General features: G+C 47.3%; 2 protein-coding genes across 3 annotated transcripts; both read left to right on the top strand.

The window, feature by feature from the left end:
- The first annotated feature begins 14,951 nt into the window (after positions 1 to 14,951).
- Positions 14,952 to 38,901, top strand: BCL6 (BCL6 transcription repressor). Of its 2 annotated transcripts, none has more exons than XM_058730816.1 (10): positions 14,952 to 15,070; positions 25,729 to 25,767; positions 26,613 to 26,784; positions 28,781 to 29,002; positions 30,918 to 31,889; positions 32,424 to 32,608; positions 34,038 to 34,205; positions 35,318 to 35,448; positions 35,566 to 35,703; positions 37,682 to 38,901. In XM_058730816.1, the coding sequence occupies exons 3-10, from the start codon at positions 26,624 to 26,626 to the stop codon at positions 37,823 to 37,825; spliced, it is 2,121 nt and encodes a 706-aa protein (XP_058586799.1). In that variant the 5' UTR covers positions 14,952 to 15,070; positions 25,729 to 25,767; positions 26,613 to 26,623; the 3' UTR covers positions 37,826 to 38,901. The 2 variants fall into 2 exon arrangements, with proteins under 2 accessions (XP_058586799.1, XP_058586798.1); XM_058730815.1 differs by lacking the exon at positions 14,952 to 15,070 and adding an exon at positions 21,367 to 24,570.
- A 19,607-nt stretch (positions 38,902 to 58,508) lies between these two features.
- On the top strand, positions 58,509 to 62,883 carry RTP2 (receptor transporter protein 2). Its single transcript, XM_058729089.1, has 2 exons — positions 58,509 to 58,690; positions 61,339 to 62,883. The coding sequence occupies exons 1-2, from the start codon at positions 58,524 to 58,526 to the stop codon at positions 61,853 to 61,855; spliced, it is 684 nt and encodes a 227-aa protein (XP_058585072.1). The 5' UTR covers positions 58,509 to 58,523; the 3' UTR covers positions 61,856 to 62,883.
- Positions 62,884 to 70,496: the final 7,613 nt, after the last annotated feature.

The following is a 70,496-nucleotide window of genomic DNA, read 5'->3' as shown; positions in this document are numbered from 1 at the left end:
GAGAGAAGGTCCTACATCGAATAAAGGAAGAGGCGAGCAAATCACTAACCGGGGTGTGGCCGATTACATGCAGCAGGTGAGACCCTAAGCTAAGGGAGGTGGCGCCATGAGCCGTCTATAGAGTGACCTAGATTTCTTAGCCTCAACCATTTTTATGTCAAATGTTGACAAAACAGTATATAAAACAACCAACCAACCTGAAGACCTGATCTCTCACCACCTCTCCTTCCACCAATAGCTTCACTTCATGAGGTCCCAGTTTTGCTATCAGTTGAGAAATGAGTTTGGACTGGACTAGTTCCAAGGATCATCCTGCCTTTACTATTTTTTTTTTTAAATTCTATTTTTTAATGCCTGGCTTGATGGGAAAACCAATCCTTTCTCCTAGCTTCGAATACTATGCCTATTTTGCTGAAGCCCAATTTATATCTCCAAACCAGACCTATCTTTTGGGTTCAGGTCTTGCAGAGTCAACTGTCTACTTTGACATCGGAGACATCTCAGACACATCGTGCGCAAAGCCAAGTTCTTGACTGCCGGCATCTGCCCCTCCTACAAACTTCTACTTTGAAGTGTTTCTCACTCAGTAAATGGAAACACATCTACCCAATTGCCCAAATCAGAAACTTGGGATTCATTCTTAATATCCTTCTCTCTTTCACCACCCACTCCTGATCAATCCAATCTTGCTTTCAATCTTGTCAATTCTACCATCAAAGTATGCCTCAAATCTTTGCACACCTCCCCACCTGCACTCCTAGCTCCCTTCTTCTCTCACCAGGACTCCTACCAGAGCCTCTTAAAGAATTTCCTCTTGCCCATTTCTAATTATCTTCCATGTGATAGCTGGGGTGCTTTTCTTCAAACAAAAATCAGATCATGTCATCACCCAGCCTAAAATATCCTAAATGACTTCTCAGCAAACTTAGAACAAACTCTAAATTCCTGTCCATAGGCTACAAAGGCCTCCATCGTCTGGCTCCTGATTCTCCCCCCAAATTCATCTACCACCAGTCTCTGCTTGTGCCATACCGACCTCTTTCAAGTCTCTGACCATGCCGTGGGTTTACAGGGTTGTCTGGCCTCTGGTCCCTCTGCCCCGCACACTTCACCCCTCACCCTTGGCCTGGCTAATCCATCCTCCATTTTCACATCTCAGCTTAAAGCTTACTTTCATGGAGGGGCCTGTATCCTAAGTAAATTACGTCCTTCCCCCATTTCACAGTACCTTACTTATTTTCTGCAGCTCCGTTAACATAATTTATAATAAATACTCCTCTGTGGATGTACTTGTGTAATGTTTGTGTCCTCAACTAAACAATGGGCTCCTCCAGGGACAAGTCTGTAATTGTTCTTTGTATATGCAAAGTCTAGCCCAGTGCTTAGCATATAGTAGGTGCTTAATAGATAATTTTTGTGGCTGCAAAGTAGTCAGACCTGAAGATATCAACATATGTGTATCCCATACTAAAAAAGTCTAACCCAGTGGGTGACAAAATAATGAAATACAGTCGACTGTGCCGTTTCTCCAAACTTTTTCGTTCCTGACCTCTAGAATCTTCCAGCACTCCTCCATTTTCTTACTGACACTTCCCAGTTTTCAGAGTTGAGAAGGGACGTATCTTGGTGTTATGTTCCCTCGCTCTGCTCCCCTTGGACACATTTAGCTTTGTGCAGGAATGTGGCTTCCACAGGTGTGGTTGGGTGAGAGGTGTTGGGAACAGGAGGGGTGGAGAGGGAAAAAAAAAAATAAAGGAACCATATGGGGGAGGTGGCTGCCCTTGCACAGCTTGGACATCGTCCCAGCTCACCCACGTCAGAGTTTTTTTTTACTGCCGTATACATCCAGTATTCTCTCCTTCCCACCTCTAGGAATCTAAAAATAAGTGAGCTGTTGATCAAGGGCTTGGTGATGGCAAACCTGGCAAGTATGGGCAGACAGGCTCCCAATTCTAGAAGTTTCCTCTTGCCACTACCGCCTGCTGTCCCTGGCCCCTGTTGAGACTGTTATGCACCCATCTACTAAGTTTGCTGGGTACTTTGTCCCATTTAGGTCCCTACTGTGATAGATTGCAGGAAGTAGGATACGGACTCTTGGGTTGTTTTTAATGTCAACAAAGCTCTGTTGCTTCATCCGCTGAATTATCGCTTTGTCCTGTTATTAAAAGTCTTCTCTCTAGCACCCGTACTCCTATTTTCTCTCTTCCTCCCTGTCGAGAAAAACTTGCCCTAAATCCCTTTTATATTTACCTCAATATTCATGGGGTCCACTCGGCTCTGGTTGCAGAGACAGAAAGGATAAATGCAGGAATTCTCTTAGGAGGACAGCACTGGCCCATGGCTTTTCCTGTCACTCAGGTCAGGCCTTTGGTAGAAAGTTATCCAACCTCATTTTAGTAACTCACCCAGCAACTCAGTTCCTGGAAAAATTTGTAGAAATCCACCTTGCTGATCCTAGAAAACAGCCCTGATAAATTTGGACTTTGTTTATACCATTTGCTAAGACTGAAGTTAATTCAAAACAAATGATTTTTTTTTTTTCCTTTTGGGTGCAGGGGAGGGCTAGGGAGGGGCTAAGGTAGAAAGAGGAGGAAGAAAGAGGAAGAAGGTACCAAAAAGGAGGATCTAACACTGGATTTCAGTTCCCACTACTGGGAAAAGGTTCATTTCCAATTCTGCATTTCAAGAACAAAAAGACTTTCTGATGATCTTTTTTATTCTCTTTGGATCAGTATGAATCCTTAGCAGTTAATTTATGTCTTCCTGTATTTAAAAGGTTAAAATATTTCAGGAAGTGAAATTAATATATTTAAGGATGGTTACAAAGTCAAGACAGGGCACTCTACATCACCGTTCCCCAGATACAACCTGAGTCACAGAATCTGTTAGGGAATAACCTGGAAACTTTCCTTAACTATGATAGTTCACTCATTAGTTTGTGTGTTCATTTGGCGTTCAACAACTACTTTGAACTGCATATTATAATACCCAAAGTGCTTTCTCTTGCACTGTCCTTGATTCTCCTGAGAACACTGAGAGGTAGTCTTTTAACAGAAATTACCATTTTAGAGAACAAGAAACTGAGACCCACAGAAGTTAGTCAGTTGTGGAACTTTAACTGGAACCCAGATCATCAGATTTCACATCAAAGTCTCTTTCAGTTCTACCTAACTTTAATTTCACCAACATTTCCTAAGTGAGCATTGTGTTGGGCACAAGTCTAAGAGGACAAAAATGAAGTACTCTTCTCCTTGAGAAACATCTAGCCTATGGAAGAAAGACAGAAATTGAGGCAGGGCTGTGGGGCGGAGGTAAGTGCATGGGTCCTCGGAGTCTGGTGTAGAAAACTGTTGTAGAGAGTCAAGACTGAAAAGAGCGGGAGGGCCTTGTTTCTCCGTTCTCACTGCCACCAAGTCTTAATATGCCTTCCCAAAGGGTGGCTTTTATTAATGTCAGAATTCATCTTTCTCCGTCTCATTTTCTTCTGAGCATTTTGCTGGCATTTTAGCGCCAGGGCCTCCAAAGAATGAGGGTGTTCTCGGCAACTTAATGTTTACACATTGAAAGTTGCCGGACTAAGTAATTGTTAAGATTTCGGAAATCTTGTCTGGTGGTATTGAGCACGCATCATTATCTCCAGTCCACCCTCTTGGCCGCAGAGAGGAAATGGTTATAACTGCTGGCAGATAAGCCCAACGCTAGGTAGGCTGGGCCTTGCTGACTACGGTACTATGGAAACTGGTCCGGATACAGGGCTGGCACCTGGAGATATCATCTGCCAGTTTATTACCCACAGTGCCCAGAGGGTTGAGGTGAACTTGGGCTTAGTTAAGTAGGCATCAAGCTCTATTAGGTGTGCAGTTCCTGCCAGGGATGGTCTTAGGTTCTGACATCCAGACTGCGGATGTTACTGGAGGCTGTGTGCTCTCGGAGAGCATGAGGCTGGGTGACCTGACCGTTCCCGGTAGAACCTGTCAGGTACAAGAAGGTACAAAACCCAGGTCCAGGCAAAGCCCCAGCCTGCAGACTGAGCTAGCCTGGTGATCGTGGCTGGGAAGAGAGCCGAGACTCGTGGGGATCTTCCTGCACTGGATGTTGAGTATTACTGGATGGTACCTCGAGACGGCTGGGTTATATCTTGTTCTAATTGAGACTGGATGAAAAATTCGGAGACCGAACCCGCCCAAGGAGGGTGCCAATGCCTCAGAGTGACGTCAGAGTGAGAGGTAGGACACAGCATCTGAGAAGAAGCCATGTAGTTTTGCTTGGCTCAGAATCAGGACATTCGGGGCCCAGTCCTGACTCAGGGACTCTCTTCTGCCTGACCTAAAGCTAGTTTTAGCACATTTCTGGGCCTTTGTTTCCTCAGCAGTTTGTGTGCTACCTGAGATCAGGGTCCCCTATTGTATTCATATTTGTTTCCCGTCATCTAGCATGATGGCATCTCTTTCATAAAAGACTTTCATTGAGCTGTGTGCTGTGTGAATGAGTGAATAGAGTGAGCTGAGTGTGAAGAATTACATTAGTGGTTTCAGGGAAGAGGGGCCTATCAGAACCATGGTCCTCACCCTGGCTGCCTAGATTCTGATGTCTACCCCCAGGCCATTTTTCAAAATCCAGTGGTTCAAATAATAGTATACTCCCCAAAGTTCCTAACAGCCTGTGATTCTCAGAAGAAAAAAAAAATTTTGAGGTTTATTTTTTTTTTCCTTAGCATTCACTAGCCAAACATGTTATAAGAAACAAAAAATTGGGGCGCCTGGGTGACTCAGTCAGTTAAGCGTCCGACTTCAGCTCAGGTCATGATCTCGTGGTCCGTGGGTTCGAGCCCCACCTCGGGCTCTGTGCTGACAGTTCAGAGCCTGGAGCCTGTTTCAGATTCTGTGTCTCCCTCTTTCTCTGACCCTCCCCTGTTCATGCTCTCTCTCTGTCTCAAAAATAAATAAATGTTAAAAAAAAACAAAAAAAAAAAACAAAAAATTAATGTCCTCTAGTTCCAGAAGAATCCCAAAGGCAGTCCATCTACCAGGAAAACTCCTGGGTGGCCTCACAGAGACAGCAAAGTAACAAGGAAACCCTTGACATTTGCAAATGCTATAAAACACCAACAAACAAGATAAGCACACTAAGACCAAGGGGGCAGAGGTAGATTAAAGATTTACAGATCTACCTAATTTGGGTCAATGTGCTCAGAAAGGGTGATGTTTTGTTATTGTGAAAACAAGTGTCTCCCAGAATGAAAAGTCTTCTCCAAGAGCGAGTGGGCCACTCTCACTTTTGCTAGAAGGTCCTAAAGATGAGGGCAGCATAAATTTTAGGCCAAACATTCAGAATTGTGAATTAGGGGACTGACTGCACTTAAAAGACTTCACCTAGGGCTTTTCAGTGTCTTCAGCTGTGCTTGTGAGACAGATATAGACAGATAGATAGATACATAGATAGATAAACAGATATCAAACTAATATATACACATTTATATAATTTGGAAGATAAAGAAAAAAATCAAGGGAGGAAAAAAGCATCTGTAATCCTATTACCCAAAGCAGCCAAAATGTTTTCTGTGTATTGTATACTCTTGTTTATATCTAGTCTATTTTTTATGAAGAGTATTTTTAAACATAGTTGTTAATCTACCATATATATATATAAAACTTCTTTTCACTTTACCTGTTACCATAGGTGTTTTTCAATTCTATTTTTTTTTAATTAGTCATATTATACTTGATCATTCTCCATCCAACACCTTTTCCCTCAACCCAGTGATGATGGAACCTCACTTTTTTTGTGTTAGATATAACACTTAGACACATATATTCATTCAAAGATTTTTTTGCCCTATATGTTTGAGTTTTTTCCCTGTACATTGTATGCACCTCAAAGATAGTTTCCTAGAAGTAGTGACTCAAAGGGCATGACTGTGTTTGTGATTCTTGAGCCATGTGACCAAATAGATCACTGAAAGAGTCATGCTAACCAAAATGTAGTATGACAGGATTCAATTATTTAAATGTCAGCCTCCATAGTGAACAGAAGGATTGGTTCAAAGATTTTACAAGCACTTGGCAGAGACATTGATAGATGTGGGAAAAGACAGAAAAAAGGAAGAGACACTGAAGATTCAAGTACAGCATGGGAACTAGACATCGTTGGTAACTGACAATTGTTTAGAAATTAATGAGGCCTTCCCGAATACACATCAAAGTAATAGCGGCTTTTGGTTTACCAAAGTGGATACTGCAGTAAAGTAAGTGATTCAGGGTGGCCTGGGTTGATGGGAAGCAACTTTACCGCTAATTTTGGGGGGTGGTCTTTGCAAACCATTTCCCTCTCTGGATCTTTCTCAACTGTAGAACTAATAGGTTGAAAGCTGAGGAGAGTTTAGATTATAGTGTCAAATCCAGACGATGAAGACAAATTCACAGAGTCATGGGGTCCGGTAAGCTATTTGTCTCTAAACACCTAGAGTTACAACTCTGATGAGACCCACGGTTCCATCAGAGTTGTACAATGAAATAGCAGACATTCTAGGAAGCTCTCGGGACTCCCCCAACCTCAATTATGAAGCCTCAAGACCTGTATGTCCCATATGGACTGATGGCAAAGATTTTTCTGGGCCTTGTCTCCACAGAGAATCTCCTCAGAGAAATGTTAAATCAGCAGCTTGATGAGGTGGCTTGAATCATCTACTGCTATAATGACATTTGGCCCTTTGGTGCCTCCTTAGTGTTCTCCTGACCATTCTCTATCTAAATGATGGCATATAGAAATTAGCTAAATTGCTTTCAATTTAGGAAACTAAAAGAATAAATGCAGGTTCTCTCATGTTCTGGACTCTATTTTGGGGCATTGTTGAGTGAAAGGCAGGATCTCTTCAGATTTCAAGAGAAGCCTGGGTCACCTTTTGGAGGATCTTAGTATGGGAAAATGAGATAGAGAGATGGTTTTATATATATATATATATATATATATATATATATATATATATATATATATAATTTGTGTTGTTTTTTTTTTAAATTTTTTTTTAACGTTTTTATTCATTTTTGAGACAGAGAGAGACAGAGCATGAATGGGGGAGGGTCAGAGAGAGGGAGACACAGAATCTGAAACAGGCTCCGGGCTCTGAGCTGTCAGCACAGGGGCCCGATGCAGGGCTCGAACTCACGGACCGCGAGATCGTGACCTGAGCCGAAGTCGGCGCTCAACCGACTGAGCCACCCAGGCGCCCCTAATTTGTGTTTTTTAACAGAAAAATTGAGAATATAATATGGAGAACAACCCTGTACCCAATTTCACCCATTATTAACATTTCATCTTAGTATGGTACACTTGTAACAATGGAGGAAACAATATTCACACAATATTATTAACTAACATCCATCACGTGCTCAGATTTGTTTAGATTTACCTTCTCTCTTTTTCTGTTCAATACTTGTTGACATGAAGTTATCGTGTCTCCTTAGGCTTCTCCTGGCTGTGGCAACTTGTCAGACTTTGTTTTTGATAACCTTGACGGTTTTGAGGAGTACTGGGCAAGCATTTTGTAGGATGCCCTTCTACTGGAATGTGTCTGATGTTTTCCTCGTAAATAAACTGGGAAATGGGAGCGAGACCACAGAGGTAAAGAACCATTTTCCCACCTTCTGTCAAAGGTTCATACAGTCAACATGGTTTATCATTGTTGATGCTGACCTTGATGTCCTGGCTGATGTAGTGTTCGTCTGGTCTCTCCATGTAAAATCACCTCCCCCACCCCCTTCCCATACCACATTCTTTGGAAGGAAGTCACTATGCCCAGCTTATACTTAAGGAGAAAGGAATTATATTCTCCCTCCTTGAGGATAGAGTATCTACATAAATTATTCGGAATTCTGCCAGGGAAACTGGGCTCTTCTCTTCCATTTATTAATTTTCCCCATATTTATTTATATCCGTGTGAACTTTGGGTACTTATTTTATACTTCGGGTTATAATCTAATATGACTCTACCTTGTTGCTCAAATTTTCCAGCTTTGGCCATTGGGAGCACTTTAGTAGCTCCAGTGGCTCTGAAATATCCCCCATCAATGTAGAGACTTTTTGTTTGTCTTGATTTCCCTCCTTCTCCTTCCCCTTCTTCTCCTTCTTTTAGCAAATCTTTATTTTATGGTACAATCTGAGCACTAGGTGTGATCATTGCTACTGTGGCATCATTGCTTCTAGGCCAAATATATTTAACACCTGATATTGTAAATACCAACATGCATGCAATCACGATGCAACTGCACTATCCTTAAGACAATTCTAGACTTAGTAACAACATGAAGTCACGGCACTGTGGGAGATTATGAGGCTCCTACCCTGCGTCCTGCAGTGAGACCTGCACGCAAAGCTTGTGCAGGACAGTCTTCTTTCCATCCTGTCAGTGTGCCCCTAAGACTGAACAGAACCTCCGTGGAGAGCACATCAAATGTCCAAATCTTCAGCGTTCTCTCAAAGTAAGGCCACAGCAAATGGCTCTTTTGCAGGGCTGCCCACCCTATATTCGCTTTCCATGATAAGCTATGGGAAAAACAACAACAACAACAGTGGATTTAGAACCAGGGCATCAAGGTTCAAGATCTGGCTCTGTCAGCCATTCAGTGTATGTGGAAAATGCCTTCTGTCGGGGCCTCAGTTTCCATTTATGTAACACCGGTAGCATTGGATTAATTTGTTGCTAAGGACCCTTTCAGTTCTAGCATATTGTAACCCAGTAGTTTGACATTGAGAGACTCTAATGGGCTCTATGTCTGCTCATCCATGGGCAATAATATTGCAGAAAGTCTAAGCCAAAGGAGAAATGGTGGTAATGGGGAGCTCACTGCTAATAAGTAGGAGCTGCTTTATCACTTCCTGAGGATGCTGAAGTCTGTTAAAGACCCTATTTCATCTAGACAATCAGGCCTGAGAAACTTTAGACCTTTCTTTTTAAAGAATGGAGATCAAAAAAGTATAGGAAATACTGAGTGAAAGTATGTCTTTCATTGCCTTTAAGTTTGTTCTGGAAGATCAAGGCTTTTTTTTTTTTTTTTTTTTTTTTTAAGGGCAAACTCCTCATCTGTTATTTCCTCTCACTTCAAATAATTACCTTTACGGCAGTGATAGCTGAGCTACCTCTAAGTTTCTTACCAGGAATCTCTCTCTAGGTTTTTTTTTTCCTTCCTTCTTGTGTGTGGTGTGTGTGTGTGTGTGTGTGTGTGTGTGTGTGAATGTTATGACATATTTTTCACATCCACATGGAGCCCAGTGGCTTAAAGACTGCCCAGTTTACAAGTGTCATCTCCTTCCTATCATTGACTGGGACAGTTTCCAAAAACAAACAGAAGGAAAAAAAAAAAAAAAAGAACTACAGTACTGAAAACACACTTGAGAATTGTCACAGCTGATTATGAATGCTGGAGATCAAAGGTACAAGGTCTCAGAACCTGTCTCCTCCAACTCAACTTTAAAAATCTTCAATTGGTTTTTGAACCCACTCAGCATAACCCCAGACTTTGGTCTACAATTGGTTAAAAATTGATAGAGGGGAGGATTCTAGGACTGCCTTCTTTACTTAGAAGTTTAAATTTTAACCCCTTCTCCCACGCCAGGTACACACATAGATATAACTCCTTTTCCGTTCCCCCATCTTAAAGTCATGTAAATATGTATCTGGATATAAAGGTATAGAATTTAGAAGAGATAGCTACCATGCAAATCACCCGGTTATTTCTTCACACGGTTGAGGAAACTGAGTCCTGACAAGTGGTTTTGCTCCAGGTTCTAGAACAGAGTTCCGGGCAGCACTGTAATTAGAAACCCAGGGTTTTTTGGCAACGAATCCAGGTTGTTGTTGTTTTTTTCTTCCTACCTCGCATCATGCCCCTGAGGAGGTAACGTGTTTTTGTGTGTGCGTCTGTATGTACATATGTTACACAGTCATGGACATGTAGAAAACATGCACCAAGCATCTGTAGTCTGACCTCAGGGAACAGTTTAATGACTCGAATTTCAGGCAGCTGAAAGGTTTCTGCGGGTGGAGGTTGAAATAAACAAGAAAAGCCACTGTGGAGATGTGAATGGAAAAGTACCGAAAGCACTCCCTCCCTCCGCACATTCTTCCGCTCTCCAGCTCTGCCTGCCATCAAGCCGGGCTTCAGATAGGCTTCTGGATAGCCAGGTGTACAGAGGGTGGTGTGGAGAAGAAGGAAAAAAAAAAAAAAATGCAGGCACAACACGCAAATCAAGTTTTTCCACTTCTGGCCTTAGGTAGTAAAGACAGCTCAGCCGCAGGCAGGGTGGGCCAGCTACCCAGAGTTTACAAACACTCAAGTGCTTTCCTCTCTTCATCCCTTCCTGGTCCAGCTGCTGCTTTCCTTCATGCTAAAGTTTCATAGGAAGTGAAAACCCTGCTATTCAAAACAGTGATCCAGTGCAATCCAATGCAATAAACAAATGATTAGGTGCCCCGCCCCCCCATCACTTCTCTATTTTAAGCTCCCGATATTTATTTCCATTTTAAATAAGTGAGAAAAGTGTGGAAAATCAGTGTTGTTGGGGGGGGGGGGGGGGGGGACTCTGAGCTAGGCTGAAAAGGTTTCTAAAGAAAAAAAAATCTCAGAATAAAACAGGCTGAAAGCAGGCAGCATATGGATCAAAATTAAACGTTGACAGTTCTTTTTCAGAAGGTAGTAGCTGGAAATCATCTTCTGGTTTGTTTTTTTTTAATGTCTCAAAACTTTCTGCTCAATTTCTCTAAAATATACCAAGAAAACTCCTTTCTTTCTCCAAGAATACACGGAGCTCGTTTACAATAGGTCTAAATGAAGAATTTGAAAGAAAAGGAATAGGTAAAATGTTATGCATCAGGTGGAGAGTATCTCCCACACCCACCAGAAGTCACCTAGAATAGCACAGCGCCAGAGACAAACGTAACCAAACCCAATGCCCATCAAAATGCAGTATCGTCAGGACTTGGATTTCGTTCTGAGAAACAATTTACAGATTATAAGGAGCCCAAAGCAGTCTTGCTTTCCTCGATTCTGCCAGAAAACAGGATACTCTCCTCCAAAGCCAGGTAGTCAGATCACCCTCATTCTCCTGAAATGATGCAGGACCCTCAAAGGAATACCCATTTTCAGTTTTGTCCTGGCGTCATGCATGCCTCTGGTGAGGGCCACCTCCCCTCTTCAAAGAGTGAAACCTGGGGGGAGGTGAGTGATTGATCTGCAACGTTCCCTCCAGTTCTAAAATCTCTAATTCTGAGATGTGAAACCTTAGAGACCTACCAAGGTGTCAGAAGTTCCTGACAGGTGAAATCAACTTCCTGTTTGGAGCCTCCTTAAAAAGAGGACAAGAAGGTGTTTATTCCAAGGATAGCTTTCTTTTCAGCTATGACTGAATTGTGGGGAACTGGATGCAAAATCTGTTCGTTAATTAAATGTAATATTAGGACCAGGCTATTTGATTTGTAACAAACCTTATATTTACGCAGCAGTTGTGTTTAGGAACCTATTACTATGCCCATCCCCTGGGCAAAGGGCCTGACCTGGTCTTCTGAGTATTAATAGCCAGGGACAATTAAATGATAAGACTGGCGGATACCTAGTCCCTCCAAGTCGACAGGAATCACTCATAAGACCCCAGACATGGAATCTCTCCTTAGAGCTTCTTAAGGATGATTTAAAAGAATTTGAATACATTCTTTCTTTAATCCTATATAACATAGCACTGCTGGAGTGAGGGAGCCCACACAGTGATGCCAACTGGCTACTGATGGGGAGAGATCAAGAATGCGGGAAAGAAGGACATTCTGGAAGAAATTCAACTGGTATAAAATCTGACAGTTACGCTCCCAGGAATTGAAAAGAGATTGAGGAGTGGGTGCACAATTTTCCTCATTGTTCACTCAGTAGAGAGAAAGGGATCTATCCGCACATAGTCTCTATCTTTAGAATATTTTCAATATTTTTTTTCTTTTAATGGTGTCCTTCCGATCAATTTCTTTCAGTGTAAACACTGATTTGGCAAAAAAACAAAGCCAAAAACAAACCAAAACAAACAAACAGAAAAACAAAACAGTCGTAGAAATGTGGGACTCTGGCACTTGGTCCCAGAAATAATGTGCTGAAAAGGTTCGAGGTCCCTTGTGGTGGGGTTAACTATCTATAAACCAGGCCTGGTAAGTTTTCCCTGTAAGGGCTCCCTGCAAAGAATTAAAAAGGGCTGAGGTACAAGAAGGGTGAATTCCTTCCCAGCCCCCATTTTGGCTGGTTCTATAGCCAGGGAGCAGATTTCCCTCTGCTCTGCAGCGCCCCCATGGGGCTAAGATTAGAGTGGCAAAGAGAACGCAGCAGGGACAAACGGTGTTTAAGGTTTGGGTTGGTCAGGGGCGCTGGCAGGGGACCAGTGACACAGGATGGCAACTTTGATTAGAAAAACCATGAAAAATCATACAAGTAATGTCCATCATAGGATCAGTAATAGGGCAGAGGCGTACATCTCACATTCCAAACCATACAGATACACCTGGGAAACCCTGAAACTCTTGCTGCTCATAAAGATAGAAAAAATATAACACATATAAATGCACAGAGAAAATCACTTCAGCAAAATCGGGGTATCATTTTGAATCCAGTGGAATTCATTTAAAACTCTGAAAAGGAAGGGGAAGGAGACAATGAAAAAGCAGATAGTCCGCCTTCTGGCAGAATGAATCTGCACTTGACAGTCTTTGGGGGTAAAATGTTCATTTCAACAACAGTGACAGGATTAGGCCTATGTATATTTTTCAAAAATCCTTTACAAGACAGGCTCTTCTGCAGAGGCTGCAGTAATCCATCTGTCAATAAGTATTAAAATATTCAGATTTCATAGAAACAGATACTTACATAGAAACAGATACCAACCCCTTTGGACCTCTCCTGGTTCTAAAATTCCCAACACAGCCTTTTAAAGGTGGTGGTGGGGCGGGGGTGCATTGACAACAGCATTTTCAGCAATAGATCTGAACTTCCCGTGGACTTTTCCTGGGAAAAGGAACCCAAATATCCCAGGAAACAGCCCGCAATCTTTCAGAGCTCTGCTCACTGCTCCATTATAAACTCAAATTTGAGGTTGGGAGAGGTAGATTATTTTGGGACATATCTTTTTTGGAAATTAACATGTGCAGAAATTTTGTGGAACCTTTAAGAACTCATCTGTAATTTAATGAGTCGCCTGAAGGACTCTACTAGCCAAGGCTCAGAACAGCCTGACCTTTGAAAGCTGCTTCTGGTCCAAACATTTTGGGTTAATTCTTGAGGAATCTGAAATATTATTTTCCCCTCACACCCTTCTTTTAAGAGAGAGACATAAAAGAAACAAGAGTCTCCCTCATTCGGGGATGAGTAGGAGGGGAAAAAACCCCAACCAACATTTAAATAGGGAAACTGGCAGTTCTGAATAAACAAACCAAGGCCCACAGTGAAATGATTCTGCACTGCATTTGCCTTTAAAAAGAAAGGAAAAAAGAAAGAAAGAAAGAAAGATTTCCCCCTTCTCCTCCTCCTCCCAACTAGGCTCGAAAGCTAAGACTGTGCTGCGTGCAGAGCGCTGTAGTTGTAGCACAGTCTGTTCTAAATACACGCAGTATCTGTGATACTGGCACCGCAGGCCTTTAGAATTCCCTCCGGCTGATCTCTTAAACACAGACAGAAGAGATTTTTTACAACGACCTTGAAACGAGCCCGGGCGGGGGGGGGGGGGGGGGGGGGTTGCGGGGGATCAAGACCTTAAGAAAAAGGAAAACACAAACCTGTATTTGGTTCACATAATTTTGTAGGACACATGCATACACATACCCAAATACACACACGTTCCTTTCAACAAGAAATTTCCTAACAGTCAACAATAACAGAAAGAGTAAACCCACCACTTGCTGTCCTGGAAAGAAACAAACCAAACCAAAACAAATCCTTTGAACATGTCCCTCAAGCGCTGGAGTGCCTCCTCTCAGTAAAAGTCCAAGGGAAAGAAGAAAATTGCAGCCTCCCCCCCGCCCCGCGCCCGCCCCCCAAAAAGTGGGGGTTGGGTTTGTTACATGCGATCAAAGATTTAAGCTGCTTTCAATAGTATCAATATTAAAATAACACATCTTCTTTAAAACGCATGAGAGATTAGATGGGGAAAAAAATCACACACACACACACACACACACACACACACACCAAAATCAAACCGATGCGGGATCCTACTATTTACGTAACACCACAAACTTGAAAAAGGCAAAAATCAGAAGCAAAAAAATCCGAAAATCGTCAAAATACAACAACCAAAAAATCCCAAGCCACCACATCAACAAGGAAACAAAACAAAACAAAACCAAAAAAATCCGACCCAAATAAAATAAAGCAAATGAACCCACCGAAAACTGCTTGGCAAATATTTTTCTCGTGGTGCCTAATATTCTAGCTGGAAAGAGCTGTGGTGTTTATTGTTTTTTTCTCTTACTCGCCTCTAAAGCTACTATACAGAACAGACTTTTTCCAACGGGTCGAACCTCTCGCTCCCTTTTGTGTATTTAGCTCGAGGAGCTGAGTTTAAGGGTAAGAGACGAGGAATTAGCCCCAGACCCCGGGAAAGCAAAGCGCACTCCCCCTCTTATGTCACCGAATAGCAAATTAGTTCTCAGAATTCCAGAGGCCGAGCTTTGCTACAGCGAAGACGCCGACGTCACAGAGGGGGCGCCCACGTGACGCTGGCGGAGCAGGCTGTACCAACGCGCAGGGTCCGGGGAGGGAGGGACGCCGTCTGGCCCCTCCAGCCTCCAACAGGAACCCCCAAATCTGAGACGTCCAGACGCTGAAGAATTCGAAATCTTCCTGGAACTGGAAAAATACTGTGGCTTTGAGGGCTTTCCATGGGCGAGGAGAGGCAAAAGTCCCGGAGAGCTGACACCGAGTCCTCCCCTGCCACGTAGCAGTGGTAAAGTCCGCAGCTCAAATTCCGAGAATTGAGCTCTGTTGATTCTTAGAACTGGGGTTCTTAGAAGTGGTGATGCAAGAAGTTTCTAGGAAAGGCCGGACACCAGGTGATTATTGCTGTTGCTGCTGCCGCTGCTGCTGCTGCCGCCGCCGCCGCTGGTGCCGCTGGTGCCGCTGCCGCCGCCGCTGCTCATGATCATTATTTTACCTTTTAATTCTTTTTTTTTCCGCTCTTGCCAAATGCTTTGGCTCCAAGTTTCCTATGTGTATCTATTGATATAAATGTATATATTTATTTATTCTAGCTGTCAGGTGTTAAAATAAATGCCGAAGATTAGTCCCACGTCTCTCCCACTCTAGGATATAGATTTTTATATATTTATTATTTTATTCTTGTTGTCTTTGAGTGAATCGGCCGGTTTGGGGAGGCTTTTGCCACCCTCCCTGGTGTTGTTTTGGTTTTGGAAAAGGAGGTGGAGGAGAGGAAGGAGGGGAATTAGGGGGCGGCCGGAGCCGAGAGGACGAGACAGTGTTTTGGGGGGGGTGCTCCGGGCAAGTCTGGGGGCTGTCTGGCCCCAGACGACGGAGAGGACGCGCGCTCGCGCTCTCGCTCTTTCTGCTGCTGCTTGCGTACGGCTTGTGATCTCGCTGGATTCGGGCGGCTGTGTTTTTTCCCTCTTCTCTAGCTTGCAAACTGCCTTCCTCGCTCCCTCGCTCCTGCCTCCCCTTCCCTCCCTCCCTCCTCCTCTCCCTCGCCTCTCCTTCCTTCTCCGCTCCCGTCCTTCTGGGTGACTCCGGGAGACGGGGAGGGAGGCTGCCCGCTCGCTCGCCCCGCTGGCTCCCTTCCATCGGCCTCGCTCCTCTAGATTCCCTGCCTCCGAGCCGAGATTTGGGAGGAAAAATGCAAGCGAACTCCTCGGGTTTTGTTTTTCTCTCCCCCCACCTCCCCATAAACCCAGTTGAAGTATCGTTTCTACTATTTCCTTTTAGAGCCGCGATCTTCCTAACGAGATCCGAGTGTTTTGGTGTCCCCTTACCCTGTGTTTTGGGGGAGGTTTAGCTTGCCTGGGGGCGGGGATGTTGAATACTTTGAAAATTATTCTTTCATGTTGCAGTCGAGGGAGTCAGGAACCCCGCTCACTCCCTCTCCCCATCCCGAGGAGAGCGGCTGGTGGCGGGACAGGGATTTGGGGGGTGGGTGGCAAAGGGGTGCGCGTTTGCACCTGCGGTGCCGTTTAGCGTGCGGCGACTGCGGGAACCTTCACCGGACGGCCCAGACGAGCGGGAAGGTGGCGGGATTTCTGGCGGTCGCGGTGTTTGTGTTTTGGGCGCTGCGTGACTCGGTGTTAGCTCCCAATGGCTGTTCCCCGCCTCTCCTAAATTTTGTCTTATTTTTTCCCATCGTGCGAGCTTTGTAAAAAGACAACTGCCAGCCGGAGAGTAGCCGACATCAGGCTTCAGATTCTCGAGGTCCTTGCACTGGGCGAGGGGAAAAACAAACAGCCCCAGCCCGCGTTCCTACGTGCAAGACCCGGGAGGAGAGAAGGGCACTCTGTGGCCCTGGGTGGGGGGCCTGGCGCGGGAGAAGGGGGCGCGGGCGCGAAAGGGAGATCTTTGTGAGTGATTTTGCAAAAACAGATTGCGAGGTTGGTTGGATTTGCAACCTGTGGCTCTCCTGGAGGGAGTAGGAATGGGGGAAGGCGGCGGCGGCGGCGGCCCGGGGCGGGAGCGGGTGGGGAGTTGGAGCCTCGGAAATCGGCTGGGCTCTTGGGCAGCGGGAGCTAGGGGCCACCCCGCTGCGGGATGTAGTGACCGTGGTCAGTGTCTTGAGAACTGTGGATTGCGTTGCCTTTATGATGCTGTGTTATTGGAACTCTGGCGAAAAATGGAACTAGTGTTACAATAATGAGTTTTAAAACTCTCCCATGGAAAACAAAAACACAACCCAATAGATTTTAAAAAGAAAGAAAGAAAGAAAGAAAGAAAGAAAGAAAGAAAGAAAGAAAGAAAGAAAAAGAGAAGAAAAGACCTTTCTATAGGGTGCCCTTTTTTGCAATGGTTAAGACTTGGTGGTGAGGGTCCAGACTGCTGAACAGGGAGAAAAACCCCAAACAGGATACCAAAAGTCCAGAGCTGTTACTGGGTCCCTGACAGATGATCACAGAAAGCTGGACATCCCCATCACCACCACCACCACCACCACCAGCTACAGGAAACTAATTTAATTTTTTAATGGATTTTTTTTTCCATTCAGGTTATAGTTTCCAGGAGGAAAATCTTGTCACTCTTTACTTTTTCTAAGTGTCAATACATGCATTTTTTTTTCTGTCAAAAAAAAAAAAAAAAAAAAGTGGGGCAGGACAGAGGGAACCAGGGAAAGGGCTGTTTAGAAATACAGTTTGTGGCTCTGAGCGATGCCACTGGCTTCCTCTACAGAGACTGTCAGTTTCCCTTTTTCTTTGCAAGGTGTGTGTGGTTTTAATAAATAACTTTAAAAAATAAGAGGGGGGTCGGCAAGATCTGTCAGGAGACAGGTATCTATTTTGCTCACTATTTACTACCAAGAGCCTTTGGCACTGGAACAGAACCTCGTAAATCTGCAGCCCAAGTTGAAGTTCATCTGGCCCTAGTCCACACGCTATTCCTGGAGGTAGCAAACATGAGCTCAAAGGAATGAGGTGAAATCACATTCTTGCTTTAAAATATATACCTTTTTTTTCTTTTTAAGGAGAAAGGATATTGTCTCAGAGGGGAGGAGGAAATGGAAAGAGTGTGCCAGAAGATGGGCATTCCCTTGCTACATGGCTGCAGTTGAGTCCTCAGGCTGAAATAGAAACCTGTAGATGGGAAATATTTCCCCCTCCCCCCACTTATAAATAGAAGTTTCCAATATCCTATTTGGAAGACTCTCCAATACTGCAGGCCCAAGCACTGGCTGGTTTTAAGGGTCTGTTGATAGTGACAATAAGGCCAGAAGCTGTTGGTAAACGGGGCAGCTTGAAGGAGAAGGAAGCCAGAAGAGGGAATTCTCCAATTGGCCTTTTCGTCTGTGCTGTTCTGAAGGGTTTTACCCCATGCTTTCTTGAAAAGACTCTCCAATTTATTCTGGGTTTGGTGGACAGGAATGGGACTCAAAACTCTTAAGCTGTCGTTTGCTGAGCCCTGAAGAGTTCCAGTTATTGGTTGAGTAAAAGGGTAGCCAGGACTAGATGTCAAAATCCTTCCTTCCCTCTCTCCCCTGCCCGGTAGCCACACTCACAACCCACTTTGTTGTGAAAAACTTAGAGATTTGGAGGTGGTGGTGCGGCAGCGCCACCCCTCGGTGGGTGAAACTCTATTTGCGAAAGTCAAATATTTGAAAAACATTGTGAAATGACCTTATGAGGATTTTTTTCTTTAGAAAAAGGAGATAAAACTACCTTTAAAAACAAAAAGGACTTTGTAGTAGATCTCTCAAATGGGGAGGAAAAGAGTTGCTTTCCAGCTAGGATAGTGTCATAACAGGCAAAGAAGTTCCGAGTGTGTGTGTGTGTGTGTGTGTGTGTGTGTGTGTGTACACGCGCGCCCGCGGAGGGTCGCCTAGTTGGCTTTTAGGTGAGTTCTCCAGACGGAGGTAGCCTCCTTCCCCCTTGGACTTGACTTCTCAGAGCACCTGAATTCTGTTGCCAGTCTGACACTGACAGAAGGAGGAATGTGTTGGTGTAAAAACAAACCAGTGATTGGAAGTCCTGCAGTTTTACTGGCGGTGATGGTGGTGGTGTATATGGGGGCTGGGCTGGGGACGCAGGTTTGTGGACGGCGTGGGGGCAATGGTAGGCCAGTCTAGCCGGGTTTGGAGCTCTCTGGGAGTTGAAATAGTGTGGCGCGTGCCGGTTTCCTGCACTGCGCAACAAGTGGGAATGCCGCCGCAGTGATCCGGCCGAGGGTGCCGTGTTGTGGTGAACCTGGCCCTTTTCTCTTCTTCCCACTCACTGGAAGCCAGGAATGGCTCTTCCCAGTCCTCCCAGCCTCCCAGCCTCCCAGCCTGTGACCAGCAGCCCCACCAAAAGACCATAATTCGGTGGGGTCTTTGGCCGAGAGCTGTAAGCCTGGGTGGAGCCCTGTCCTTGGCCTCCAGGGCCCCATTTCTCCGTGGGGATCAGGAGTTGATTCCCGGGTCGACCAGTATTTGGCAAGAAACTCTGCTAATACCTTCGAGTTCCACTCTGCTTTTTGAAGACAAGCGCTCCCTTTCCTCCCTTCTAATATATTCAGCCCTTCCGGCTGGAAAAAAATCACCGTATAATTTGTGAACGCAGTTCCAGATACCGTGTTGTGGCTGCTAGAGGAGTGCGCATCAGGAAGAACGGAATTACATCCAGTAAATTAAACGTTTTGCAGAGTTGCTTACAGAGGCAACCTCCTCCCCTAACAGATCATAAAAGAAAGAAAGGAAAGGAAAGAAAGAAAGAAAAAAAAGAAAAGAAAAGAAAAGCCGGGGACAGTCGGTTGTGGAAGGCTGCGGAGGCGCGGTAATTTTCGAACGTACTGAGTCTGCCACCTAGTGGTAGATCGTAGCCGAGTTCCCCGTCTGGGGCGGCGGGCAGCCCCTGTCACCTTCGGGTCTCCCAAGTATCCCCATCAGGTACTAGGACTGACAGAGGAGGAGACCATCCAGTGAGGATGACATCCGGCCTCCAAAGTTTTGGTAAGATGGATGGAGATTAGGAATCCTCCAGATGCTTGTCCTGTCCACGGTCCCCCAGCGAGGGGCATCAGCCTCCACTAAGAGAACCTTAAGATAACCCGTATTGAATACACTATCTCTCTGTCTCCGTGGCTTCTCCCTGGGTGAAGTGTGGGGGGTGGCGGGAAGCCTTGGGGACTCTAGGACATAAAGCTCTTGACAACTGAGGAAACAGGCCTCATGAGGGTGGTCTGTTACCGGTGAGTTAGTACCCTAACTGGGACAGATTTTTTACTTTCTGAATTCCAGGTCAGTGACTTAAATAAAGTCAAAGACGAGTTTATCTCTGCTCCTTTGGAGTACCTAAGAGAAAGCAGCAGCAGTGAGATCCATGGTTTTAATGTCTCAGGTCAGCGTAGCTGGAAACAGTTACCCCGGTGCCTTGGAGGAGTTTCAGAAAGTATGGCATAAGATTTTCAGTGACAGGTACGGACAGCCTAATGTACTGATGAGGGTGGCGGTCTCAGATCTTGAGGAGGGTGCTTGTGTTAGCGGGTGATTAGGTCCCAGTCCCTAGACTTGCAGAGATGTACCTCGCTTCGCCCCAGGCTCGCATTTGGATACTGAAATAACTGTCTTCCCCTTCCTTCCACGCTGCTTAGTGACTTGACCAGAAATCAGTTATGGAGGGGGGTGAGGAAGATGGCAGGGGGGTCATATGGACAAGCAGGGGGTAATCCCTGTAGAATTTTGGCCACAATAGTTTCTTCTTAAGCAAAGTTTTATTTTCTTGGAGCTGAAAACTTAAGATGGCAAAGCGCGCGTACGGGTGCCGGCGACCCCTAGCGACGGCCGCCGGCGACGCACACCCGCGGGAGGTGCTGCCGTCTCCACCTCCCTGGTCCTAGGAAATCGAGTTCAGCCTCTCCCACTGCGGGAACTGTCGGAGGCCGCGTCGGAAAAACGCGCCTCTGTTCGGGTTGGAAACGAATCTGGGGATGTGTTTGAAGAGCGGTCAAGTTTGACTCATCGCTTTCCAAGGACAGTTAGTGCCTTCCATCTTCATTAAGGTGAATAAAGACCTTGGCTGACTTCTGTCCAGATCGGATTTTTAAAGGCATTGTTTGCTTGGGGACATCATGCCGCTCCCCTCCCCCGGCAGCCTTTTTGCAAAGGCAGAGCCCAGTCCAGCCTGGATGACCGAGATATCTCTGCTTAGGGACGTAGTTTGTTGGCATTGTCTGCCGGCTCTTTCTGGAAGGCTGTCGCGAGCTGGGCGCATGGGGAGCGTCCCTTCTGCAGCTCCTCTTCAGATCTTGATGATAAAACACATCCCTCTATTTTATTGCATTTCCTAGAAGCTTGCAGGCTTCAAAGAGCGCTGTTGGCAGGAAACGTGATAGAAATAAAGTCAGGACATAATGTCCCCGAACACCTCGGTCATCCAAAGCGCCTGCCGAGGCTACCGCGTTATCAAATTCGCTTTCATTTATTGTCTACTCCACTCTCCCGCCCCCCAGTCAAGAGAGCGAACAGTGTTTCTCCCTTAAAACGAAAACAAGCGCGCGGTTTAACCCCACCCCCTATCGCTGGACCACTGTGGCTAAACTGGAGCAGCCAGTTAGCTGAGAAGCTGCGCGGAAAGGGAGCGCTTGGGCAAGAGCCCTGATGCTGGTTTCACTACGGCAGCTCCAGCTTTAATTAAAATTCCTTCCCCCCCCCCACCCCCCCCGCCCCAAACAGTGCATTGCACTTCCAGATTCTCCTTTGGATTTCTCAGAGAGTTATTGGTGTTATTAGATTACCAATAATCCAAAGGCCGGCCGGGATAGAGAAAGGTGGGGGTGGGGTGGGGATGTGAAAGGCATTCTCCAAATCTGGAGCCTGTGTCTAAAGTAGGTCAATGGGAAGGAGAGGCGGGGCTACATGGATATTGTCGGTTTCTAGCCTTGATGGAGGGCTCTCTCTAGTGTCAAGCAGCGGTAAAACATGATTAGGTTTTAGCTCCCGGAACCACGGGACTCCTAATTTCCAATAAGTGCATGTACTTAATTTTAACTTCCCTTCCTAGATACTCACCCCACTCCATATTAAATTTCAACCTTCGCTTTCACCTTTATTCCACCGGGCGAAGGGATGAGAAAGCCTCCAAGTAAGATTTTATGAGGCGGACGAGGCCCAGTCTTTACCTACCGCCCAGACCCCGCCTCCGCCGCTGATGGGATGCGCGACGCAGTGAGAGACCACCCGCGGGTTTTAGGAGAGGACTATGGCCTCAGGGGCTACGTCTTTCGTGCCCCTCGCCCCGGAAAATTACTCTCGGAGCCCACTACTAGGACCATTTAGGAGAGGGCGCCCAGGGGTTATAATTCCGAGGAAGGCCATGAGAAAGCTAGGCAATCCAGGAGCGCGCCCATGCGCGCGCGGGGGTCAGCGCCCCGGTCCCTGCGCAATCCTAACCGCGTCTCTACGTGTTTCGGAGAAATCGGATTCCGAAATCCCGAAACCTAGCCAGGTTTGGCCTGGCAGCTCCTATTCTAAAGACTTTGGGCGGAAACCGAGCTGAGTAGGGTTCCCCTACTTGCCAACGTAGGCGGAAGGGGGTTTCGGTTTGGTTTTGCTCCAGGTAGGCTGGTGCGCACTGGCTGGAGACCCTCAGTCCTAGGGACTCCCATCTTTCTACTTTGACGCCTGGCCTATAACCAGCCCCTTAAGGGGAGTGGGGGGGTGGAGCAAGCAAAAAGAGAGAAAGGGAAAAAAAAAAAAAAAAGAGAGAGAAATAAATAAATAAATGACGCACCAGGCAAACAAACACCAGAATTAGGCAATTCTAAGTCCTGAAATGAGTTTCGGATTGGACCCGAATTCCTGGGTTCTGGACCGGCTCTGCTACTCACTTGTGCGACTTTCCCCATGTGTAAAATTTTTGTGGGGGAAGGGTTGGACCGCGTGAACTCAGAATCCTGGATCGGGCGCCGGCGAGGGATTTAGGGGAAAGTGTGCCTATTCCCCGCGAGCCTCCCTGGGCGGCCCCCCCTCCCCGGGTGAATCCCCGGCGGCCCTCGCGCCGCAGGCAGCGATCCTGGCGGCCGTCGGGGGCCGGCAGCTTCCTGGAAAGTTACTTCTCGTTGGAGCCGGCGATAGGCAGAGAGTGTTCTGTGAAATCCGCTGAGCTGAGATCGACTACGTTCCGGGAATGAGAGGGCTGTGCCATTCCCCTCACTGCCCACTGCCTTGACGGCGTAACAGGAAAAAAAAAAAAAAAAAGGCACACACAATGTTAGCTACCGAAGTGTACGAAACGTTTTATTTGAATGTAACCAAATTAAAGGTTGCCACGATCCCACCACGGGGCCTCCGACGCGCCTGCCGGGGGCTTCGAGGCAGATGGGCCGCGGCGCCCACAGAACGCCCGGGGGTGGGCGGTCCCTGGCGGGCAGGTACGGTAAGGTCGGGGTGGGCGCATCTGCCCGGGCTTGCTGTGGCGCGCAGGGCTCCGGTTTGTGCCCGTGTGAGCCTGTGAGACGAAGCGCAGTGCCGCCGAGCGGGAGAGACAGGGAAAGGGTGGATGGGGGCTTTCGTGTTGGCTCACTCTCTCTCTCTTAACCTGGCTCTCATTCTTTTCTGCCCTCCTCTCTTGTCTCTCTGCCTTCTCCTTCGGCTGCCTTCTCTTCCCTCTCTGCCTTTTGTACAGGGAGAGGGTCCCTCGTTTTTCTTCTCCAGCTCCTCTAAAAGATCTGCCTTCTCCTCAAGGTGCCGAATTGAAAATCCCGAGGGAAAAGGCAGAGGAGAGAAAGTGTGTGGGTGGAAAGACAATATTTAGGTCTCACTTCGTGGTTACTGCGGCTGGGGCGGGGTAGGGGTGGGGGGAGCCCACGTCTGGGCCCTTGCAGTTGTCAGTTTCCCTTTGACAGCCCTGTTCTTTTGGCGGTTGTTTCTGTGTAATGAGTATTGTGTGTGGCGTCCATGGGATTCCGGCTGAAGCTTAGTAAGACAGAGTTTGTCCAGGACTTTGCTGGAGATTAGCTTTCAGTCTTGGGCAAGGCTTATCCCATGAAGCGTCGGTGGCCTCCCCAGTAAATCAGGGCTGTTATAAAGATCACATACGATAATGGATGGGGAAGGCCTGAGTGGTCTGTAGGAAACAAAGCAGCTGCTAGGGGTCCTTCCACACTTGTGGCAAATAGAGGGAGGCATGGCTTCCCACATCCACCGTAACACGCACTCACTAGCTGTGAGGCCCCCTAAGATAGACCCAGCTGAAGAAGAGGTGGGCTTAATAAGGATGTGAGCCTCAGTGTATGTGCGTTTGTTTTTGACCAAGCCAGGCAGAGGTTTAGGATGAAAAGTGCCCAGCCCCAGGGCCTGGCTGACAGACCCACCCCCACCCCCACCCCACCCGCAGGGGGCAGGAGGTGGGAACGTGTTGTTTGTTTGCTTCGATCTGCATATGGAGTGAGTCATTGCCACTTGTCAAGGTGAAATGGCAGATCTGGGCTTCCTGTGGTTCCAAAAATCTGTGAGTGGAAATCCACAAGCGAGCTGGTGGTTGAAGCTGGCTAAAGGAGAGCCTTAGATATTCCAGAAGTGTTCAGGGATGTTTTTGCACCGGGGGAAGAGAAGACAGTTTGTAAATGAACCTCTCACGTGTCTCCACTGTTCTTTTTCAACAGAGACAATCATTGAACTTTGGTTAGGACAGTTCAGTGTATTTCTCTTTGCCCGTCTTGAGTTAGGATGGGGAGAGGAGGAAATAGGTTCTTTCCTCTCCTTCTTTTCCTCTCCCTTCCCCCACTCCCTTCCCTTATCCTCACTCACTCACATGCACACACTAACCTTGAAGCCGATGGGATTGAGTGACTGGCACTTGGGACCACAGAGAAATGTCAGAGTGTTTGGTTACAGACTCAAGGAAACCTCTCATTTTAGAGTGCTCATTTGGTAAGATTCAGCAGCCTGGAATGGGGGCAAAGTGTTTGTGTGGGGGAAGGAACTTAAGAATGAGATTCACCCACATTAGGGTGCTGTCTTGCATGTTCTACAGCACGTAGGCTGATTTGGAAAAGGGACAGGAACTTGAGCCAGAAGACCTAGGGCCGGGCCACTAACCATCTACGTGGCCCAACATGACCTCCCTGGCCTCAGGCCCCTTTACCCTGAAAATAGCTCTAAAGGGCTATGATTTTGAAAGGGGGGGGGGGGGGAGCTGAAAAGGATTCAGATACTGTTTTATTTTGCAGCCCACATGTGATCATAAATAAGAGTCCTACACCTGTGCTTTAAAATTATTTTGTTTCAGAGAAACCAGTTTGGAGCGGGTACATATTCCATGAGTCCTCCCTGGCCAGTTCTCAGTCAAAGCACACAATTAAATCTTTCACCAGCAGAGGGAGCACAAGCTTGGAAGTTTGTAGTACTATGGTCTCAGACCCAGGAGGGAAAGAAGAAACTTTGAAAAAGACAAAGATTCTCAAGGAAAGCATAGCTAAGCCATCTCGGGGTGTATTCTGCAGATCCTGTGGTTATTAAGTGTTTCTTAATACCTTTTTTGTCCTAAGCAAACCACTTGAACTCCTGGGCCTCAGTTTTGTCAGCAGCGAAATGGGGATAAATGATATTGACCCAGTAGACGTTGAGAAATCATTTTAAGACTTGAAAGATAATATTTTAGCAGGTTTTGAAAACTGTCCACATCTTTAAGGCCCCCCTGAAGGATCATTCTCATTGATATTGAAAGAACCACTTTTCTTGTATTTTTCTTTCCCATAAACTCGGGCGGGGGGGTGGGGTGGGCTTTGGTTGGTATACATTTTTTACTTTGAGACAGGAACGGTGTGTGTATATGTACGTGTATTTAATGTGTGCAATTGCGTTCCCGGTAGTCAGGATAAAAACGTTATTATTGCATAGCTTTGGGTGCCTTTGTTTCCGCAAGCGCAGACCTGGAAAAATGTTTGCTGGCTTGTGGTAAAACCGCTCCAGCTGGCAGGCTGCAGCTATCAAAGTAGAACCAAATACGTGTGTCCTAAAATAAGACTGTAGTGGACAATCTAACATTCATGAAATCAATTTCTCTTTGCTTTTTTCTCTTCCCTGCAGATTTTAAGCAACATTTTGGACTGTGAATCAAGGCATTGGGTAAGTAAATCTAATTATATGCTTTAAAACTTTGTGGACAAACTGTTTCTTTTGAAATTTGCCAATGCATGTGTTGCTGTGAACTTGGCCACTTTTCATTAGATGAGATAAAGAATAGCCAGTTCCCTTCTGCATCGTTCCCAGGCCTCACCCACTCACCCCCGTGTTAGACTATCTTCACCGTCGTGTGATCATTCACACCCTCTCTCATTTCTTGGTTCGGATCCAATGTAGCCACCTACTATGCTCCAGCAGCACGCTGGGTGCTTGAAGTACATTCAGACAATTCTAAAGCCTAAAAGAGGAGAGAACAGATGGTGGCTGGGATAAGGAAATGAGATTCGGACAAGAATAGCTGTGATTTTTGAGAACCTACTATAGCCCAGGCACATATCTCTAAATTTTACAAACACATAGGTATTACTTCCCCCCTTTTGGGGAAACCAAAGCCCAGAAACAATAAACAGTCTGCCCCATGTCACACAGCTAGCAAAAGGTAAAGCTGGCTTGCTAACCTTCCAAGTGTGGTTTCTCTCCCCTGTAACACACTTACTGCCTCTCAGTGCCCGGCCGAGTATTTGGTATGTGGGAAAAGCGCTCCACAGATATTCGTTCACGTCCGCTTTCCCCGAAAGGCTTTTTTCTAGTCCCACTTGTTAGATAAACATGATTTTTCTCATCTTACAGATGCCCAGAGATGGGCCACAAATTGGTCGAAGACCAAACCCGAGGGACCTCGGTTTACATCCCACATGTTAGCAGGCCGAGGCTCCTGTTCTCACACTCCTGGCAAACAGGAGTCGGGTGCTGGGGAACCAACAAGAGTCTGACCCTTTGCTTTCCAGGTGAAGACAAAATGGCCTCGCCGGCTGACAGCTGTATCCAGTTCACTCGCCATGCCAGCGACGTTCTTCTCAACCTTAACCGCCTGCGGAGCCGTGACATCTTGACCGATGTTGTCATCGTGGTGAGCCGCGAGCAGTTCAGAGCCCATAAGACAGTCCTCATGGCCTGCAGGTGAGGGGTCTGGAGGGGAAAGACGGATGTATAAAGGGGAGCCGACAGGGTGGGCAGGCAGCGAGGCAGAACAGGCAGGCCTTTGGCTGTGTTCGGAATTACATGGCACTTGTCTCCAGACCTCAGCCTGTGGCCTGGCAGAGTAGGTTCCCAGGGAGCGAATGAATGCACGCGCTTCTGGGGAAGAAAGAGTTTCTGTTCTGTGGGAATAGAGGGAGAAGAAATCGTATACTATCCCGAGAAAGGATGTGTTTGGACAATAACATGGAGAATAACTCCAGTTAGAAGAAGTCAGAGGGGGGTTGACAATATTGTAAGCAAGTGAATTTGATATCTTTTGCCCTTTTATTCTGTAACTACGTGCGTTTAATCCTGTGGCTGTATTTCCATGGGTGTTTCAGGGTGTATATGTGTAAGTTAGGAAGAGTGAGCCGGCCCATTCTTCATATTTGCCAAGTATTTCACGTACACAGAACTATGTTTTTTAAGTTTATTTATTTATTTTGAGAGAGAGAGAGAGAGAGAGAGAGAGAGAGAGAGAGAGAGAGAGAAGGGCCCGAGAGAGAGGGAGACAGAGAATCCCAGGCAGGTTCCATCCACACTGTCAGCACAGAGCCCGACATAGGGCTTGAACTCACAAACTGTGAAATCATGACCTGAGCCAAAATCAAGAGTCAGACGCTTAACTGACCAAAGCCACCCAGTGGCCCCCCGGGGCGATTCTATATTACATCTTCTCCCTGGATCTTTGCAGTGGCCTTCTGTGGTATGGAGGCGTTACCTCCATTTTATAGACAGTGAAACAAAGACGCAGATAGGTGAGCCAATATACAGTCAGGGATCTCTATTGCTAGCCGAGAGCTCACTCAACATCTACAGCAAACACCTGTTTTTGGTTTTTGTTGTTGTTGTTATTTTTAATGTTTAATTTTTGAGAGGGGGGGCAGAGAGAAGGAGACAGAGGATCTGAAGTGGGCTCTGCGCTGACAGCAGAGAGCCCGACGCGGGGCTCGAACCCACGAACCGTGAGGTCATGCCCTGAGCCGAAGGCAGACGCTTAACCGACTGAGCCATGCAGGCGTCCCAAGCACCTATTTTTTAACAGTGGCAAAACCAGAGATTTATAGAGAAATAAAAGTAATAGAAAATACTCACCAAGTGCTGACTGTGTGCCAGGCATCATTCTATGTACCCTTTATGTTTTCGTCCTTGCCGCAACCCTGTCGGGTAGACACCGTGGCTCCTGGTTTGCAGATAAGGAAAGCAGGGTGCAGAGAAGTTAAGTATCTCACCCAAGGTTGCACAGCTACTTCCTAGTAAAAGTCTGGCTCGCTTCCAGCAACCCATTAAGAAAGAGCAGAATCCAGACGACAGCCCAGAATCCTGACTTGTGATTGAGTACTCTTTCCTCCATCAGACAGCATGGTAGCCGGAGTCATGGCCTGAAGTTTCACTTGTGTCTTCGAGGACTATTGACCTTACGGAAGTCTATAGACTTTTAGCAGATCAGTAGACTGTACACATAGGCATCATTTTATTTATTTCTCATCGACACGCAACTTGTTTCTAAAAACATACAATGGCATTTTAAAAATAAGGATCATAGGAAGAGAAATGTTTATCTCAAAGCTAGAGACTAAAAATGGTAACGGCAAATGAGCGCCGAATTTCACTCTGATGATCCATGCATTTAAGACCATAAGGAAAATATCTTCTGTGACTTTGAGAAAATCATTTAACTTCTGATCTTTGTCCCCCCATTCGTAAAGGGGAGAATGATAATATCTACCTTGCAAGGTTGTGAGGAACACAGGATAATGTATGTAAAGTGCTTAATGACTGTCTGGCATTTAGTTAGCTCTCCATAAATGGCAGTTATTATTAATTGCCACAGAAATTCTGGAGCAAGTCCCAGGGGAGAGAGCGGAGCCCTGACACTGACTGTAACTGATGGCAAATTCTGTCTGTGATAGTGAGACGTTTGTTTGTTTTATAGCGGCCTGTTCTATAGCATCTTCACAGACCAGTTGAAATGTAACCTTAGCGTGATCAACCTGGATCCTGAGATCAACCCCGAGGGGTTCTGCATCCTCCTGGACTTCATGTACACGTCTCGGCTCAATCTGCGGGAGGGCAACATCATGGCCGTGATGGCTACGGCTATGTACCTGCAGATGGAGCACGTTGTGGACACTTGCCGGAAGTTTATCAAGGCCAGGTGAGCTGGCACGGGGTTGGAGGCCTTCAGAGAGCCTTGGTAACGCTTGCATACAGGATCCTCCGTGATATGCACAACCTACATTTCCACAATTTTTGGCACACTTCCGCCTTCTTAATTCTTGGGCTCCAGGCAGGTGGTGCTCTCCAGAGAAGCCCTGTGCTTTCCCTCCTGCTTTCTTCTATTCGTTTGACGTGTCCTCTCCTCCCGCCCGTCCTGTGAGGCTTAGCTTGGATGCCAGCCCCCACCCACGGATGTTTTTGCAATGGCTACTCTTCCTCCCCCAGCTCTTCCTCTGTGTTCCTAAGCCTTTGGCCTGTCCTTCAGACCTTCCTTCTGTTTTAACTATTTGCATATGTAGTTGAGTTCTCCTTTAGACTTCCGTCACAATGATTTACATAGGCGCCTTAGTTCCCCTACCAGACCGTGGGCTGCTTTACTCACCTTTTACCTTGCCGTTGCCGGGCTCCTACTGGAGAGGACCATTTACTGAATCACCCTGAGTTCACTGGGTCTAATCCCCTACCTGAGGGCCGGTCAGACATGACCGTCCTTTAAAGGTGAGGAACCTGAGAGCCAATCAAGTGAAGGGCTTGGCTAAGTGGAGCAGAGACTCAGGGCTTGACTTTTTTTTTTTTTTTTTTTTTTTTTTTTTTTTTTTCCAACGCTTTTTTATTTATTTTTGGGACAGAGAGAGACAGAGCATGACCGGGGGAGGGGCAGAGAGAGGGAGACACAGAATCGGAAACAGGCTCCAGGCTCCGAGCCATCAGCCCAGAGCCCGACGCGGGGCTCGAACTCACGGACCGCGAGATCGTGACCTGGCTGAAGTCGGACGCTTAACCGACTGCGCCACCCAGGCGCCCCAGGGCTTGACTTTTTTAGAAGCATTTGATTCAGCTGTTCTAGGGTGATTGCACCCCTTATCGCACAGAAGGGTTGCTAGCCTCTGTTTGAACACCTCCAGGAGCCAGGAACCCAGTGTTCTCAGAGCCACACGGTCTCCCCTGGCCGGTTAGAAAGCTCCGCTTTATGGCGAGCCGGAATGTGGCTCCCTTAACCTTTGCTCATTGGTTCTAGCTCTGTTAGCTATGAGCATGTTGAGCTGGCCTATTTTTCGCCCACATAATGTCCCTTCAAGTACGGGCAGTGAGAGCTCATTGTCTCCTGTGGGTAATCATGGTCGCAGGAGCATCATTGCTGTCCTTTGCCAGTGCTTTCACTGGGTCAGGCCTCGTGCTCCGAGTGGTTAAATAACTCGCTCCAGCTCACGGAGCTGCTGAGTGGCACGGTAGAATTGGAAAGCAGGTCTGGCCAACTTCAGAGCCACGGCTTCCAGGACGGGCATCCGCCACCCGTCCTCCAAAGTCAACTTGCCCAGGACTCTAGTCGGCACAGAGGCTGAGGCCTGTCTTCAACAGGGCACCAGTTTTTCCCGGACCCTCGGAACACGTGGCACCAGGATCACGTGAATCCTTCCCTCCCTGAGCCTCGGTTTCTGTGTGTGTAAAATGGGCACGATAATACCTTTCTCCCTTTGCAGGATTTTGCCTGGGTGAGACGAGATAAGGGCTGGCAAAGCTGCTTTCCCTTCTAGGATATCTGAGGACTTACAGATGCACACGCATGTATACTGGTGTGACTAGACATGAGATGTCACGTCTAAGCAGGCACAGACTGTGTGGCTAACTCGCTGCCCTTCTGTGGGTCTCGTCGCCCCCGCTGCGGGCTAGATTGCTGGGTTCCTAGCATAAAGGCCTTGTAACTGAAGTCCTTCCCCCCTCCAGAGCCACATCCCTTACGTCTAAGCTGCCCAAGCACAAATGTGGTTACAGACGCCGGGGTCACTGGGAAAGCCCTCTGTTCAACGGCTCTGATTTGGAGGCCCATGTCCCCTCTCTGTTTTCTCCTGCAGTGAAGCCGAGATGGTTCCTGCCATCAAGCCTCCCCGTGACGAGTTTCTGAATAGCCGGATGCTGATGCCCCAAGACATAATGGCCTATCGGGGTCGTGAGGTGATGGAGAATAACCTGCCGCTGAGGAACGCCCCTGGGTGTGAGAGCAGGGCGTTTGCCCCCAGCCTGTACAGCGGCCTGTCCACCCCGCCAGCCTCTTACCCCGTGTACAGCCACCTCCCAGTCAGCAGCTTCCTCTTCTCCGATGAGGAGCTGCGCGATGCCCGGATGCCCGTGGCCAACCCCTTCCCCAAGGAGCGGGCCCTCCCCTGTGATAGTGCCAGGCCCGTACCCGGCGAGTACAGCCGGCCGGCCATGGAGATGCCCCCCAGTGTGTGCCACAGCAGCGTCTACTCGCCCAAGGAGGCCGCCCCAGAGGAGGCACGCAGTGACATGCACTACGGCGTGGCTGAGGGCCCCAAGCCGGCCGCCCCCTCAGCCCGGAATGCCCCATACTTCCCCTGTGACAAGGCCGGCAAGGAGGAAGAGAGGCCCTCCTCCGAGGATGAGATCGCCCTGCATTTCGAGCCCCCCAGTGCACCCCTGAACCGGAAGGGTCTGGTGAGCCCGCAGAGCCCGCAGAAGTCTGACTGCCAGCCCAACTCGCCCACGGAGTCCTGCAGCAGCAAGAACGCCTGCATTCTCCAGACCTCCGGTTCGCCGCCGGCCAAGAGCCCCACCGACCCCAAAGCCTGCAACTGGAAGAAGTACAAGTTCATTGTGCTCAACAGCCTCAACCAGAATGCCAAACCAGAGGGGCCCGAGCAGGCAGAGCTGGGCCGCCTTTCCCCTCGAGCCTACACCGCCCCGCCGGCCTGCCAGCCGCCCATGGAGCCCGAGAGCCTTGACCTCCAGTCCCCAACCAAGCTTAGCGCCAGCGGGGAGGACTCCACCATCCCACAGGCCAGCCGGCTCAATAACATCGTCAACAGGTGCTTTCCCAGGCAGTCCGGGCCTGGGGTCAGGGCTTCCCACGCGGTCACTTCTTCTGATGGAGGCGGGGCTGTGTTCTTTTCTTGCCTGAATACTGAGTATGTTAGAGGTGTGCAGTAAGCACCCACTGATTGAATTTGCCTAAGTAAGGCAGCATATTAAGCTTTGATCTATTTTGTCAGAGCAAGAGCGGGAAAATCCCCTCGGCGGCAGAAGAGCATTTCATGAATCCCCAGGGCAGCTTCTATGGTCTTGGCAGGGCAGGGCGATCTCGCCCCCGCTTTGGACTGAGCTAGCCTGCAGACTGGGACTGGCCTGGGTCGGGGTGTTGGCCCACTGTGACCCTGTCAGGGATCTCAGGGCATATGTTGTTTAGAGGTAGGCTTGAGGATAACTCTCGTGGCCCCGCATCCAGAGCGAGGCAGCCCAGCTCTGGGCTCACCTGAGCACAGGAAGGGAGGGGGCAGCGTCCAGGCCAAGTGGGGTGCTTTACGCTGCCCAGCTGCTGAGGCTCTCTTTCCTCCTGCTCACAGGTCCCTGACCGGCTCCCCCCGCAGCAGCAGCGAGAGCCACTCGCCTCTCTACTTGCATCCCCCCAAGTGCACATCCTGCGGCTCTCAGTCCCCGCAGCACGCAGAGATGTGCCTCCACACCGCCGGCCCCACATTCCCCGAGGAGATGGGAGAGACCCAGTCTGAGTACTCGGATTCCAGCTGTGGTGAGTCCCCTTCCCTCCTTCCCTTCCCTTGCCGGGAAGAAGGAAGGCCCCTGCCTCTGCCCGTGGGGTTCGCGTTTCCATTTCACGTATGCTGTTGTTACCGACTGGGAGAGAAGTCCCCGATTGGAAGGTCCCTGGCACTTGACAATCACCAGTCCATCACCCCACTCTTGGCCTCTTGAACCAGGCAGACCGGAGCGATGGATAGGGTGTTTGAGTTCATCTGGGCTAGGAGAGAATGACCAAATAGCCTTTTCAGCTGCATTCCAGCTAAGGTAACCTGTGGGGCTGGCTATAGCTCCCAGAGCTTTCTTGGCTGCTGGGGACCCAACGGCCTGACCTGTGTTAGTTCCCCCCTGCTGGGCCGTGCATTCCGTAAGGACAAGCAGCCGACTGTAATCATTCCTGCGTCTCCCACAGATCCCAGAGAATTTCTAGCATGGAGTAGGCAACTCGGCTAATGTTAGCAGAATTAGATTAGTGGAACTGAATTATTAAATTGAAGTGTTGGATACTTTGTGATTGGCATCCCCAGTTTTTATCAGATAAAAGCCCATCTTTTCCCTCAAGCTCTGGCTGGAGTAGGATAGCCCAGTAATACCTACCCGGGGGTGAACCGCCTGCCATGACACGTCATTTTCAAAACGTTAGCACAAAAGGAAAAGAAATCAGTCCCTCACACTGAGGGATTTGGCACAGGGTCATGGATGTATAGCTGGGAGAGCAGGGACTGTCCCCATCTGTCCCCCTGGCCACTTGCCTTTTCTCTGCATCCTGTCCCTTCTCTCTAGGCTGCTGTTTCTACTTCCCGTCCTTGTTGGCTCTCCCAATCTCACAGAAGTGTTTGGGGGACATGAAATCCAGACAGAGATACAGGGTGACCCTATTCACCATTACTTCCTCATTTAATAACCTCCAAGTGTCATTGGATTTTCTATCTTACATTCCTAGAATGCTTTGCGTGATACAGTATGCTCCTGTGAGATAGGCCGTGGGGGGTTGCTCTCCTGACTTTGGAGATGGAGACACAGACAGGCTCAGAGAGGTGAAGGGTTTTGCTCGAGGGCTCCTGTGTATGAATGTCAAGAAAACTATGCAGTGATAAGAAAAGTCAGTTGTCAGAGCTCTCTAGACAGGAAGAGCCCGCTGAGCTTTCCTGAAGCTGGCACAGGCCGTGTAGATACCCGTTGGTTCGTTTCCCTCCTGTACCTTAATACTCAAATCTGTCTCCTTTGTCCTCCACGACTGGGACTCTAAATGCTAAGAAAAAGAAAACGCCACAGGCCCCTGGCTCTGGGTTCTCGGGAGCGTCGGGTGGATGGAGGTTGGGAATCAATTTGAGTGCAGCCGCAGAGGGAAGAAGTGACCTCGGAGCCCTGCCTCCCTTCCTCATTGTGACTTTGGTGTCCCCGTCCCTGCCTCCCAACAGAGAATGGGGCCTTCTTCTGTAACGAGTGTGACTGCCGCTTCTCTGAGGAGGCCTCGCTCAAGAGACACACGCTGCAGACCCACAGCGACAAACCCTACAAGTGTGACCGCTGCCAGGCCTCTTTCCGCTACAAGGGCAACCTCGCCAGCCACAAGACTGTGCATACGGGTATGGCCCTGCCCCGCGCCCCCCCAACCCCACCTCGGCTGGTCAGGGTTACTGGGACCAGGATGGGGAGAGAACCGTAGAGAAAGCAGAGTGGGGCCCTGGTCCCCGGCGGGCTGAGGCAGGGAGCAGGCCCCGTCCTGACCCGAATGTGGGCCTAGACCTGTCACGTCTTTGCTTGGTGACTCATTCCACTCCCTGTATTGTTTGTCTTTTCTCTGAGAAGCTCTGTCCTGTGTCTCTCCCTTCACTGGAGTCAGAAGGTTAATCCCAATGTACAAGAGAAGAAACTAAGGCTGAGAGAGGCAAAGGAGGTTTGGCTTTTGTAAAGCCGGGAAAAAACTTAAAAAGCCTCGTGATTTCCTCCAAGGGCTTGTTCCTGATCGACTTCCATTCCTTTACCACATAGCTTCCAGTGACCTGATTGTCGTCCAGAGTTGATTCTCCCTTGGTACTTTAAATGTGTCCGTCATCCCAGCAACTTCCCATGAAGGAAGGCTCAGCCCTTCTGTCGGCTTCCTCCACCTGAGCATCTACTCTGACTCAGGCCCCAGCCCTCTCGCACATGGAGTCCAGCTGTAGTTGCCATAAGCAGAAAAGCATGTCTTCTCCAAAAGACAAACTACAGCAGTCTGATTGTATCTTCCTGGCGAATGGTTTGGTTCCTGTATCGGTCTTAGCCAAGGCGAGAGCTAGAAGAGCCTTCCTACGTCGTCTAAATTCACCCCTCAGGTTCCAGAGAGGGAAACTGAGGTCCAGAGGAGGAGAGTGACTCTTCTGAGTCGGCAGTTAGATAATCCTCATGACATGGCCGGTTTCAAGGCCTCCCGGGAGGAACCCCCTCCCTCCCTCCCTCTCCCACCGCCTGTGTTGTTTCTGCTCTGTCCCCGCCTGCTTCTTGACTCTGGCCGCCCGCAGCCTGTGCCGGTGCGTGTGCGCGTGTTGGGGGTGGTGGCCAGGAAGCAGGCCCCTGGATCCTCTCTCAGACATCTTCCAAGTGAGATAATGCTGAGGGTGGCCCCCGGAAGGGCAGTTTGCTTTGAGATCCAGGGACCCGGGACTGCGGGGACCTCTGTCCAATATGGCTTTCTTTATCCCCTTCCTTTCGGTAATAGGTGAGAAACCCTATCGCTGTAACATCTGTGGAGCCCAGTTCAACCGGCCAGCCAACCTGAAAACCCATACTCGAATCCACTCTGGAGAGAAGCCCTACAAATGCGAAACCTGTGGAGCCAGATTCGTACAAGTGAGCAGGGCCATGGGGAAAGGACCCCTCCGCCTCCGAGTGCTGACGAGGGGCTCCCGGGGGTGGGAGCTGCGGCCCGCCCCAGCAGAGCCTCTCATGCTTTGCCCTTCCGTTCAGGTGGCCCACCTCCGTGCCCACGTGCTCATCCACACTGGAGAGAAGCCCTATCCCTGTGAAATCTGTGGCACCCGTTTCCGGCACCTTCAGACTCTGAAGAGCCACTTGCGAATCCACACGGGAGAGAAACCTTACCATGTATGTGAGCCTCTTGTCACCCCCGTGGGCTGGCCTGGGAGGGGTTGAGGGTAGAGGTGCAGCCAGCAGAGCTGTTAGTGTCAATCTCAGGCACACGGTGGGATGACCACTGAACTAAAGGTCACGAGACCTGGTTTGGGCCTAACTGTCAAAGACACCCTGCTTGACATTGGCTATGTCTCAGTTTGCTCGTCTTTAAAGTGAGGGTAATGGGCTAGGTGATCTGGGCCTTAGGACAGAGGTCCAGACTATAGATCCATTGATTTTGGAGTCATTCATTCATTCCACAGTAACTGGCTTCTTACAATTTGCGTCTATGTTGGGCTGGCTACCTGTCTACCTAAGAGGACCTAAGGTGTTTGAGAAAGAACAGCTATAGGAGTGAGAAGAGAATCAGAAAAGTGTGGTGATGGGGCCCCTGGGTGGCTCAGTCGGTTAAGCATCCGACTCTTGATTTCGGCTCAGGTCATGATCTCACTCACGGTTTGTGGGTTTGAGCCCTGCTTCAGGCTCTGTGCTGACAGTGCAGAGCCTGCTGGGGATTCCCTCTCTCTCTCTCTCTCTCTCTCTCTCTGCCCCTCCTCTGTTTGCGCTGTCCCTCTCTCAAAAGAAACAAATAAACAAACAAACAAAAAAAATGTGGTGACAGAAGGAAAAAAAAAAGAGAAAAGGCCGCTTTAAGAAAGAGCAGGTGGCCAGCTACACAACACAATGCCGTGAATGGGCCACTGGAATCATAGTGTTCTGGAGCAAGGTTTCAGCCAACCATGGCTTGCGGGCTTATTACTGAACATTTCGTGAGCTAAAAATGGTTTTAATATTTTCAAATGGCTAAAAAATTAAGAAATAATATTTTGTGGCCCGTGCAAATTATATAAAATTTAATTTTCAACATCCATAAAGAAAGTGTTACTGGGACACGGCCGTGCTCCTTTGTTTACGTACTGTCCTTGGGTACTTTCCTACTACAGGGGCAGTCTTGTCATCGCGATGTATTTACCATCTGGCTCTTCACCAGTTAGAAATCATTTTGCCAATCTCTGCCACCGACGGGGGAGATACTGGCTGGGCAGCTGGGGTGTCTGGTTCTTATTCTGACTTTGACACCAACCTTTTTGGGGCCATAGGCAAGCCCAGACCCTCACTATGGACCACAATTTTCTTTCCTGAGAAGGATGCTGTAGATGAGCAGTTTCCAAAGCATCCCCTTACAACACTGAGGTTCTTGAATCCTGCCGTCCCTTTTGCCTTTTGAGTTTCTATTTAATTTGAAAAGAGAATCCCACGGCTTACAAGTGTGGAAACTACTCCGATAGGTGATGCTGACTTTGGTGGCTTTGTGGCGTCACTGTAGGTAGGGCTGGGCACAAGAACGAAACAATGAGTGCTTAACCCGTGTCACAAACGTGAGCCGGCAACATGTGGTTATTTTCACCCACTGTTTATCAGTCCCAGAGTGAGAATCTTCTTACTTGCATTTTGTTCTTGGGCAAATTAGTTCATCCTCTCGGTGCCTCTGGTTCCTCATCTGCAAAATGAGCCTGGACGTAGCTGTGTTCCCGGGGCTGTTGTGCTCAGTTACCAGATCCACTCAAGGGTCGGGATGGTGCTGGGCACACAGGAAGAATACAATAAATATGTGCTAGCAGTTTAGATGCACAGATGTCGAGGTAACAGTGACCTTCAGAGTGCACTGCCTCAGAGTTTTACAGAAAGGAAAACCAAGGCACACGGAAGAAACGATGTGCTTGGGTGGGAAAAAGCGCGCGCGGCATCGGAACACGTTAGAAGACAGGGAAGGGCCATTTGCACAAAGCTTATGCGTCCCTTAGCTGGAGCCAGAATTCTCCACCTGGCCTTGGAGGGGGATGAGGTACCCAGATCTCTCAGAGGGAGACCCTCCTTCTCTGGGTCTCTGAGCAATGACACGTTCCCTGGGTTGATGACAGCTAACAGTCTGCCTCCGGTTTTCCTTCAGTGCGAGAAGTGTAACCTGCATTTCCGTCACAAAAGCCAGCTGCGTCTTCACTTGCGCCAGAAGCACGGCGCCATCACCAACACCAAGGTGCAGTACCGTGTGTCCGCCACTGACCTGCCCCCGGAGCTCCCCAAGGCCTGCTGAAGCATGGAGTGTTGATGCTTTCCATTCGAGTCCCTTCTCAGAAATCTACCCAAAGGATACTGTAACACTTTACGATGTTCATCCCATGATGTAGTGCCTCTTTCATCCACTAGTGCAAATCATAGCTGGGCTGGGGTGGGGGGGGAGGGGCGGGGGGACCGGGAGCCAAGGCAGCTCCCCTTCCCCTACTGCCATAAAACATTAAGAAAATAATATTGCTTCTTCTCCTATGTGTAAGGCAAATCACGTCAGCAAAAGGCGAAATCATTTTATATATCAGAGCGGGGGGAGTATGCAAAAGTTCTGACTTGACTTGGTCTGCAAAATGAGGAATGTATATGTTTTGTGGGAACAGATGTTTCTTTTGTATGTAAATGTGCATTCTTTTAAAAGAAGAGACTTCGGTATGTTATCAAAGAGAGGGCTTTAATTTTTTTAACCAAAGGTGAAGGAATATATGGCAGAGTTGTAAATATATAAATATATATATATATAAAATAAATATATATAAACCTAAAAAAGATATATTAAAAATATAAAACTGTGTTAAAGGCTCGATTTTGTATCTGCAGGCAGACACGGATCTGAGAATCTTTATTGAGAAAGAGCACTTAAGAGAATATTTTAAGTATTGCATCTGTATAAGTAAGAAAATATTTTGTCTAAAATGCCTCAGTGTATTTGTATTTTTTTGCAAGTGAAGGTTTACAATTTACAAAGTGTGTATTAAGAAAAAAAAAACAACAAAAAGAACAAAAAAAGCTACCGAAGGAAAAATGTGTAGTTTTGTTCTAGTTCTCGGTTTGTATATACCTGTACAACGTGTCCTACGGTGCCTTTTTTCATGGAAGTTTTCAGTGATGGACGAGCACGCCATCCCTTCTGAAGTGTAGGCAGACACAGGGACTTGAAGTCGTCGCTAACTAAGCTCTCTTTGGGAATGTTTGTCTCATCACATTCTGCGTCATGCTTGTGTTAGAACTACTCCGGAGACAGGGTTTGGCTGTGTCTAAACTGCATTACCGCGTTGTAAAATATAGCTGTACAAATACAAGAATAAAACGTTGAAAAGTCAAGTTGGCTCCGTTCTGGAGGTCTTTCCTTGTGTTGGAATCAGGACTCAGGACTCAAATGGGTCTGGTGTCCTCAGCTCGTAACCTAGGGGGAGATGCTCAAGGACAGGAGTGGCTGCTGGCCGTGGGGGGCCTCAGAGGGGCCGAGGCTGGGGCTGGTTCCTGGAAGCTGGGCCCGGAGCCGCTGTTGGCCCCCAGACCAGGATGGACTGAGGACCGCAGGCTCCAGACCCGGGCCGTGAGGAGCTCAGGCAGGGGAGGTGAGATGGGTCTCTCACCTCTCTTTCTGGCTGGTTCTCTTGTGTTTCTTCACTCAGCCCTCTAGGCCGAGTTCTAATGACTTCAGTTCTAGCCCTGCTGACACAAAGGTACTGGCGTCCCTGCCTTCCCTGTGTCTTGGAGAATTTGCCCATCCTGTGAAGGCTCATCTTGCCTCCTGGCTTCATAAGCAATTTCTCTTTGCTGGGATCCAGGGGAAGTATGAAGGCAGGTCTGACCCCATCATACATTTCTCAGCCTTGGTGCCTTTAGAGTCTTTCTGGTACCTGCTGGGTGATTGACAGGTATCTACAGACTCAGAAGGTTTGTGAACGGCTTCCGGCCAAGCAAACCTCCCACCCTGGAGAAGGGCTCTTTGTCCAGAGAACTCTGGTGGAAGGCCCCCATTTCCTCCTGCGTGACCTGGGACAACCATTTCCCCTCTGGCTCCCTTTCCCAACCTGTCCGTGAGAGGATTAGATTAACTAGATCATTTATGATTCCATGATTCAGACATAAGTTCACCCTGGCTTACTTTGGCACCTAGTTTTATTTCACCTCAAAAAACCCCAAGGATCAAGTTCGATGGATGAGGTCTAAGAACAGTGAGGACAAGTGCGGTCCTGGCCCCTGGCCCAGAGGAGAAAGGCCGCCCTTGCCCCCTTCCAGGTCCTGGGTGGCCGTGGGGCGGGGCTGTGGAGTGAAGCCCCTCCCCGGGCCCTCAGGCCAGGGGTTGGACAGAAGCGGCCTCTGGCAGGGTCTTACGGCAGGCCCTGGGCACGTGTTGAGAAGCGTGTGGGGGCTGACCACCCAAAGCCCCAGGGAGAGCCTCACAAAGTGACACCACCCTCTGCCAGCCACATGGCCTTTTGGTTCAGGTTTCCTTTGAAAATGACTTTAGAGGACTTGCCAGCTCGAGGCCTCAGCTCACCCTGCTCTTTGAAAAGGGAGAAAATGATCCCTCTGCTCCCATAGAAACTTGGCAAAAGAACTTACAAAACAGACAGCTTCAGAAATGAGAATTCACAGGCCCGAGGGAGGCTGGCCCAGGGCCCCTCTGCTCCCCGAGGGCCTCCGAGTTTGTTTATGTGTCATTACTGTTTAATAGAGAGACCATGGGCCGAGGGCAGACAGTGTGGGTGGCGTTCAAGTTCAAACAACATGGAAGATCAAAGAGTAACCGGAGCCAATTGACAATCAATAATGAGTAAAAAGCAAACATCTCTAAACGGATAAGCCAGGACAAAGGGAATGCAGAATTTTTATTACAAAAACAAGTATGCCGTGAATGCCAAGTTTTATAAACACGTAACTTGCAAGACAGGGGGCTCACGATGTCCTTTTCTCTACTGTTGGAACTTTAGAGGAAATGTTTCTGGGGACCAGGTTGGTGGTTGGGGGATAAATCCGGAGAGGCAGGGAACTTAGAATCAAGAACCACTAAGGATCTGGAAGGGATGAGATGGTAAGGATCACCCAGCTCAAATCTGTCACTGACTCCTGAGGGGACAGAGGCAGGAGACATGAGCAAAGTTGCCTACCGTCACTTCTTTTTGTGCCGACGGTGGTTTTCAAGGCACCTTCGTACCAAAGATCCCATTCAGTTCCCACAACCACCACCCCGAGGAGAGTTTACAGGGAGACGGAAACCACACGCCCACCTTGGAAACTCCCCGACAGTGGCCGTGCCCCCCAGAGCTACAGCTGAACCAGAGGTCCATAATAACACATCAGGCTGCACCTGCCCACAGAATTTTCCCAAAGAAACTGCTTTATCCTCAGCCCCTGCTGAAGAGCCAGAACTTGGGCAGCCAAATCCCACATCGTGCAACCCTACCTCCCTGACCACTGATTTGTCTAAGGGTGGACACTGGATCCAAGGGCAGCCCACTTGCAAAGGGCCTGTGGCCCATTACAAAGTGTTAGTTATGTAAATTGGGGCTGCTAATGAGTTGAGACACTCAAGTGCTGTGTCCTGGGAATTTATAGTGAAATGTGGACACAGGCAGCCAATCCAGTGTTTCTCAGACTTCAGTCATTTGTGGTCCACCTCCATGACTTTTGCCATAGCATCATGCCCTGATTATTTATGTGCTCTTTTTCTTTACTGTTTATTTATTTTTGAGAGAGACGATGCCTTCTGAGCAGAGGGATGCCTGCAAGTGGATCGGGGAGAGTAGTGGGGTCGCATTAATGGCAGAGCCTTGGAGTGAGGTCCCCAGAAGAAGCTTCGAAGCAAAATAACCTTCTAGTAGCTGGTTCTACGAAGCTTGTCATTGAGTAGTCGTTTCTGGTCTTAGATTTCTAAAAGACTCCATCCCTCTTATAACCACTTTTTAATAAGGTCCCTGCTTCTACTGCTACACTACCCATCATTACTTGGGCTGGTCTGTGTGCATCCCTGTTTCCCAGAACCAAAAGAGGACAATTTACCCAGGTTCCTAGGCATCTGGGGTATCTGCCACTAGGAAGATCCTTAAATACTCTTAGATTGGGTGCAGGCTTCTCACAAGTGGAGGCTGAGGCAGGCTGTGATCCCTCAGAAGGAAGTCAAAATACTGGAACCGCTTGGAAAGACAGTGTTGTTCCTCCAAGCCCCCAAAGAGGAGGAAGCATCAGCGATCGCTAAGAAAGAGGCCTTATAGACAGGCAGGTGCCGAAGCAAGAGGCCCTGGGGTCTAGGAAGGGAACCTGGCGGGGCCGGGAGTCCCTGCACTACAATATTGCCCCCCTAAGCCCTTGGGGTCTAGCCCTCTCATTAAATGAATCTGACACATTTAACCCCCAAATGCTTGGCTTCTCAGCACATCTCAAGATGAGTTTCCTGAGTCTCCCTTCCTTCTGCATCCCAAGCAAGCAGGTTGGTTAAAGAACTAGGATGCTTCCTTAGAGTGAGAATCGCAGAATAGTGGGGCTAGATGGAGCCTTAGAGATGGCGTTCCTATTTGACAGGTGAAGGAGCTAGGTGCAGAGGGGGAAAGGGACAACCCCTAAGGTCACACCAAGAATTTTTATCAAAGATGGCTCCTGACTCCCACTTGGGTTTATAACATTATCCCAGCCTTCAAGGAGTGGGCGGTCGAGTTGGGAAAACAAAACATGGACAAATATGCAGGTAAGATCACAAAGAAACACAAAGAGATAGAACACGATGGCTAATGAGTGACAGTCCTGTCACTCAGGGGCTTGAGGAGAGTTACGTTCAGAACGGCACGTTGCTCCTTCAGGGCCATAGGAGGCAGGCAGCCTGCTGAGCTGGAGTCCAAGCAGGAGCTTTTTCTGGGCTTCCTCTCTCCTTTCTGTAGGACTGCAGTGCCTCCTTCTGTCTGGAAAGAGCTATCCTCCCTGATGTCACCAATAGAAGCCATCTCTGGAGGTGGCTTGGTTTCTTAAGGACTGCCACAAACCGAGTGGCCCAGACACCAGAAGGGTGTTGTCTCACAGATCTGGAGGATGGAAGTCTGAGATCAAGATGTTGTGAGGATGGGTTTCTTCTGAGGGCTGGTTGGGGGAATCTTACTCCAGTGTTTCCTCCTAGCTCCTGGCATTTGCTGGCACTCTTTGGCACTCCTTTGCTGGGGGAAGCACCACCTTCATATGGCCTTCTCCCTGCGTCCATGTCCCTGTGCCCCACTTTCCCGTTTTTATATGGACGTCAATCAAATTGCTGTAAGACCCACCCCAATGACCTCATCTTCACTAATTATATGTGCAATGACCCCATTTCCAACTGAGGTCGCGTTCTGAGGTTCTGGGGGATAGAATTTCAACATAGGAATTCTGAGGGGGCACGATTCTTTTTCTTTTAATATAATTTCTTGTCAAATTGGCTTATATACAACACCCAGGGCTCATCCCAACCAGGGTCCTCCTCAATGCCCATCGCCCATTTTCCTTCTCTCCCCCCTCCCCACAGCCACCCCCCAGTTTGCTCTCTGTATTTAAGGGTTTCTCATGGTTGGCCTCCCTCCTTCTCTGTTTGTAACTTTTTCCCCCCTTCCCTTCTCTTGAGGGCACACAACTGAACCCATGGCAGGGAAAGGTCTCTTGGCTGAGGTCAGGCCATGCTTCTCCTCTTTCTCTGCCACCCAACTGTGTCCTTCATATCATTGATGTGTCTCACCTTAGGAGAGCATGAGGGGACAAAGCAACCACATTTTGGCTAAACAGAAGGGAGAAGAATCTAGGTCCACGCAGGTCCCTATGGAATAGAGATCACCAAGAATGTGGATACCAGGCCATTACAGGTTTGATAGAAGCCTCTTAACGAGAACTGGAGACTATTCTAGTTAACGGTATTTTCAAAACTCGTGGAGTTTTGGAGCTTACCCCGGAGGTAGTCTAACCCAGCAGCTCTCGCCATGGAGGACATTTAAATGGCTGCTGACTGCTCCCCAGGTGACACTCGCATGCAGCCAGGGGTAGGAACCTCGAATCCTATCCAATCCAATCCTCCAGTATGGAGGTTCCTCAAAAAACTAAAAATAGAACTACCCTAGGACCCAGCAATCCCACTATTAGGCATTTATCCATGGGATACAGGTGTGCTGTTTCGAAGGGACACATGCACCCCCATGTTTATAGCAGCACTATCGAGAATAGCCAAAGTATGGAAAGAACCCAAATGTCCATCGATGGATGAATGGATAAAGAAGATGTGATATATATATATATATATATATATATATATATATATATAATGGAGCATTACTCGGCAATCAAAAAGAATGAAATCTTGCTATTTGCAACTACGTGGATGGAACTGGAAGGTATTATGCTAAGCGAAATGAGTCAGAGAAAGACAAATATCATATGACTTCATTAATATGAGGATTTTAAGACACAAAACCGATGAGCACAAGGGAAGGGAAGCAAAAATAATATAAAAACAGGGAGGGACAAAAACATAAGACACTCTTAAATATGGAGAACAAACAGAGGGTCACTGGAGGGATTGTGGGAAGGGGGATGGGCTAAATGGGTAAGGGGCACTAAGGAATCTACCCTTGAAATCATTGTTGCACTGTATGCTAACTAACTTGGCTGTAAATTAAAAAAAATAAAGTAAAATAAATAAAAATAAAAAACTAAAATATTGAGTGTCACAGAAATAAAAAAAAATGCAGGGCAAGTTAACAAGTGATGTCAATGTGGGGAAAGGGTTCCCCTTTCAAGCTTGAGATTCTCTCAGGTCCTATCCCGTTTAGAAACTGGTTTGGGGGCACCTGGGTGGCTCAGTCGGTGGAGCATCCGACTTTGGCTCAGGTCATGTTCTTGCAGATCATGAGTTCAAGACCCACATCAGGCTTGCTGCTCTCAGTGCATAGCCCGCTGCAGATCTTCTGTCCCCCTCTCTCTCTCTGTCCCTCCCCAGCTTGCACTCTCTCTCCCTCAAAAATAAATAAAGCATTACGAAAATTAGATTAAATTAAAAAACTAAACTGATTTTGACCATGGGAAGATATTGGAAGTACGGGTCAGCTATGACTCTCGAGAAAGAAGAGCATAATTACACAAGTCTGGGACCACCTTGTGCATGTAGGTGGGACAGCTCGTGTATCCCTGAACTGAGCCACATTCCGGGGGGGGGGGGGGGGGGGGGGGGGTTGGGCACACCCTGGCTTGGGGTGTCACACACATTTCCTGATAGTGGAACTGTGCCTCATCTGTCACTATTCCGCCCTCTCTTTCAGTCACATGGAGAAACGTGTGATTTCCCAGACATACCAGGCTTCAGTTTTTGTATGCACCATGCCCTTCATTGAGCATGTCTTTTCCTAACTTCTATTCTCGCCCCCCCCACCCCCCACCCAGGGAATTCCTTCAGGACCAGCCACCCATGAATTTCCTCAGCCTAAAAAAAAGTCATGTGCACCTGTCCGTGTTTGTTAAATGATGGAGTGGGAGAGTGAGGTGTGATTAAGGGTTCCAGTTGGCTTTATAGCTCTTCCAGGGCCTGCATTTCTGAAGCAGTCTAGCGGACAGCCACCAGGTGGCAGAGTACGCCAAGCAGTGACGGCCACAGGTGCCACTTTCTCTGGCTTCCAGGGAGGTGGGAGCGTGTAAACGGGGTTAGTGCTATTTTTTCTACTTGGCTTCCTGTGCTTTGTACCTGCTCCCTTCCTATAACCCTCTTCTTCATCTCTGCAAAGCCATCCAATGGAATTGGCTCGTGGCCCGGGGGATGTGATTTGAGGTCTTCTGGCCCCCAGATCTCTCTTTCAGAGACCTATTTGGGCGTGTGAATTTCCACTCTGAGAGCCATTTCTTTGTTTCGGGTTTGCAGCTCTCCTTGGACGGAAAGAGGTCATGTCTCAGTCCTCAGGCAAAAGCAGGCCATCCCTTACAGAACCCTGGAGGGAGGCAGTGGCTCATGAGATGACACTAACAACACATATAATTGAATTGGCAGGTCCCCGGGGGCTTTCATTTCCAAGAGCTCACTGAACCCTTACCACCATCTTGTCACTTAAGGAAGAAAAAAATCCCCATCTGGCGGATGAAGAAACTGAGGTTCAGGGAAGATGGCGAGTAAGGGCAAGGCAGGGGATGGAACATCCGCCTTCTGACTAGCGCCGATGGAACTAGTGTGTCGGCTGTTGAATTAACAAAAAGGTGCCCCTTTCTTCATGCACCCTAGTGTGTGGCTTTTCCAACTGCACAACATAATCTAAGGAGAGGGTGTAGATGCTTAGAACTGGAAACTCTGAACGTTAGAGAGGAGACCACCAGGGCATGTCATGTAGCTCAATATCTGTGTCACAGTGTTGTGACAGTGTCCTGGGCTCTGGATGCCTGGTACTGATACGGATTGGCCATACCCTGAGCACCTGGTCACTGCCCTTTAGTGCCGAGGGGCTGGGGCTTGCCTCTTCAGCTTTCCTCTCCCCATGATACTCAGTGGCCTTCCGTACATAAGAGGGGAAGGGCATCGCCCAATCCCTGCTGGCCTGGACCCCCCCCCCCCTGCCCCAGTGAGATCTGAGGCAAGCAGCTCTGGCCTTGATTCAAGGTCACTTGCTTGGTCAGTCACCCCCTTCTCCCTGGCCCTTGGTTCCTGACGGTAAATGAAAACACTGCACAGGATAATCTCCAAGGCTCCTTCTGGAAACCCTGACCCTGACTTGTCCAGACTAAGGTACACTGGGAGATAGACATTGCTCTTGCTGGGGGTGGCCTGGGAATAGAAATCACTCATGGAGATCATAGAGTCTAGTTGCCGGAGGCCAGCCCTTTCTCATCCATTGTTCCCAGTGTTTCTGCATTCACTAGACCCAAATTCACAGATCCTGGATTTGGGGCTTCCCTATATGTGCCTTCTGGCATTTTCACAATTCAAAAGGGGCTTTTGAAGGTTGGGGTTGTCATAAAGGCCAACCTACTTAACACTTCACAAGGGGCTCAAAGTTCCTCTGTACTTAACAATTTATCCCTTTGCCAAGGCAAAAATGTTTTCTTTGTAAAAATCGCATTTAATTTCAAAATTAATGTACGTTAAATGCATAAAAACTTGAAAAACTGCTATGACAAAATTAATAACACAAAATAGCATTTCTTGAACATCGCGATGTTCCAGGATGTTTAAAAAATATTTTTTTTTATTTTTACATTATAAATTCACAAGAAGTTACAAAAGTAGTACAGAGAAGTCTTATGGACCCTTCTCCCAGTTTCCCCCAGTGGTAACACCTTACATAACCACAACACAGTATCAAAGCCGACAAGTTGACGTAGTGGGTACAATCTACAGATCTTAATCGGATTTCACCGGTTTTACATGGACTCGTGTGTGTATGTGTAGTTCTATGTGATTTTATCTCGTGTGTACATTCATGGATCTGTGCTACCCTTTCACCTCCGTTCCCTTCCCCTCCATGCACCCCCTAACCCTTGGCAACCACCGTGCTTCATCTGTATAATTTTGTCATTTAAGAATGTTCTGGGGCACCTGAGTGGCTCAGTCAGTTAAGCGTCCGACTTCAGCTCAGGTCATGATCTCGTGGTTTGTGAGTTTGAGCCCCGTGTCAGGCTCTGTGCTGACAGCTTGGAGCCTGGAGCCTGTTTCAGATTCTGTGACTCTCTCTCTCTTTCTCTCTTTCTCACTCTCTATTCCTCCCCTGCTCACACTCTTTCTCTCTTCCTCAAAAATAAAGATTAAAAAAGTTTTTTCAAAGAAAGTTGTATACATGGCATATAATAATAGCAATATAATACGGTGGCATAATAATAACAAACAACATGTATTGAGTGTCCAGTATATGTTGGGAATTATTTCTAGCTCTGTACAACTGGGAGCTCATTGGTTCCCCTCAAAAACCCATTATAATGATCTCTACTATCACCCCCCTTCACAGATGTGGAGACTGAGATAATCGCCTAATTTTATTCAGATAGTAACTGGCAGAGCTGAGATTAAAATCCGTATCTTGCTTACAAGTATGAACCTTTATTTATAATATTATGCTATCTTTCTAAATAAGTTCAATATATTTTTTTTCAAAACTAAACGCAGAAAATCATCATTCAACGGTAGCTTCAGAAAATGTCCCATGATTCCTACCATATACACCCCATTTTCTCAAGACAATGCAATTAAGGGAAAAATTAATAATAAAAATGAGCTGGAAAATGTGATTTGTCTGTAAATTACAAACACGATTTTACCTCTAAACAACTTGCGGGTCAGGGAAGAAGAGGACAGGAGTTGACTCTAGCAAGGGAGCAAGGGTTCACGGTCAGGATGTCGGGAGATGCAGGGGCAAATGTCTCAGGGCTGTGAACAAAGGAGATACTTTGCTGCCCCGGACTGAGCCCAGAAGGGCAGGCACCGTGTTTCTGTCATCCCACTAGCCTCAGAGCCTCACCTGACACTCTGCGCTAACAGAGTCAAAAACTGTTTAGTAATGGACTAAGAGATAGACCCCAGAGTGGATACTGCGTCCCTTTTCCCAGATCCCAAGTCAAAAACTCGGCAATGTTTACAAAGGCTTTCTGGTTTTTACTGGAGTCACACTGAGAGATCATGACGGGTGGCCAAGCTATGGTCTCACATCACAAATTAACTGCTTTTCCCATTTTTAACAGTTTCCCTCTTCTCCTGATGAAGGATGGCTTTCCTGCAGAGGCCGTATCGTGGCGGTGTCATCAGGTACTATCTTGCAGGAGCGCAGGTGAGCCCGGATGTGAGGCAGCTGGTGACGTGTGGGGCTGGCCTCAGCTCGGTGCCCAGTACTCACACAGGCTTGCAGTAAGGCTCTGGGGCCCATTTGTCACCATGTACTGAACTGGAAAAGATAGCGATGCGAGGTAGCACTTAAAATGATGCACACCAGGGGTGCCTGAGTGGCTCAGTCGGTTAAGCGACCAACTTCGGCTCGGGTCAGGATCTCGCAGTTTGTGAGTTCGAGCCCTGCATCGGGCGGGCTCTGTGCCCAACAGCTCAAAGCCTGGAGCTGCTTCGGATTCTGCGTCTCCCTATCTCTCTGCCCCTCGCCTGCTCCTCATGTTCTGTCTGTCTCTTAATAGCAAATAAACGTTAATTTTTTTTTTAAAAATCAAAATTATGATCCATTTTTAATGAAATATGTTCTGTAATCAAACCGATTCTAACTTTTTATCCATAATAACTTGACACAAAAATGAAAGGCAGGGAGAAGTGGGGAAAAGAGAATGTGGAACTTTTGTTTGTTAATGTATTTTTTTATCACTTGAAACTTTACAATGAGTTTATTACTTTACATTTTTTTAAATGTTTGTTTATTTTTGAGAGAGAGAGACAGAGTGTGAGTGGGGGAGGGGCAGAAAGAGAGGGAGACACAGAATCCGAAGCAGGCTCCAGGCTCTGAGCTGTCAGAACAGAGCCCGATGTGGGGCTCGAACCCACAAACCTTGAGATCATGACCTGAGCTGAAGTCGGATGCTTAACCGACTGAGTCACCCAGGAGTCCCTCTACTGGATAACTTTGAACAATATACCTTCTGTGCCTTAGTTTCCTCATCCATAAATTGGGGATTTTATTACTTTTAAAACTGGATATAGGGAAAAGCTTAATGGGTAAATGCATGTAGTCAGTGAGCCACATTGCTTGGGTCCAAATCCCGGCACTGTCACTTAGTAACTATGTGACCACCAGTAAATGACTTAGCCTTTCTGTGTCTCAGTTTCCTGTGAAGGGATAGGAATTACAGTATGGACCTCATAGAGTTCTTGTGTGCATTAATATAGGTAAAGTACTTAGAAATATTTACGATGCAAAGGCAGCATTCTATCACTATTCTTTACTATGATTTTCTTCCCAGTTCATTTTTAGGATGAGGAAGTAATCTGCTGTTTCTTTGCCCCGTTTCTGCGGCCTCAAGAAGTGGGTTGTAGCTTCTGCTATTTCTTGCATCATATCACCTCTGGGAAGAATGGCCTGCACTCCCATGTGGAAACTGCAGCTACCTGTGAGCTTCGTGTTGGACTCTGATCAGTTTCCATCAGTAAGTCCTCTTGGACATTGAAACCACTCTGGACTGAATCTCAGAGTTCCATTGCCCTCTTGGATTTTGCTCAATTGCCTTTGCAAAGAGCAACACAGATTAAGTAACTGTTATGTCTCTTGCAACTGCATTTTCTACTGTATCATAGAATGTACTCTCTAGTATATCTATTAAGTTCTTTTTAAACTTCCTCTTTCTCCCATCTACTGGCATAAATTCACAGGAAGAGTTTCCTGTCCCTCTGCATCATCTTTTTAAAACTAGGTAGGAGATTTAAGACAATTTGATGGTTATATCCTGAGGGTGTCCCGTGTCCATTTGACAAATACAGACTATTCATTGCTTGTTCATATCAACTTCATTGGGGGAAAATGGTCCATAGAAGCTTTACTGATAATGTAAACTCATTAAAAAAACATTTAATATTCAAATTCTGAGTTTAGTTTCTTTCTAATATAAGCACTATAAACTATTTATTTCTCCATTTGCTCAACACTCAATCCAGTAGGTCTCAATTAGTTGTACACAACAGAACGCTCTATGGAGTTGTTTTGTGTGATAGAATGAAGGTTCTTCCCACCCTCCTGCAGAGAGGTCTGGGTTTGCAAGAAGCTAAGTAGATCAGAACCACCCAGGGCTAGAATGTTAAGAGAACAGCATTGGAAACACTAGCCAGTTTATGGGGAAAAGGGAGAGAGAACATTGGCTTTAAATGGCCCATTACCAATATGCGAATCTGATCACATACCTCAGTCTTAAAACAATTCAGCGATTCCACATCTCTAAGACAAAATCTTAAGTCTTGAATGGTGTTTAAAGATCTTTCCACTAACTGGAAAAGATACCTACATCCCTATGTCTATAGCAACATTACTTACAATAGCTAAGACATGGAAATAACCTGAGTTTATCAATGGATGAATGGATAAAGAAGTTGTGATATATATATATATATATATATATATGTGTGTGTGTGTGTGTGTATATACATATGTGTATGTATATGTATATACATGTATATATGTATATGTATATGTGCATATGTATATATGTACATGTACATATGTACGTATGTATATGTACATGTACATATGTACATGTGTATATGTGTATATATGTATACATATGTATATATATACATGTGTGTGTATATATATATATATATATATATATGGAAATTGTCCCATTTGGAACAACTTGGATGGACCTTGAGAGGATTATGCTAAGTGAGGTAAGTCAGACAGAGAAAGACAAATATTGTACGATCTCACTTATATGTGGATCCCCCAAAAAATAAAACAAAAAATCCCCCAACAAATACAACTAATACAGAAAAGCAAAGTCATAGAAAAAGGTATCAGATTTGTGGCTACCAGAGGCAGGGGGTCGGGGGAGGGGGAACTAGGAGGAAAAGGGTCAACAGGTACAAATTTGCAGTGAGAAGATAAACAAGGACTAAGGAGGGAATGTAAAACTTGATGACTATAGCTAACGCTGCTGTATGATATATAGAAAAGTTGTTAGGGGTGAATCTTAAGGGTTCTCATCACAAGGAAAAAAATGGTCTTTTCTTTTTTTGCTCTCTTTTTTTATGGTGTCTCCATGAGACGATGGCTGCCGAGTGCAATGACACCACTAATCATTTCACAATATATGTGAGCCAGATGGTCACACTGCACACCTGGACTTAAACCTGAAAAAAAAACTGAAAAAGAAATAAAAATAATAAAAATAATAAAATAATAAAAAAAAATCCTTCGTAATCCAGCTCCCACATATCTCTCTGGCCTCTTTATCACTGCTCCCTGTGATGCTGATATACTAAATGATACAGAGTTTCCAAAATGATGCTAGATTATTTTGTCCTTGAAATATTTGTTGCTCGTTCCCCCTGCTTACAATACACTTATCCCCCTGATTTGGTTAGCCAGTCAATTGCTGATTCATCAAGGGTCATGCATGCGTCACCCCTTCTGGAAGCCTCTTTTAAATATGTGTGGTACACATATTCATCCGAATACACTCTGTGCTCAGAGGGAAAACTTGGTAGTGCCGCAAAGGAGAAGAGATAAATGTAAAAGCTTTCATATTAAGGCAAGATGAAAAAGGATTTCATAAATCTGAGGTTGAGTTGGATACATCTAAAAAGGGGTGTTTCGAGAACATATATGTCTTGCATTTTAACATTGAGGTCAGTGGGTAGTTTGCCCCAAATTTAAAACCAAGAGCTCTGGGTGCTACATCTGCAAGATTTTCTTTCTTTTTTTTTTTTTTTAATTTTTTTTTTTAACGTTTATTTATTTTTGAGACAGAGAGAGACAAAGCATGAACGCGGGAGGGTCAGAGAGAGGGAGATACAGAATCCGAAACAGGCTCCAGGCTCTGAGCTGTCAGCACAGAGCCCGACGCGGGGCTCGAACTCCCGGACCACGAGATCATGACCTGAGCCGAAGTTGGCTGCTTAACCGACTGAGCCACCCAGGTGCCCCCATCTGCAAGATTTTCAATGGCAATACCCGAAATTCTAGGTCCACTGTGTACAATGAACCAGGTGGGGTTTATCTAGTAAGGACTCCCACAGATAAAGCTTGAACATGTCAACGTACATCGAGTCACTGCAGACAAGGAGTGTAAAAGGCTCGTACATCACTATGCGGATGGACTGCCTGTATTTTCTAAACATCTTTCCTTACCCTCCAGTAACCAAATGCTGAATTCTTACTGAGTGAGAAGCAATAACTGGAAGCTGTTGCTGTGTAAGAATTACAAGTTAAAATTGTGCAGCTTTTATAGTACAATAACTTAGACAATGAAACTACATGTGGATATCAACTTGACATTTCAGCTTGGATTTCTCAGATTTTAACATCTTCCACACTGTGCTGCTGATCTCCCCACCAGCCTCCTCCTCCTTTTTCCTACCTCTCTGATGGCCACCCAGGTGCTCAGGTCAAACACCCAGGGAGCGCTTTCTACTTTTCTGTCTCACACATACTCCACATTCAACCTTTTGGTACATCCTGTCAAAATATGTCTAGCATGGGGGCACCCGGGTGGCTCAGTGTGTTAAGTGATAGACTTTCTCTCAGGTCAGGATCTCGTGGTTGGTGGGTTCGAGCCCCACATCGGGCTCTGACAGCATGGAGCCTGCTTGGGATTCTCTCTCTCTCTCCCTGTCTGCCCCTCCCCAACTTGCATTCTCTCTCTTTCTCTCTCTCTCTCAAAATAAACTTTTTTAAAAAATGTATGTATAGAATCTCTGGCCACATCACCAGAGTCTGACCCCATCTGTCTGTCATCTTGCAGTGACACAATCTTCTCTTATGTTGGCAAAGCATCCTAACTTCTCCCCCTGCATCCTTGCTTGTCTCCCACAGTGTACTCCTAAATTGGCACGCTGGTGATTCTATTCGAATTTAAGTTACAGCATGATGCTCTGCTGATCGAAATCTTCTTACCAGCTCACGTGAATGGCCGAGCAGGCCGTGTGCAGTCTGGCTCTCATGCAGTGTTCTATCTCCTCTAGTCCTACGCTGGCTTGGGAGAAGCCACTCTGCCACGCTGGCCGGCTCACTATTCCCTGGACACGCAGGTGCACTCCCACTGGAGGAGCTGGGCTGGGCTGAATCATGGCCCCCAAAGATAGCCACATCCTACCCTTGGAACGTGGGAATGTTACCACACATAGCAAAAAGGTCTTTGCAGATGTCGTTAAGAGCCTTGAAATGGGGAGGTTTTCCTGGATTATCTGGGTGGGCCCTAAATGCAATCACATATATAAGAGGGAGGCAGAAAGAAATTCTACCACACGCAGAGAAGACAATGAATGGGAAGACAGACCAAAGGGAGACCCCAGGATGCTGGCCTTGAAGATCGGAATGATGAGGTTATAGGCCAAGGATTGATTCTTGTCTAGGGCTTCCGGACAGAGTGTGGCCCTGCACCTTGGTTTTGGCCCAGTGATACTGATTTTAGACTTTTGGCCTCCAGAACTGTGTGAGAATAAATTTCTGTTATTTTCAGCCACCAAGTCTGCAGTAATTTGTTCCAGTGACCTCAGGAAATGAGCACAGGGACTTTGCACTTGCTGTTTGCCCCACCTGGAATGCTGATGCTCCCATTGGCAGGACGCCCCTCCTCGTCTCTTTCATGCTTTTCTCAAATATCACTTTCATTTGAGAACTGAGCTAGCACAGCCCCCTCCCCCAAGGTGGGGTATGTGTGACATTCCTTAGGCACTCCTGGCTGCCCAAGAACAAAGGAAAGGAAAGAAAACAAATGGCTAACTGACAGAGATCACAGTCATGCAGGACAGGAGTTTCCATCAGTTTCCAAGGCTTTAGTAAATTACAAGTAAAAGGCAATCTTATCAATAGCCTAATCTCCAGAAGCTCAGTTTCCTGGAGCGCCTCATATCACCCTCTCCTCCATCGTGATGTGGGGAACAAAGGCAAGATGAAAATGGCAGGTAAAATTCAATTTCTTTACAATCTGCAGCCTGTTGACTAATATTTGAGGCAAATACAGAGTAGAACATTTCTCCAGGAACCCCCTACCGTCCTACTGTTAATGCCTTACTAGAGGGAAGACAACCTTAGCTTGACAACAGCAAGGCCTCAAGTATCTTAGGAGTCCTCTTTAGCATATCAAAGTCCTTCTGGATGCCTCCCTTTTGACTTTACCTCCCCAACTCCAAAATATATAACCTGTCAGTCTTCACAACCCCAGTGCAGCTCTTTCTGCCTAAGGGTCCTATTCCCGTGCTTAATAAAATCACCTTTTGCACCAAAGAGGTCTTCAGGAATTCTTTCTTGGCCGTTGACTCCAGACTCCTACCACTCTAAAACCCCGCCATACTCACCTCCCCAACTCTTCATTACTTTTATATTTTAGACTCTGCACTGTCATCCCCTGTGTTATTCACATAGGTAACATTTCAGTAATGAACATTTTGCAAAAAGTATCTTTTTAAAGAATTTTTTAAATGTTTATTTACTCTTGAGAGTGAGAGACAGAGTGAAAGTGGGGGAGGAGCAGAGAGAGAGCAAGACACAGAATCTGAAGCAGGCTTCAGGCTCCAAGCTGTCAGCACAGAGCCCAAAGCGGGGCTCGAACTCACGAACCGTGTGATCATGACCTGAGCCGAAGTCAGATGCTCAACCAACTGAGCCACCCAGGCACCTTGCAAAAAGTATTTGTTAATATGTATTGACTCACATTCCAAGTTGAAGAGGAGACTGGTTCTTTTATCCCTCTCCCCTTGGCCAATTTTGTTTGCAGAATACAGGTGCATGGTAATTTATTTTATAAAGGAATAAAAATTCCTTTATAAAAATTATTACCTAAATTAAAAATACAGCAGTAACGTATAATGAAACTGCCAGTGCGTGATGTGGCCACAGCTGTACACATTTTTACATTAGTGAGCTCTTAATTTGTGGCTTCTGGAGCAAACCAGAGCCATTTGCAGAAAATGGAGGTAATATCTGTGTTCATTGGTTGTATCGTAAGCACGTTTTTTTTTCTTGAGAGAAAACAGTGCTGTTGTATAGAAAGATGAATTATATTGGTCTCTGCCTAGAGGGCTCCCATTCTAAATTAAACCTGATGCTAAGCCTAAGGGGATTGCATCATTTGGGTAAAAACAAACATGAACCCGGACAAGTCTTACCCTCTATCTTTTTGGTTTTCCTTCTTTGTCATTTGTTCTGGCAACAATGGCACAATATTTTTCAGATTCATTCCTGGCAGGTGGCTCCAGGTTGGGCCATAAGCTCCTCCGTTCATTCAATTCCTGGGAACTCACCAGTCCTCTGACCTGTCTCACCTCCGCTGGCAGCTGGTCCTGAGGAGGTGTGAGCGGCCCTACTAAAGCTTCGGCCAGGTCATTTCCCATTTCTGAGCTTCAGATGTCTTACTTCAATGTCAAGAGATAAAGAGCTCAATGAAGAAATCAGATTTTTAAGAATAGTCCCTTCGAGGGGTGTGTGGGTGGCTCAGTTGGTTAAGCATCTGACTTCAGCTCAGGTCATGATATCCCAGTTCATGGGTTCGAGCCCCACCTCGGGTTCTGTGCTGACAGCTCAGAGCTTGGAGCCTGCTTTGGATTCTGTGTGTGTGTCTCTCTCTGCCCCTCCCCCACTCATGCTCACCCTCTCTCTCTCTCTCAAAAATAAATAAACATTAAAAAAAAAAGAATAGTCTCTTCTAGAGCTCCTGGTCAAGTAATTTTGCCCTTTCTGAGATCTCTGGCACAAAGCTGGTAGAGGGACACTTTCCCATTCCAAGATATGACCCAAGGGTATTGTCCCAGACCTCATCCAACACAAAAACTGCTTGGAGACAAGTGTCAAGACTGGAACTCAGCACTGAAAAGTCTCTTCCAGTTCCCAGAAATGTTTCCAATGCTGTATTCCCTGTCTGTGCCTCTAATGAGGTTTTGGGGTGATGGCGGGGTCCGGAGCCGATGGCCAAGAAAGAGTTCTTGAAGACCTCTTTGGTGCAAAATAGGTGCTTTAATAAAAGCACGGGAACAGGACCCTGAGGCAGAAAGAGCTGCACTGAGGTTGTGAAGACTGACAGGTTATATACTTTGGAGTTGGGGAGGTAAAGTCAAAAGGGAGGCTTCCAGAAGGACTTTGATATGCAAAAGATACTTGAGGCCTTGCTATTGTCAAGCTAAGGTTGTTTTCCCTCTAGTAAGGCATTGACAGTAGGACGGTAGGGGGTTCCTAGAGAAATGCTCTACTCTGTATTTGCCTCAAGTGTTTGTCAGCAGGCTGCATGCAGGTTATAAGGAAATTTAATTTTACTTGCCATTGCCTTCTTGCCTTTGTTTCCCGTATCACAATAGAGGCGTGATGTTGGGGTTCCAGGAAACTGAGTCTATGGGTTTCTGGAGATTAGGCTATTGATAAGTTTGTCTTTTTCTTGTAATTTACTAAGACATTTGTAAATTGATGGAGACTCTATGATCTCTATGAGTTAAACATTTGTTTTCTTTCCTTTCTTTGCTCTTGGGCAGCCAGGAGTGCCTGAGGAATATCACACACATCCTACCTGGGGCGGAGGGTGTGTGCTAACTTGCACTTTGTCCTCAGCCTGCCTTCTGCTCTCTCATCACCTCCACATTCCCAGGGATCCGATTTCCAGGTTAAAGAATCATGATGGGGCGCCTGGGTGGCTCAGTAGTCGGTTGAGCGTCCGATTTCAGCTCAGGTCATGATCTCACAGTCTGTGAGTTTGAGCCCTGCATCGGGCTCTGTGCTGACAGCTCAGAGCCCAGACCCTGCTTCGGAATCTGTGTCTCCCTCTCTCTCTGCCCCTCCCCCACTCATGCTCTGTCTCTCTCTCTCTCTCTCTCTCTCTCTCTCTCTCTCTGTCAAAAATAAATAAACATAAAAAAAAAAAATCATGAGCTGGGGCACCTGGGTGGCTCAGTTCGTTGAGCGTCCGACCCTTAATTTCAGCTCAGGTCATGATCTCGCAGTTGGTGAGTTCGAGCCCCACATTGGGCTCTGTCTGTGCTGATGGCACAGAGCCTGCTTGGGATTCTCCGTCTCCCTTTCTCTCTGCCTCTACCCTGCTCGCTCTCGCTCCCTCTCTCTCTCTCCCCTTCAAATAAATAAATAAATAAATAAACTTAAAAAAATTAAAAATAAAAAGAATGAGCTGATTACTTCTGGAAGAGGCCCTAGATGCTATCTAGCCGGCCTCTCCTGTGCAGGTGGGTAGACAGAAGTCCACTGAGGGAAACTCTTGGATTCTGAGGCCGAGCAGACACACGGCAGAGCCAAGACAAGCTGCCCAACCACCTGGTCTTTTCCCTGCCAGGGCTGCTTCCCCCAGGTGTCTGTGTCTTCATCTGGATTATGCAAATTTGGAGTCAAGTTCCCTCCTAGTCTCTGAAGTACTTAAATTGGGCCTGAGGGACCTGTGGGTACCCTATTGCCTGGCCTCTTTCAGTAGCAGCTGATACAGCAGCAGCTTGCAGCACAGAACAACTTTTTTCCTCCAGAAGCTTCTTAGTGCAGCTTGGGACCGGGAGCCAAATATGTGCTTTAACAATTCTATGACTCTATGCATCTGAACTGTTATTCTTGTGCTTTTTTACAGCGTGCTAAACTGCATTCTATCTCACAACTGGCTTGAGATCTTTCTGAGCAAAGGGCATCCTACTTCTGTCCCCACCCCTATGTGTCAGGAGCTCAAGAGTACTGCATTGAGCAGTATGCATTTGAGCAAATGAGCTTGGCGTTGGAAAGCCTGGATGTGAATGTAGAATGAGGCTGCTGGGAGCTGTGTAAACCTCAGTTTCGTGATCTGGATGAAGGGGGAACGAATTCCCACCTTGGCCAGCACACAGGTCAAGCAGTTGGTGCTTGTCGCACGGTGAATGATGGTTCCCACACATCAGGGGTGTACGACCTGCAGGCTTTGCACCCCCCCATCCCTTGTTTCTCTTTGGCTCCCTAGGGTGTCACAGTTACCATAGCACACGCTGTGCAGAATGCCTGGGAGAGCAGTAGGTGAAGTAGGAGGGTGGAGATCCTGGAAGGCCTGGATAGGTCTGACCCGGGCCTGAGCCTCCCAGCCTGCTCCTTCCACTCGGTGTCACTACCCAGCCCTGCCTCCCAAGCCCAGTTCAGGGCCCTGGAACTCTCTTGTGGGACTTCCCTCCTCCCCAGCCCTGGCTCTTGGCTCCCTGCCCAGCTGCCATGGTAACCGCTTCCAGGGTGACAAAGGAGGTTGCTGGGTCCTGTTCTCTCTGGTCCGGTTGATGAGGATTTTCAGACGGCAGAGACGGAACTGCTCTGCACCTACCTGGGCTCCTTCTGTGTTCTCGCGCAGGCTGAACGGAAATTTCCATCCCTGCCGACAGGACCATGTGTACCACCAGCCTGACCACTTGCGAGTGGAAGAAAGTCTTCTATGAGAAGATGGAGGTGGCCAAGCCGGCCGACAGCTGGGAACTCATCATGGATCCCAACCTCAAGCTCAACGAGCTGGCCCCTGGCTGGAAGCAGTACCTGGAACAGCATGCCTCGGGCAGGTGAGCGGCCCAGGGAGAAGGGGCCTGTAGGCAGCCCTGGGGGCACCTTCCAAGTGGAGATGCAGAGATCAAATGGAGCCTGGTCCTGGGTCAGCTCAGGTGAGGGGGCAGAGAAGGACTTCCAGGTGGGTCAGAGAGGCCTGGGTTCTAATCCCAGCTGTACCACTCCCTCCCTGGGTGACCTTAACAAGTTGTGTTCTGTCTTTGGGTCTTGGTTTTCTATAATAAACGAAGAGCTACAATGGCCCTGCAATCTTTGACATTTTAGATGTTTGCACATTCCGTAGTCTCTTAAAGAATGGTGGGGACTGAGAGAGGAGGCCATGAGGTCTGCTGAGAAAACTTTAGTTTAGGATTGGGGCCTGTGCTCCGGTCCTAAGTCTAGTTAGTCAACTCAGTCCAGTTTGATCTGAATACAGGAAGTTGGCCAATCAAGACCCTTCCAGCTCTATTGTCTATGGGCCAGCGGCCAAAGGACTTAGCTTTGGGCATGATTTCCCTTAAGACCTTAGAGCCCAGTGTCCTATGCTTTATAGGACCCTCATGACTTCCACAGTGCAAGGAGATCCATAGGCTCAGGGGACATGTCCATCTGAAACGCACACGCCTCTCTTTCTAGGGTGTGATTTGGGATCAGGACCACAGAATGCCCTGCCCAAGCTGCCTCAAGCTCATCTTCAGGGTCTGTGCAGGCCTCTTCCCTGGGTCCACTGATTCAAGGACAGATAATGCCCCTAGACCCCCAGGGAGGCCGACAAGTGGCTGTATTTTGGGGGAGTGGACACACAGACTGGATTGTTCATGCATGTTTGTACGTGAAACGCCTCAGGTGCAGCATGCCGGTGAAGGTGGAATCAGGAGGCAGGCTGTGGGTAGGGAGCTGCCCGTGGGGAGCTAAGACCTATAAATATGAGACCAGGTCCTGACTCTGTCTCTGACTAGCTGTGTGCACATGGATGGCTCTCTTTCTCTCCGCTTCTGTTTTCATCTCAATAAAATGAAAGGTTGACCAGATGACCCTTATGGTCCCCTTGGGCTAGGTCTGATATTTTGAAATTTAAGGTCTGAGGTGAAGCTTGAGGGAGAGGAAACAGCTCTGGATTGGTTTGATTAAAAAGGTAGAGAAGGAGGAGACGGAAAACATGAAGCTCCTGAGGTGGCCGTTGGGAGGAGTGCAAAGGCCTGGAAACTTGGGTCACGGGCCCAGGGGATTAGGGGCTGAGCTGTATGGGCCTGTGGCTCCTCCTTGCCTCAGGTCTCAACTGGTCCTATCCTGGCTGGTGACCTGTGGCTCCCAGGTGGCCTCAGGCAGGCCTTCAGAACTGCCACTTTTGTGCTTATTATGTGCACAGGCTCACTCTCCCTGTAATCCTTGAGATGCATTAATCCTGGTGCCCCACAACTCTGGCCCAGCAGGGTGGGGACCCCGTTCTTGGGGTCAGGCTGCTCTGTGGGCCAATCCTGCCTTGAGCTATGCCGGGTACTGTTCTGGGATTGTGTTGTCGGTGGGCTCCAGGCCTCGGGGGCAGGCTTGGCCTCATCTCTACCCCCCAGCCTGGACTATATGATGCTTGGCATAAAGTAGGGACTAGGAGGTATCTGTTGGACTGAATTTGAGTTCCTTGTCAGAGGTCCTTCAGAGCCATTGTACAGGGGACCCAGAGAGGGTCAGCAGTAAGGACAGTCAGGGGTCCACAGGACCCCTGACTACAAAGCTGTTGTAACAGGGTCCTCCTGGAAGAGGTTCATCTCAAGGTTGGAAGAAACTGTCCTGGAGGTAATGAGTGTTCCATTAGTGTGCAAGCACTGGGTGGGGGCTGAGGGAGTGGGGCTCAGCTAGATGAGTCCCAGATGACTTCCTTCCACAATCTCTGAGGCTGGGACTCTAGGGGGTCCAAGTTTGACAGAGTGGCCTGAATGTAAGTGTGCATGTGTGTAGAGGGGGATGCTGACTACGGCCCACTTTTCCAGTGTCTGTTGCAGGGCTGGAGCAGGGTCTAGGGGTTACTCGTCAAGGCGTAAGAGAATGTTCTTTGTGACGGTACAGGGACCAAAGTCTCTTAGTCCTCCCCTGCTGCCCCATCACCCATCCAGCAGTCCATCTGCTGGATTCTTGGTGGTTTTTCTCCCAAGTATTCTTGGTGGTCTATGGTCAGTAGTTAGAAGCAAATCCTTTTCTCTCCACAGCAGGCAAGAGGCATGAGCGAGCCATCTCCGAGTCAGGGGACGTCTGAATGAAAAGAGACTTATTGGACACCATTACTCTGCAATGCACGCATGAAAAATAAGGCCCAGATTGGGGGTGGGGGGTGGGGGTGAGCCCTGTGCAGCGCACAGGTGCATGTCCAGAGTGCATTGGGTTACGCGGAGCTGAGGCCACAGAAGGGCGTGCAGGAGGCAGGCAGGAGAGTCCGCTGGAAGCCAGATAGCTCCAGTGCCAGATTCCTGAAGACACTGCTCCAGGCCCAGCGGGGTTCAGTGGGAGGAGGCAGAGCCTGCCGAGCGCTAAGGAGCCCAGGGGGCAGTGAACAAGCCGCCTCTATCTCTAGGCACAGGCACACAGGGCCCTTCCTTTCCGGGCTCCTCCAGGGCAGGCTGTCACTGGGAGGGAGGCCCACCTTCTGCATCCTTCCCTCCCCTCCCCGCAGGTTCCACTGCTCCTGGTGCTGGCACACCTGGCAGTCGACCCACGTGGTCATCCTCTTCCACATGTACCTGGACCGCGAGCAGCGGGCGGGCTCGGTGCGCATGCGCGTCTTCAAGCAGCTGTGCTACGAGTGCGGCACGGCGCGGCTGGACGAGTCGAGCATGCTGGAGGAGAACATCGAGAGCCTGGTGGACAACCTCATCACCAGCCTGCGCGAGCAGTGCTACGAGGAAGACGGCGGCCAGTACCGCATCCACGTGGCCAGCCGCCCGGACGCGGGTCCGCACCGCAGCGAGTTCTGCGAGGCCTGCCAGGAGGGCGTCGTGCACTGGAAGCCCAGCGAGAAGCTGCTGGAGGAGGAGGCCACCACCTGCACCTTCTCAGGGGCCTCCAAGCCAAGCGCCCAGGAGGGTTCCGGCTACAGCTTCTTCTCGCTTCGCTGGTGCCTCTTTGGGGCCGCCCTCTGCCTGCTCATTGTCTACCTGCAGTTCTCCTTCCGCAGCTCTGCCTTCCTTTAGTGGAGCTGCGCCCGTGGGGTGGGAAGGTTCTGGCTGCAGTTCTTCTGCAGAGTCAACAGGACTCTGGACAGCTCGCTCCGGGCCTCAGTTTATTCCTCCATGGAATGGGAGGTTTGCTCTGGGAGATACTTAATGGTCCTGCCATTAAAATGTATAGTGATGGGGGAGGGGGAGAGGGTCTGGGGAGGATTTAGGCCTGGTGGTAGTAAATAAACCCACAGGGAGGTATCTTCTCCCTCCACTTCCTCCACATCCATCCCGACCCCTCCTTTTGCTTCATTTCCATATCCCGCATCCCATTAGGACCCCATTAGGTCCTGTCTTGCCCTGGCTTCATCTCAAGGTCGTCTTCAGCTGCCTCTGACCATTCTGCCACGGTTCTCCTCGGAGAGGGCAGTGATCCCACCCTATGCGTGAATATTCAGTGCATTTTCATTCAGTCCCTCTCCTGGAGAGTCTGCTCCCACTCTTCTGAAAGTTTCAGATTGTTATTTTGGTGCTCGAGCCTGCCTGGCTGGAATCATTTAGAGCTGCACTGTCCAATATGGTGGCCAATATGTGGCTATTTGAATTTAAATTAATTAAAATGAAATGAAATTCAGAATTCAGTTCCTCAGTTGCACCAGCCATGTAGCAAGTGCCCAGTAGCCATATGTGGCTAGTGGCTACCATACTGTGCCGTGCAGATGTAGGACATCATCATAAAAATTTCTAGACTAGAGCTTGAAGTTACTAGTTAAACGTATGTGGGCTCATAAAAATAAGAGAGGGACACAGGTTTAAAGGTGCAGCAGGAAGCCTTCGGGGGGCAGGGACAGGTAGGCGTGTGGTGTGTTAGAGATACACAAATAAATCTGTAACCTCTGTGTTGCTGACTGTCAGCTGATTGGAATTTGTGGGTCCCGGTGTTGTCTAAGCTTATTTCCTGGGAGGGGGGAGGACCTGTTGAAATTCACTGCAAGGTGATGGGACGCTCTCTTGGTCTCTCTTGCTCTTGCTGTGTGTGTGTGTGTGTGTGTGTGTGTGTCAGTTTGGGGCTTCCAGAATACATTTCTGTGTTTTGAAGGAACATATGAGCTATGGCACCAGTAATTACCCATAATGGAGGGAGATGTTCCTCTGTCATCCTGAATGAAAATACCTTTGTAGGCAATTCTGTGGTTCTCCCAGTTACTGTGGATGGGGAGAGAAGGGGTGTATTAGGCAGATCTGTGGATGTAGATCATTCAGGTGTTGGTGGGGCTATGTGTCTCCATTCAGGGGAGGTGACAAGCAAGGGGAAGCATGAGCAGTGGAGGCAGACAGTACCTGCACGGTTATTGATTGGCAGCCTGCGGACTCCCTGATGAAGAATACAGTAAGATGTGCGAAGGAATGCTATGCCAAGACTTGAGATCTGGGTACCAGTTCGAAGATACAGTGGAATGAGTCGGTAAAAACCCATTACCACCCCTGGGGGGAAAAATGGCATGAAGTATATTCTATGGTTAAAAGCTGTATTCTGTCCATTTGCATCCATAAGTCAACATTCATTTACTCTAGCCTATTTGATTAGCCTGTCCTAAGTTCCAGGATCACAAAGGTAATCAGGCACAATGCCTGACCTGCAGGGCCCGTGTTGCGTGCTAGTCAATGCTGTGATAGAAAGGGGGCAACCTAATCATACCTCAGGAGTGGTTTCTTGGAAGAGGAGTCGTTCACCCATGATGTCTTGAAGGATATATGGAAGTTGTCGGGAGGTCAAGGTTAGGGCTGGCAGGCAGCTCAGTTCATCCCAGTTGGAGTGAAAATAGAAGTCCCCAGATGCAAAGCTCATTTCATGTTCAGGAAGCAGGAAGCGACCAAGTACCAGAAGAAGCCAGGAGGATGGAGCACGAGAGGAACCTGGGAGCAGGGGCCAGGAATAGGTGGAAAAGCAAAGTAGGCTGGACTTGGGTGAAGGTGGTTTTCTCGGCTCAGGTAAGGAGTGAGGCAGGAGCATTTTGATTTATGGTAAATATTTTATTGTCAGTTTCAAAACTTGTCTTTGAAAGAGAGCAAAAAGGTAATGGTGAACAGCAATCCTACTCCTAGTGCCTTCTAGAAACCTTTGAATGCCTGCAGATGTTGAGGCTCGCAACACCTGTGTATGAGAGGAAGCGTTTAGTCTTACCTCACTATAGTGTTCATCCAGCCTTCTCTCTTGCCTCAGCAGCTGAGAATAGTCTCAGCTTTCACTTCAGGGATCAGAATGGATGATCTCTTCAAGTGTTCTGCGGGCAATGAGAATCTGGGCTGCAAATCACAAAACTATTAACTTCAGTCAAGGAACACAGAAAGCTTTGTTTGTTCAATACCGAAATAAGGTCAACTAACTATTTTAATAATCCCTGAAAGTAGGCACTCTGTTTCTGGTCCCAATTGTTCACGTATGTTGAATTCAACTGAGGGCAGTTACAGTGCAAATGATTTTCCTTTTTTGCTTTTTTGTTCTTTATTTCTGCAATCAAATACATCACTTCCTTAAAGATTTAAATATACATCCGTGCATATCCATCACATATTGTAGATGCATGAAGTAAGAATAAATGCGTCAAATAGAATAAAATACGTAAAACTTTTCATGGTGCGTGTGTGTTCATATACCAAAGTGCTTATATAAAGGATGAGAAAGAGAAGAGCAGTCACGGACATCTGAGGGCTGATCTGGCTGCCACGGTTACATTGTGGTGGTCAATTCACATACCAACCTCAGACCAGACCCCTCTGGGACGATGCTGGATCCAGGCAAGCACAGGACCACTCCATAATCATCTCCGACTACAAATGGAAGCATGAACATTGTCCAAACCACACAACATCACCAAACTGGCCCCTATTGTGACCAATATGAGTGGTTGCTATTTCTTTGCCAGTCATACCTTCTGTCCTTCCAGATAAGACTAAAGGCACTCCATCATAGAATTATCCCCACTTTCTGATAATATCCACTCCAGAGCACAGCCCATTTACATGAACCTTCCCCTCCCCACCCTCCCCCGCCCACCCCCCTCCCCGCACATGTCCCAATGCTATAGTGTGTCTTTTCTAATACCCTCTTCCTGAGATTCCTCAGGGTTCCTAAGTGCATCCTCCTTCTTTGCAATGAGTCTAAACACTTAACTTTGTTCAGTAACACTAGTGTTCCTCGTGGTCTTTGGCTGAAGGAAACTGACAAGGAGGTTATATAGCCCTTCTTCCAGTGTCCATGAGGCTACCAGATGTCTCAGTGAACTATAAATAAATAAATAGATAAATAAATAAATAAATAAATAAATAAATGCAGAAAGATTTTCTCTGACTGTGAGATATTTAACTGAGAAAACCAAACAGTTGACCAAGTAAAATAAAAGTCAAGAATTAAGAAATTTTAAAAGGGTGTTTCTAGGGGCGCCTGGGTGCCTCAGTCGGTTAAGCGTCCGACTTCGGCTCAGGTCATGATCTCACAGCCCGTGAGTTCGAGCCCCGCGTCGGGCTCTATGCTGACAGCTCAGAGCCTGGAGCCTGTTTCAGATTCTGTGTCTCCCTCTCTCTCTGCCCCTCCCCCGTTCATGCTCTGTCTTTCTGTCTCAAAAATAAATAAACGTTAAAAAAAAAAATTAAAAAAAAAGGGGTGTTTCTAAATCTGAGGATAGAAATGAAATAAACATATTTGCATTTATTTGCAAATTAAGGAATGCAACCCCACGTAAAAATTATTTCTGTTTTAATGCTTTTTAATCCTTTAACGATTTATTTGATAGTATTGCTAGGTTTTTAAAAATCACTTTCCCATGAAAAGTTAAACAACAAATGTCTATTCTAGTACTCATTATCTTTGCGGTTTTAGAAAATGTATTTTTACCCATATTCTTACATCTATTTCAGGGAAGTTACATAAGCCATTAATTCCTTTGGTAGAATGGGGAGAAATTTCACATACCCTCTTCCCTGCCAGCTTGGATTTTCAGTTTTGTTAGAATGAGCTAGTATTTTATAACTAAATTAAGAAAATGCTTTATGGCTTACATGGTTTCTTTAGAGAATTATATTAGACACATGCATTATGTTTCATAATATTAATTTAGGAAATGACTTTTACAAATTTATTTCTCCCACCATCTCTATACCAGCCCACTCCACTTTAGAGGTCTTTATTTTGGTTTATTTTCTTCCTTTCATTTGAAGTACTTTTGTGAGTAATATTTTCAGAGAAGGTTTGTGCTTGGTTTGGCTGTCTGAGATTTCTGTTGTTCTTATTTCCCCAAAATAGCTTGACTAAGTACTGTATTCTGTGATCACAATCCTTTTATTTTATTTTATTTTATTTTATTTTCCCCTCTCAAAACTTGGTAGGCCTTACTGCAATGTCTTCTGGAATTTATAGAGACAAAAAAAAAAATTGTTATCAGCCTAATATTTCTTTTCTTTTAAATTGGCTGATATAATGTAAATGTGTATGTGTGTATATATGCACAATAGTTCACAATTCTGGTAAAAATACAATCTAGAGGGTTTCTAAGGTTTTGCTTGTTTCATTCTGTCTACTTTTTAAAAAAAAATTAAACATTTTTATTTATTTTTGAAAGACAGAGACAGAGCACAAGTGGGGGAGGGGCAGAGAGGGAGGGAGGCACAGAATCCGAAGCAAGCTCCAGGCTCTGAGCTGTCAGCACAGAGCCCGACGTGGGGCTCGAACCCAGAAACTGTGAGATTATGACCTGAGCTGAAGTCAGACGCTCAACCAACTGAGCTGCCCAGGTACCCCCATTTTGTCTACTTTTTTTTTACAAAAATGTTTTTAATGTTTATTTATTTTTGAGAGACGCAGGGTGCAAGCAGGCAAAGGGCAGAGAGAGGGAGACACAGAATCTGAGGCATACTCCAGGCTCTGAGCTGTCAGCACAGAGCCTGACTTGGGGCTTGAACCCATGAACTGCAAGATATTACCTGAACCAAAGTCAGACGCGTAACTGACTGAGCCACCCAGGCGCCCCTCTTTTGTTTTATTTCTTGCAGTAACGTCCACAGAGGGGAGGGAGGCATTTATTCTAATTCTTTAGATCGTCTTCATGTGTTTGAACTACAATTTTTCATACCCGTAATGTCTTCTCTGCTGACGTTTACAGCGGGGGGATGGGGAGTGTTCTGTTAGAGATTGTGCCATGTCTCTTTGAATTATTTGGTCTCAGACAAAGGGAGAAGAAAAATGCCTTATTTCACGCAAGTTTTGTTTACTAGAAGAGAGGTCTTGTTGCCAATCGGGTGGTGGGAGGGGGCCTCCCTCAGAAGAAGCCTCCCCGCATGGCCGTAGGAGCAGAGCAAAACAATTCTCTGCATTTTGTCGTAGATCAAGTCACAGGATCATTCTCTCTCTGGCTGGCATGAATACCTTATTAGCAGTTGACTTTATTAGGCAGCGTCCCCTTGCTTTACATTTCTGCAAATTCAGTACAATGAGTGCAGTGACCAGATGTTCCTGCAAAGGGAGCTGGTGTGGTTCCAGAGGTCGGGTGGAGATTTGCCCCCATCGACTGTCATCACTCGCCTTCATCTCTAGCCTTGCTTCTCCAAGCCTGGCGGGATGAGTTCATGCTCTTCTCCTAAGGGAGGTGGTCTTTTCCTCTCATTCCTGAGGTGAACTTTTGTTTGCATATGGAGATCCAGACTGGTCCACCTTCGGTCTCATTGGGCTTGCCACCATATCATACATATATCTCTCAGCATGCTGGGAATACAACATTTGTGGTTCCCAATAAATGCAGCTCTCTCCCTCCTTTGCATTAGATCATGCCAACAAGGAATTTGGAAAGTTAGGAAGGTTTGGAAAATAGGTGTGTTGGCCAAAGCACACCACCTTGAACCTGAAGCTACTACTTCTACCTTGCATGTTAAAATCTACTCCTGTAAATGAACTTGAATCTTCACTAGATCACGATAATTGTAAATAAAGAACCTATATAGATTTGGATACATATTAGGTGATATTTCAGGAATTATTATTTTTTTACCCAGTACATTGTATTCGTGTGTCTCCAGTCCTTCAAAGAGTTCCTTTCCTAGCTGTGGCCGTAGTTCTGTCCTAAAATCCTCTGTCCCCTTTTCCGCAGTAATAGGATCTTGGCGGGGCACACGTCTCACAGAGTACAGAGTGCTCACCTGAGACCCCTTTGCAGGTAAGTATGACTATGTCACTAAGTCCTGGTCAATTGGCTATAAGTTACACGGAAGTTACAGGCGAAAAGCTTTGTGGAAACTTCCTTAAAAGACAGTGTTTAGGTTCCTTCTGGGTACTTAACAGAAACTTTGTGGCATAAAACCACAGTAACCATTTTGTTATCTTTCACCGGCTGCTGAGGGTCAGAAAGGACTCAACTGAGGACTTCGGATTCCCTGTGCTTTGTGTCTCCTGCAGTTGCAGTCATTTGCTGGAGCTGAAGCATGTAGGTCTGGCTGGGTAACTTTTTTTTATATAGTCCTGGGTCTCCTCCATGCGGGCTATTGGGCTTTCTCGCAGCAGGGTCACCTCAGAAAGGGCCAGAGCAGACTGCCCTGATAGCTGAAGGCATCGAGAATGAGTATCCCAGGGGCGCCTGGGTGGTTCAGTCTATTAAGCATGTGACTCTTGATTTCAGCTCAGGTCATGGTCTCACGGTTTGCGAGATCGAGCCCCACGTCTGGCTCAGAGCCTGCTTGGTATTCTCTCTCTCTCTCTCTCTCTCTCTCTCTCTCTGTCTCTCTCTGCCCCTCCCCCCCCCACTTGCACTCACTCCTTCTCTCGAAATAAATAAATAAACCTAAAAACAAAAAGAATGGGTATCCCAGTGAAGAAAGCAAAAGTTAGAACTTCTTTTATGACTTCGCTCGGCAATCGCACAGTATCAGTGCACCATATTCAAATGAGAACATTCACAAAATCTGCCCAGTTACAAAGAGATGGGGCAGGGACCTCACCTTTCAACAGGAGTTTGTCAAAGGCACATCTTAAAACATACAGAGAGGGAGCTACTGTTGGAGCCATCTTTGAGAACGGCAGTCTTTCACAGGCAATAACCGTGTGTCTCCTTTGCTCTCCTCATTTTATCCTCGTTTCAATCCTGCTGCCTCGACTCAGGTGCTGCCATCTTTGGTCGTGAGGCCCAAACCACACACGGCAGAGGGACAGATAGAAGTTACCCACTAGCTAATATCACCAAGTGCCTTATCAGCCATGGATCATCAACCTGGAATTTTATGCAAGAGAAAAAATAGATGTCTTAGTTCTTAAAGCCACCGGCTGCTATTTTGAGTGTTTGGTCACTGGAGCTGAGCCTGTCCACCATGAACACATCAGGCTTGCCTCCCGATTCATTGGTCGGTTGGAGCCTCAGTCACGTAGCACTAGGGGCTGTTCCCCAAACACACCGTGTATTTCTGCTGTCCCTGGTCTCCAGCACACTGATCTCCAAGACTTCAATTCTCTGGTGCTTATTCATCCCCAATGGCTGGCTTATTCCCTTCAAGTCCAACAACAAGTGCCATCTCTGAAGATGCTGTCTCAGATGCCTAGAGACAAAATTAAGGACACCATCCAGCACATTCCCACAACGTGTTTCTTTTTTTTTTTTTCTTTTAGAGAAAGAGAGAGAGAGAGAGAGAGAGAGAGAGAGAAAACAGGGGCAAGGGGCAGAGAGAGAAAGAGAATGAATCCCAAGCAGACTGGATGTGAGCCTGGAGTCCGGCAACGCAGGGCTCGATCCGACAACCCTGGGATCATGACCTGAGCCAAAATCAAGAGCAGGATACTGAACTGGCTGAGCCACCCAGGCACCCCCCACAACCTGTTTCTTGAACCTATGCATAACAAATCTGTACTATCTGGGATGACGGCTATTAGCATATCTCTGAATCGTCTGCTGCACTGTGAATTTCTTGAGCGTTTTACATTTACACGCTTTCTTGAGAAGCGTTTTACATTTATCTTTCTTGGTCCTCCTGTTTGGTCATTTTCCAGGGCACCAACCTCAGTGTCTCATTAAGTTTCGATAGTTTTGTTCTATGAATCCCTATTTACTATCTCCATGATGATAGGAAAGAATTTTGCATTCATAATTTTGTGTTTATTTTTTAAAGAGGCCTCTCCCTCTGGATTCACTTCTTTCTGTGAAATAAGAAGTTGGAAATGTTCTCTGAGGAGTGAGTAGACTGATTGAAGGAGATGTGCCCACATGTACTACAGACACATGGGACAGGATCAGCAGTCTGAGAGAGACTAAAGAGTGTGGCCATCTTAGGGACTGGTAGGCACATGCATTTTCTGGAGGGTGAAGCATTCATGGGAACCAGACCTGAAGAAGTTGAAACCACATTCCCGAGAACCTCAAAAACATGCATAAAGAGTGTGGACTTTTTTCCAGAAGGCAGTGATTTGCATTTGGAGTTTTGAAGGGAGAAAGTTATATCATCAGAAATGTCTTTAGAAGTTGAATCAGGTGAAGTGTGTAGAATATATGTGAAGGAACTGGGTTGGGGTTTGGGAGAGAGAGTCAACAATGGAAGACCAGTTAGGAAGTTGTTAAAATAGTTCACAAGAGGCGTAATATGGTCTTGAATTAGAGTGATGACCCATTATGACAGCAGTGGTGAGAAACAGCAAAGAAAAACA

Source organism: Neofelis nebulosa, chromosome 5 (genome assembly GCF_028018385.1).
Source record: "Neofelis nebulosa isolate mNeoNeb1 chromosome 5, mNeoNeb1.pri, whole genome shotgun sequence".
Lineage (NCBI taxonomy): Eukaryota > Metazoa > Chordata > Mammalia > Carnivora > Felidae > Neofelis > Neofelis nebulosa.
This window is presented reverse-complemented; position numbering and strand designations above follow the sequence as displayed.

Excerpts from the sequence above, each read along its gene's own strand:
- BCL6 (XM_058730816.1), top strand. The coding sequence starts at position 26,624 with ATGGCCTCGCCGGCTGACAGCTGTATCCAGTTCACTCGCCATGCCAGC. Across the intron at positions 31,890-32,423 it reads CTCAATAACATCGTCAACAG|GTCCCTGACCGGCTCCCCCC; the intron begins GTGCTTTCCCAG and ends TCCTGCTCACAG. Across the intron at positions 35,449-35,565 it reads GTGGAGCCAGATTCGTACAA|GTGGCCCACCTCCGTGCCCA; the intron begins GTGAGCAGGGCC and ends CCTTCCGTTCAG.
- RTP2 (XM_058729089.1), top strand. The coding sequence starts at position 58,524 with ATGTGTACCACCAGCCTGACCACTTGCGAGTGGAAGAAAGTCTTCTAT. Across the intron at positions 58,691-61,338 it reads GAACAGCATGCCTCGGGCAG|GTTCCACTGCTCCTGGTGCT; the intron begins GTGAGCGGCCCA and ends CCCTCCCCGCAG.